Genomic DNA, 72,089 nt, shown 5'->3' on the forward strand with positions numbered 1-72,089 from the left:
CTGGCTTTTCACAGCTACAGCTGAGGCCTTTGCCGTTCTCCACTCTCAGCGGACACTCGTTTCAGGCCTAAAGCTTCGGCTCTGAGACTGAGATGAAACACTGGAATAAACAGAGGCCTGGGTGTTTCTGTGATGATCACACTGCATGATGAAAGAGTGGGATTCCTGCACAGTAGCTGGTCATTAGGCTGCTTTTAAACCTGCCCCTCCGCAGTGCTCTACAGCCCCATGCTTTTTGATTTGCTAAATGGGTCAAGCAGGATGTGAAAGCACCCACACCACTACTGCCTGAAGCAAATTGCAAACAAGACCACACTACAGGACACTCACACTATACACTGCCATTTTCCTGATGGAATCATCCAGTAGATTGCTGACAATGTATGGGACAATGTAGAGCCTGGCTCTGAAAATGCATGTTTTTTGACATTTTTGACTTATGTTGAAGTTTCAAGCCAGAAGAGGTTTGAGGTTTGAAGCTGCAGCAAATGTGCATTTCAGGCATTCAGGCATTTGCCATCCTTATCTAGCCTGTACATTTTAAGCAAATACTGTATTTCTGACTGACTGCATGGTGATGTGGAGGACCACTCACACTATCTGCACTGCTGAGTGCTGCCAGTGAGACAATGGAGCTGGTTCAAGCGGCCGATTGGTCAGCCAAGATGAGTCACATGACCGCAACATTCCCAGTGGATGAGGACATTCCCAGTGGATTCTTCATAAGGACATTAAAACAGAGACAAACCACAGAACGACACCTGAGTTCTGGGCTGTCACCGCTGACGAGACAGGAATGCACATCGGGCGGGAAGTCAGGATGCGAACGAGGGGATCGTTCTTCATCTTGGCAAAGGAAGACGGGATCGACTGCACATTACTGCTAACCACACAGGCCTGCAAATCTCCATCTCCCCCTGTGCCTGTGGGGTGAGGTGGGGGGCACGCCGGGGACACACAGTAATAAGATGGAGTTTCACCAAACTCCATGGCACCAGCTGAATAAACACACTGTAATCCAGGCACAGGCTAAATCACGTTTCAGCGTCACACTGATCTGACAGTGAGGAGAGGTGGGATGAGTTACCAGCTAACCGAGCAGGAGATGAAAAGGGATACACAAGTCTGGAACATGCATGGTAGCCATTAAACAAACTGATGTGAAAATAAATCTGCTCAAAACAGAGTCTTTTTTATATGGGAGTTCCACCATGGAAGCCCCTGTAATTAGGCAAAAAGGCCCCCTCCCCCTGTGGTGCCACAGTCATCGTGAGTTACTGCGACGCGTCTCCCTTAATTTGCTGTCTCTCAGCTGCGGTGGTTCAGCATGAGGGCAGAGTGAGTGAAATCCATCAGCACTGGCATTCCAGAACATGGAGTCAGTGCTGTCTCTACACTGACTCCAGAACAGTCAGTGCTGTCTCTACAGTGACTCCAGAACAGTCAGTGTTGCCTCTACACTGACTCCAGAACAGTCAGCGTTGCCTCTACACTGACTCCAGAGCATGGAGAACATGTCGGCAACCTCATCTCTCCGCGCCCCGAGACCCTCACAGTTAGAGTCCCACCTTACACTGTCATGCCATTAGTTTCTACATCATTGGCAGAGTAAACTGTCATTTTTTAACGTATGTTTGCCACGAGTACAGTTTGCGCCCTATCAAAACCCCAGAGCACAAAAATGATAGGATTTAAAATACTATGATGACAGGATTTTGTTACTAAAGACTTAAATAGTAAAAAGTTTGACGTCAGGGTGAGTTTGGTTCGTAAAACCTCTGTGAACATAGCTGCTGTTTTAGCGACATTCCCTCCTGAATAACGACTGACAATCTGAGCCTGATCTGAGTGAATCTCTGTACAGAGGTGTCTAAATGCTGTGTCAGTAAAGCTGGATCGAGGTTAGTACTGCCCTCTCCTGGCTGGTACTATGCAGCAAAGCACCCATGTCTTTTTTTCAGGGCAGCTGTGGATTTATCTGGATGGCTTGTTATAGCTCATCTCTCAGTGTCCGTTCATTGCTTCCTAGCTGAAGCTGTGTCCATGTGTGGTATGACACACTGCTGACTGAACTCTGTGGTGGCGGGGGGGGGAGCATGAGTCTGCAGCTCCTCACAGCCCCTCCCATTCGTCAGCTGTGCCCCCCCCCCGGCCGCAGGCACGTGGCCTGTGGCTGCCTTTCCGCAATCCCGCGGCTGTCCCTCTCAGCCACCCCCGCCAGGACGCCTGCCAGGGCCCGTGGGAGGCCACCCAGCGGCCCCTCACCGTGAGGGTCACACGAGGAACACGTGGGCAAACAGAGGCGGCGAAACGCCACCAGGGGACAGGACATTCCAGCGCCGGACTGTGGGAGGAGGGAAAACAGGATGGGCCTGAACTGAAAAACACTTATAAAGGCTTTCAGGGACAAGATTAGCTCACAAATGATGACACTGCCCAAGAATCAGGGCGCTGAATTTCAACATGCAGAAATTCTTAAAGTTTTCCATTTTTGCTGCTGCTCCAGAGTGAGCACCCTTGCTTGGCTTTGTCTGACTGCAGCGTGCGTCTGACTCTTAGCTCCATGCTTAGCGAGGGGAAGGATTCAGGGTTCACCTCCATGTGGGAGAGGAACTTCAGCAGTGCTTCACATGGATCATGAAGTGACAAAGTCAAACTACAGGGCTGGTGTGTTGCTAACCCGCAGGGCATGCTGGGAGATCCTGCAGTCCTGCTTTAGATGTGGGAGAGGGAGGGGGTTCAGAGTTGAGCCTGACTCAATCACTTTTCCCTTACAATCTGAATTCCTTACTCAGACTCATCTCAACCCTCCCTCTCCCCTACTTCCCTTACAAACTTCTAGGGAAAGAGCAAGCGATGACAACGTCTTGAGCAACAAAACTACCAACAAAGGAACAGGGCAGCACACACACTGGGGGTGTGGGGTAATACTGAAACTGGTTCGTGCGCTGAAGTGAGGGAGTGACCGGCTGGACACCTGCGTGGTTTCGGCGGAGATGGGGGGGACCTGAGTTTCTGTTAAAAGGGCTGGAATGATGCCCTGGTGTGTGGCCCTTCCGTGCTCTCAGAGCAGCAACACAGAGCTAAATTTAACCCCCTTTCCCTCCCTGTGCCGGGGGCCTGGGAGGTGGAGCCCTCTCTCCTCTCTCTCAGAGCTCCAGCAGACCCACACGTGTTCTGTCAGCACATCGCCTCTCAGCGCACGACCCTGCGTGACCCACAGGAAGTCCTGCGCGACCCACAGGAAGTGGGTCACCCTCCTCCCTGCACTCCTCCATCGGCTTGCCCACAGATGCGCGCACACAGCGGACGGCTCTCATCCATCCCTCAATGTGAGAAATGTCGGGCATTGTGAGGGGAAGATGTGGCGATGCCGTGACGACCGAGGCAGCATCACCGGGGTGTTGCTCCCCAGCCGGGGGGGGGCCGAGTGCTGTGCCACGCCCGACGATGAGCCCGTGGCCGCGGAAGAACCTGCAAAACACCACGTCCAGAGTCAAACAGACAGTCTGAACCGAGGATAGGAAATCTCCCACTGCAGCACTGCCAGAAAGAGTTGTGAAACTGAATTCTACTTCTGTAATATGGAGTGCTGATCAGAGGGAGAGGTCACTCAAAAGAGGACTATTCATTGTTAAATGAGATATCTATCATCCAGTCTTAACTGGAAGTCAGATACGATAAGTGACAGCACTTAAAGGAATGTTTTCCAATGAAAACCTGTTAGGTGTAAAATAAAGGAAAATGTGTTAATGCCAAAGGTCCACTCTTTCCCAAAAGAACAGAGATGAAACAAATGGGCTTTTTGGATGCAATAGCTTTGAGAGTCAGAAGCTGTACAAATGTGGGCTCTGACATTAAGGTGAGATGAAAAAGTGGATGTCCTCTCCCCAGTGAATTCATGTGTAGAATGCTCTTGAATGTTTAAGAACTGTTTAACACAGATTGTCACTGGCTCTGCCAATGAAGACACCCTCCTGACCAAATGACCCTCAGGTCACATCTGTCATCTCTCTGATTGGCTGAGGTAAAAGGCTGGTAGTTCTGAATGTCGAGTTGATGAGGCTCAAGTACAAACTATGTTCCCTTGATCAGTGGCTTGCATGTCAGGTGTGGAGTGACTTTGTGAGCGAAAGGTCTGGATGCCTACAGTCCCCCCGGTTAGCGGATGCCTCAGGATCTCCCTGTGAGTATGCACTCACGGTCAGCGGGTCACTCCACACACACAGCCCTCAGGAGTGTACTGGAAGTGCACTCTCATCCTCAGCAGATAAAACACCGCGCTGAGCAACATCCTGCAAGCGGACAGTCAACAGCTGTCAACCCACGATCAGCTCTCAGTCACGCCCTGGGAGTGCTAACTCTCGGTCAACGGCTAACACCCAAAACACAGCTCTCAGGAGTGGCCCTGGGGTGCAGACACTCACGGTCAGCAGATACGGCCTCACACAGAGCTGGCAGTGACAGACTGGCTGCTCTTCCACTCACACGAGCGCTGCCTTTGGGCAAGGCTGGTGGGACAAAGATGGAACAGCACAGCCACATGGGGCCTGTCCCTGCAAAATGAAGGACTAACAACAAACACGGCATTGTACTGGCAGAACACCAAATTCTTATACACATTATGCAATATGTATTTAAAGACCACATTCAGTTACGCCTGTCAATATTTACACATTAATAGATGTTAGTGTGAAAATAACATAGTATTCAAATGCCATTTTATATTATCAAATGTTGGTGTTAGTGGGCCAGTAGGGGGCACTCCTTCCTTCCCCAGATCCACTGAAAACCTGGTGCAGCAATGGTGGTGTGTTGAAGCAGCTGCTGTCTTTCACATCGAGGTCCTGGCTCTCTTTAGGGCTTGTACACACAAATCAGCCCTTTGCTCCACAGTGCTGCACACAATCATCCGCGGCATCAGTGCTGCATCTGTGGGAGCTCCTGCTCACAGCAAGCCTGTTTGTGTGTTTGATTTTCAACCTGGCCTCACTGCAGCTGTGGCAATACTCACGGTCATACTGACTACTGACTCGGCTGAAGACCCACAGGTGAGCTGCATTCCCCTCTCATAAAATAAAAGTTCCGAAGTCATAGAAATAAATAAATACAAACAATAATAATCATAATAATATGACATTATAATATTCTTAAGGTTTGAGAAGTCCACAGGAGTCCACACTGCCACAACTACAGGAGGGCAGTGTGTTACAGGAGTGTGTAGTGTTGAAGCAGTGCCATGTTGAGGCAGTGCTGTTTTGAGGCAGTGCTGTTTTGAGGCAGTGCTGTTTTGAGGCAGTGCAGAGGGAGGCAGCGCTGTTTTGAGGCAGTGCAGAGGGAGGTAGTGCTGTTTTGAGGCAGTGCTGTTTTGAGGCAGCGCTGTTTTGAGGCAGTTCAGAGGGAGGTAGTGCTGTTTTGAGGCAGTGCTGTTTTGAGGCAGTGCAGAGGGAGGCAGTGCTGTTTTGAGGCAGTGCAGAGGGAGGCAGCGCTGTTTTGAGGCAGCGCTGTTTTGAGGCAGTGCTGTTTTGAGGCAGTGCTGTTTTGAGGGAGTGCTGTTTTGAGGCAGTGCTGTAGGGATGTTTAGACCGATGGCCTCAGGAGGCCAGAAACCAGGTCTCTGTGCACAGAAACTGCTCTGTTGCTGCACGTAAGGTTACTCTCACAGGCAACATTAAAGAATGGGGTGGTGTGCAGCACAAGTTAGAGGGAGCTGAGTTATTCCCTCTCTGGCTGAATTTCACTTTGTATCTCATGTGTTTTCTTTCGGATTGATTTTTCATTAGCGGAGTAAACACACAGCTCCACCGCTGTAATCCAGCTCAGGTTCTGAATGCACATCTCCCAGGTTCATGTTCAGCAGGGACCAGGGAATGACTGGGTTTGGCGTCACCCAAAAATAAACCCAGGTGTCAGTCATTTTTCCACCAGAGGAACAATCACAGCAGAGGCAGTTTGACGGACAGCTGACTCTCCCTGTTGGGGGTCCAGTAATCCAAAACAAACAGCGCATGCTGAGAAATACAGAGAACAATCGCCAGACTGGAGGAATGCAGATGGCCAGATAGCAGCCATTTGGACAGGGATCTGCATTACCTAATAAACACTTGAAAGAACTGGAACAAAATTTTCTTTTCCTGTGGATCTTCATCTCTGACTGCTAGTGGATGTGGGGGTATCCTGAAGTGTGAGGCCATATTGTTAGTGTACTGTCAACCCCTGACTTTCAGTCTCTCCATCAGAGGTTCTCAGCTCATCCAGAGTCTCCTACTGACAGCAGCTTCCGTCATCTCCGTGACCTTTAACCTTTAATGACCTCCAGGGCACAACGTCCTTCGGCTCTGCAGTACAGTCCCTGCGGTGTCCCCCAGGAGGAAGGTGTACCCCCAAATCGTACTCTGCACCAGACTGTCAGATACACCTCAACACCACAACACAAACAGCTTCACTGGCTTCCCCTGCAGCTCTGATTCTACTGACAGCAAATACTCAGACACCAGGTACAGCAGGAGATCCACTCCCACTGTCAGGCTACCTTCTCCAGATTACGTCCAATTCGTTCTAGGAGTTTCTATCTCTCATCCATGATGGGTTTATGAGGTAATGCTACACAAACATCGGGGGAAATCTGTACCAACATTCCTGTCTGCATGAAGATGACAGGATGGATGTTCAACAGTGTAAGCCATGCACTGTGTGCCAGGCAGAGTCAGGCTGTTCTCGGACCCTGTGAGTCCCGGGAGAGCTTCAGACATGAATATAAAGCAGCACAGGGAGCGGGTCTGTGTAATTCCCTGCGGCAAGTCTTACAAAAAAAAAACAGCACTGATGTAGACCAGAGACAGATTTTTCACAGAAAAGCCACACTTATCTTCTGCCCTTAACAGCATGTGAAAAAAACCACTTTGGATATTTTATGGCTCAGATCCAGGGACTTCAAAACATTTGGCGAACTTCAGTAACAGCAATAAGAGAGGCGATAAATACGTCTCCCGTGATCAAAAAGGGACAAAGGACACACGGCCACTGCGAAACTTCACGATGAACACAAAGGGTTCATTTAGCCACAGCGAGGACGTAAACAGCTGGATTAAGGCTGGTGTTTTGCTGGGGCGCCGTTACAGCGGAGGGAGAGGCTGTGCGTAGCCCGACCACATGCAGTTTGGCAGGATAAACGCTAATCAGCAGGGGGCGGGGCTGCAGGACCACTGACGCTCAGATGGCATGAGGGACAGAGACAGGAAGTGAGGGGGGAACGAGGGAGGGAGAGGGCAGTGATTAGCATAGGAGGGTCAGTAAGTAACAGGGCAGGGTTACATTATGTAGCTGCAGTATAGAGAAACTGTGGTAGAGACAAGCAGTAAGGTTAGGAACCGTGGCCATGAGGGTGATCTGAGACTGTTCCACCAAATTTACAACAGGAACCTTCCTAAAACACAGGCAGAGCCAATAGGAACAAGGTGACAAAAAGGACCTCAGAAACTTTCAACACCTTCAGTTTTCAACAGCTTCTGGGTGCTAAGTTTGACTATAAGACTTTAATCCAGACTTAAAAATTGAGACAGAGTCTTACTCCCGTTATAGGTAGGTTATTCCATAATAAAGGAGCTCTAGCACCAGGTTTTATTTTTTAAGACAGCTTGTTGTGAACAAGGCAATCTAGTGGGATTGTAGGGGATTAAGGCAGAATGCAATACTTGAAAATCTAATGACAATCCGAGGAGAGCTGTTTCTATAGCAGATGTTTTTGGAATATGACCATAACCCTGCTTACATGTAAAGTAATACTCTTGTATTAGCCAGGAATCTGAAAAATTCTGAATATGAAATGAATGGGAAATTTTTTGAATGTTGTTATGATATGAAAACCTGAAAGATATGTGCGTTACATCATTAGTCCAATTAAAAAAATATCAGTCATTATCTAACATTATATCTGGAGTCGTTGGCCTGCTCAGCAAAACTAACCTGATGTTCTTGAGTTTGTTATGGGTGCAGTAGCTGCTTCTCCTCAGTAAGGCCCTACAGGATCAAGCCTGGGCACAGCAATATAGCATGTCTATTACAAATGCTCTCCTGCATAAACCAACACGACAAATGGAATGTTATACCATTTATGCATGGAAATATTTCATCTGAATGTTAATTCAGAGTTGACATATGCAGAATGATGGCTCAACGAAAATGTAAAGTTTTGTATTTTTACAAGGGTAAGTGTACATTTGTTATATTATATATGTTTCTATATGCGTGGGTTGTTGGGGCCCTCCGTAAATGCTGTACACCAGGGATGGATGTAAGACGGGATGGATGAGGCACTGTTTTCACGTAACATCAGCGCCACCCGCTGCTGACAGAGGAAGTGAAGGAGCAACACCTCCCTCTAGTGGCAAGCTCAGGAGTTTACCCTCAGAGCTTAGCGTGCTGGATATGAATACAGTTCTATTTTTGTCAGGAGCACATTCTGATGCCCGTCATGCAAATAATTCTGACAAGATTAGCACGCATGCCAGTATAATCAATGCTCCTATATGTGAGAGAATAAAAACAAATACCCTTTGTTATGACTGCTCTATATTCAGAAATCGCAGTGGAGGTTTGAAAGACGCTATCGTGATCTAATTTCTAGCTGCTTAAACATTCTCACGCTATGTTTCAGGCTCTGTGTTTTGTTTGGAATGCTGCAGATCTCCATATTTCCATTTTCCAAATAAATAAATAAACAAATAAATAAATATTTGTCTCAACAATGTATGAGGAATTATGGTACTGCATTGTCAACACCAAAGTTGCTCTTCAGCTCAGAGAATTCTGCAGCTTGGGTGTGGCACACTTCAGATCTCAGCACACTGGAAGGGAAAAAAAAGAGGCGGTGCAAAGTCTGAAAGAAGTGTGAAACAGCAGCCTGCAGACGGGGACTTCACAGGCCGGCCCTCGAGCAGGCAGGGGAAGCACCGTTACGCCTCTCAGTAATGAGGCTGACAGCGTCAGATGTGAAACTCAGAGGACTGAGACTCACTGCACTTGACACTGAAGGGGAGAAATTTTACCCAAAGAGATGAGAGCAAACGGCATTTCCTCCTTCTGTCTGTGATGCAGCTGGCCTGTGGGCCTAACTCTGCCCCAGCCACAGGTGAAGAGAGGGCTGATCTGCCCGCTGAAGTGGACCCAATCCAGGCAGCGCAGGGGCGACCTGCCGCAGGGGGGCCAGGGGCAGGGAAGAGGGTGTGTGTGCTGGGGGGTGGGGGGGAGGGTGGGTGATGTTCAGATATCTGGGTCAGTTACTGCAGTCAGTTCACCACTCTGCCAGGATACCAGCACCTCCAAGAGATGCCCACCTTCACAAAAAAAAAAAAAAACACAACAACACGCAGACAGCACAGATACACACCAGACAGAGCTGTCAGACTTTTTAAATGTTCAGCATAGCATACGGTATGTCATAGCCTTAAAACTGTTAAAATAATGTTAATATTTTATGCCATCTAGACATGAATCAGTTCACTGAAGATTCCACATCCAAGAGTTTAATCAAACCAAATGCTCCATATAACATAAGCATAGTAGGTCAGACTTACATTCAGGCCTGAGGTCAAGAACTCACTCTGTTCAGGAACAAATTACGCTGAAACACAGGAGAACATTTTAATGAAAAACGATGTGGCTGGGCTTTAAATAAAGGTAAACTGACCACAAGAGGGCACATCCACCCAGAGACAGGAATTTCCACAGAGTTCAGGGATCAATTTCATATGGCGTAGGCTCCTTGCCTAACTGTAGATATTACACTCTAAATTTATCAACTGCCTGATAGTAATACACTGACAAAGATGAGCAAAGATTATGTGCATTAGCTATGCACACAAAACTAAAAATACCCGCCAAAGTGTAGCACAGCACTGGAGTTTTAATTCCTCTCATTTCCAAACCGAGCTCGGATTAGTGAGGATTAGCTTGTTGTAAACTACCTGGGACTCAGAGGAGGAGAAATGTGCCTCATAGTTCCAACTAAAGGATGAAACAGGGGCACAGACTAACAAATTGCAGATACATTTTCCAAAGACACCCCAGAAACCCAAGGAAAGATTAGGACAGCATTTGCCTTCAGATGAACTATCTCTAATTCTAAATGTGTTGATTTAATTAACAGCTCCGTTTCAAAGGCAACAGGGCCAAAATTAGATGTCTTTGTTGAGAGAGGCACACGTTCTGCTTCCAAATCCCATTTAAGCATGCACTTTTGTTTTATTCCTGCCAGCCCTGTATGCAGCCTGGCAGCTTCACACTCTCCGCCAAATCACCAATGAGAACGGGCCTCTCTGCCCATCCCACAGTCTCACTCTGCAGGGCTTTTGCACAGGGCTGCCATCACTGTGACCTGCTGTACACTCCGCTCTGCTACCATGCATTCATTTCCAAATATATTTCCCACCATTTACAACAAAATTAGCTTTTTATTGAAAACCACATTTTCTCATAAACAGTCTTTGCATCCTTCAGTATAAAATTTACAGAAAGAAATTTCCACCAATTTGCAATGGCAGAATCTGTGAATTTTCGTCTATATTTTCATTTGGGTTTGCTTTCTCGAATGACCTTTGTTTATAAATATGATGTGCTGCTCATAGCTGTAATCATGATGCATGAGACAACTGCAGTGCAACAAATAACATCAATAAAACTACACAAAAAACGCGAGCGCTGTGCAGAGGCTGGCGGACACCCCACACACACACACACACACACACACACGCACACACACACACACACACACACACACGAGCGCTGTGCAGAGGCTGGCGGACATGTCTGACAAAAACTGAAACAGAAAGAGCAAACATTCAAAAATGTTCGTTTTAAAAACAAGCAAAGAAAAAGAACCACCCAGAACACACTGTCACACCAACTGTCTCCCGTTTCTTCAGCAACACACCTGTATTTCATAGGCCTTAACTAGCAGGTGTGCTTAATTAACCAATGACTGGATTTGACAAAGGCGATCACAAATTGACAGATAACCATGCAACAATTAATTGGATAGATGTATTTAATGTGAAACGAACTCAATTACTGACAAGGTTGCACTTTGCAAAACAAAATCCTTGGATATTTAAAAAAATAATTAAACAATTAACTGTTTTGAGGAAAAGGTGAAGGCTTTTCTTCACAAGTGCATCAAGATAATTGGTTGCACAAACATTTACATTTAAATTTATATTTATTCCTTTGGCAGACACTTTTATCCAAAGTGGCTTACAAGTGAGGCAGAGTACAACAAAAAAATGTTGGCCCACTTAGCCTCCTTTTGAAGAATCTAAAATATTATGTCTTTTAAGTCTATCTTTGTGAACAGTCACTTTCAGAGCTGGAATTTTATAACTTCTTTGTAGTTTTAAAGGACAGTGACCACAACGTGGCCTAAGACACTCTGTAATTGCAGCATAACCTCAGATAGTTAGTAAATCAGGTTGAACCAAACAGAGTTCAACCCAAGAACAACACAGGCATCTTTTTCGCAGTGCTCATAATTTATGCCCCGTGAAACGATGTTACTGCATGTTTTTATTGCCAAAGTGTTCTGTTTGACAAAATGGCATTAGAAAACTGAAAGCTGTAATTCATGTACCTCTACATTGCAGCAATTCGTATGGCAAACCAACGCAGATGGAATTTGTTCTGCACTCTAGAGACGTTTTTATTATAAAATGAGTTTGAAATCCCTCCATTGTCTAGCTTAATCCATGGGAAGCTAGAGATACACCTGCTGTCAGTGGTACCATCAGGGCTAATGATAAATAAGGTCCTCTTGTTTCCATGGGAATCTGACCAACGTCACCGACACACTATTATCTGTACACTGAGTAAATGTCTTGCTATTGAACTGCACAGTTTTCTCTTATGATTATGTCCGGTTACTCACGGAATCACGTGGGGTCAAAAAACCCCATGCGTTGATTCTCCTAGATTTTATGTCGGCTCACAGATGTGAACATCATTACTGGTCTACTAGATGTCTCGTCTTACACGCAGTTGTCAAGCAGAGCGTTTCAAGAAAGGGATATTTGCGGGGAAGGGGCGCAGAGTAAGCCTGCCCTTGCAGAATATGTGACATCCACAGCCGCGTTTAAAACGCACGCAGTGAACAGGCATTAGGGCGAAGTCATCAATCTTGCATATTGTGTGACTTCACTCGCCTGGAGGAGGCTGATCGCTGGCATCACGTGGCCGCGGCCAGCATCACTAGTCGGCAAGGAGCAGCTCGGAGGAGGCGAGCTTTCACTATGGAGCATCCAGGCTGCGGCGCGCTCTGACTGCACGGCGCTTAGACTCATTCCGCTGGGACCGCTCTCCAAACGCACAGGTAGGCGAGTCAATCCGGGTCAGGTCGCTGGAGACAAACGATGCACAAACTGGCGTGTGCATGCAAAATATGAACAATGTTAGGCAAGTCCAAAAGCAGGACTAACCTTAACAAAACATGGGTGTTGAAATAAGGAAGCATTTTTTTTCTTAAAGAGCCTTCGTTTCCTTATAGCGGGCGCCAGTACGTTTCACTAATGAGGAAGGACAAACCATCGACATCGATGACATAACAGACTCAGCAATAATGACTAACCATCAGTGGCTGAAATGATTTACAACAAAACAAACGCATATAGGCTTCCCGACGCCGCTTGCATGGGGCAGCATTGTGTGTAAGATGCATGTGGAATCGTAAGCAGGTGATGCATCGATTGCGGCGGAGGCGGCGTTGCATTAGACGGCTTATTTCGTGCCATTCATTGGGAATCGCAGCCCTTTCTGGATAATCAGAAAATACGGTCTAGAAATAATTGTTAGTAGATCATTTTAAAGAAGATCTATTGTAAGCCTACACTGTCAAGTAACATGGGTGCTTTTACATGATCTGAACAAAGGACAGTGAGCGTTGAATGAAAGCACGTCCTATTGCCTTGAACAGGGTTAACTCTGAATTGGGCAAATGCATCAAAACTAGGTTAGCAGGGCGTAGGGTATAAAATATTCACGAATACTTTTGCAGATTTGTCCGGCTTTTTCGTGTATTTAGTAACTCGTGCAATAATTACGAATACCATAAATGTCCAGTATTGCTTCGAATAAAATATAATTGCTGCTACCATTTTTACCCAACCTATAATGTAACTGTTGACTCTATGTTTTCGAATCACGTCGACATATGAGAACTGAATACCAATGCATTCATTTTCTGGTCTATCACTGTATGACTTAGATATAGATTCAGGGGAAGACACTAGGTATCGCCCTGTGGTAAGTAAAAAATATTCAAGGGTTTGCTTATAGAGCGTAATTTTTGTCTATGATTACATTGGCATTTCAGAAACATTTTGATACAAATGTAATCATTAGCAATCATTAGGTAAACATTTATTTCTGATAATACTTGCCATTCAGCAACTCATGAAATACATGAATTCATATAACACAATATACGGATACATGATTGTGATATAGACATTATTTGCATTTCAGACATTCTGACTGTGCAGACTCTGTGCCCCTAATGTTTCACAATTGGATGCTATTAATAAAAGACAATGAGTTCATCTAAATTCAGAAGTTACAGGACATGACTATGTGAGCAAAACAAATCTGGCAGCAGTTATCATTTCGAGCATTTCATACATGCATTGAAAATACACAGAGGAGATGGAATATGCAACATTTGGAGCCAGTGCGGATAGGACAGAGGAGCGGGTCGTTAAACCTAATGAGCTGCTTGTCTGTCGACTTTATTTAACCTCATGCTGCATAAGGATTTGCATGTTGTGTGATGCAAATTATTGTTTTTTAAGTTAAATGATTTACAAAGTGCCATGTAAGGGCTCTTCCTGTCATTGTAGAGTATTCATATATACTGAAGATAGTCAAGCCTGGTGTGACTTCAGCCTCGGTGTAACTGGATGTAAGTTCAGAAGTAAGTGGGGCCCGTCTCTCTGTACATGTGTCCACTGTATGTGTTAAACTCTCTGCATCCTGCATCAAATCTTTGTTTCTATCAGGCTCTCCTGAAGTGAAATTAGTGCCACAGAGACACTCATAACGAGACTCCCAGGTAGGAGTCCGGAGCTTTGGCAAGGTCTGCAGAAAATTTTAGGCATTCTGTGAAAAGGGGAAGTGTACAGATTTTACCTGGGAGCTAACAAGTGGCTTTCTGCTGCTTTTGAACTGTTGTAGCAGTGTTACTGAAAGATCACCCCAATGTTGGGAGGATAGTAAGGGATGGCTGGGTTGTTACCAATCGTAATTATCACACATTTCCTTAAGACATAGTAGGTTGATAAAATGTACAGGAGTGATATAACATATACTACCTTTCTTATATGAAGCTACAATCATTGGATCACAGACCCATACACCGACTTACTAAATTACACCAGGAAGCTCATAAAGTATACCAGTCTTGTGCCTAGCTGGGTCGACCCTGTGTGTCGTATCTGCTGTTTATCAAACTTAAGTATGTGATCAGTCCTTGTCTTTGCCTTTTTACTGATGTCCCTGAGGAGGGAAAGGGTGTGGGAATCGGTGGGATACTCAGTCAGGCAGAGTGAGGCATTAAAAGCTGAAATTAAGTCTGAAATCCAGTCAGTGGGCTTCTGCAATTTTAGGTTGGAGTAGGTATTTAAAGGAAACCACTATAGGGAGAACTGAGAGCGTTGGCGGTTTCTGGTGGATGTTTTCTTCTCTATGCTGTTACACAAAACAGATGATTGTGTGCTCATGTGAATCGGGAACCGGCTCTGAGAGAAGTAATTTCAGGAAGCATCTTGTTTGGAAGTTTCAGCCTGTCTGGCTGAGGGCTGATTGCCAGCCAGCCCTGGCGTCCCTGACCTGTTCATGGGAGGTCTCCTCCATGTGACATTCTCTGACAACACTGAGCGGGTCACCTGAGTGTGAGAAGTTTTCTGAAAGAGTCTAGCCAAAAATCTAGCAGCAGTTTGGGAACTTTGCAAACCAGCTGATGAAAATTCTGTTTTTGAAACTGCTTCTCAACACCCTTAGCCTCTGCGCTAACTACATCAGATAGAAGCAGTTGCAAAGACAAATCATGGAATATAAATAATTACATCACAATATTTAATGTGTTTGTGTATATGTAAATACCCGACAACATCTGACACTTTGTTGCATAAAGTCAAATTCCAGCTACTGAGATCCGGTGAGATCTGATTGGCAGTAATGTACAGTTTTAGACACACTTCAGACATCCTTATTCAGTACCTATCAATGACATTCTGTAACAATTTTTTGAGAAGGATGCGCACACCTCAAAATTTTAATTATTTTGTTGGCCGTTTCTGCAAATTACATTTTACATTAATCAAGCTATTATTAGTTTCTAGTCATTATCTTGCAAGCTAGCATCTAGTTAACATCTATTACCAGCAAGTTAAGTTCTCATTACTAAATTATCCATAGGTGTACCTGGCTGTACTGCTAGCTAGATGATTAGATAGAGAGGTGGGTAGCTAGCTTTAGCTATTATAGCTCATACACCCTATAACTCAGGCATGTCTGTAACATGCAACATGGAATTTTATCAGACTTAAGTAGACTCAACTTTCCACTGTGAAGGTAGAGAGAGCCCATAAACAATGACCCAAGATCAGCACTGATGTTCAGTAGCATCGGTAAATCTGATCCTAGATCGTGCATAGGGATTCTCTCTCTGGTTTAGACAGGACCCCTGCATAAAGCATGCCCGAACTGAAAATTAATCTTTATTTTATCTAATTTATTAAGGCAATTTAAAATAATGAGAGAATTTCAGGGATGTGGGAAAACGTTGCACTGTAGCAGTGTTTGGGAAAGCTCGTAGGTTTAGTGGAGCCCTCTACACTACACTTTCTGCATAAGTAAGGCAAAAGAGAAAGGGCTCTTAAACATTCTTATTTTAGTTTTGTTCAGTCATACATATTCAGTGCCTTGGCAGTCTTTATGATGTCACTATGTGTGTTTCTATGACATGTCTATCTTTCTTAAATTCTGGTATGACGCAAGAATCGACTTGTGTTATTATGAGCAATGTGAAGTTTGTGTGTAATATGATACATAGTGGCAGTAGAAATATTGGAAACAGAATAAAGCTTGTTCTCATCTCTCTTTATCTGGTTGTCTGGTTGAACAAAACTGGTCTCATAATCAGTTTGTAGAGAAATTTCCCGCATCTGAAAACTTGCGCTTATCTGTCAGATGAAGTGCCCTGGGCCTGTGCACTCCGGTGAGAGCAAGTGGTGGTATGCACCATCTTAGGCTGGTTTGTGATCTGCCAATTACTCCACCGGAGAAGAAGCTGATAAGTGGCTCTCTGGCTGTGTGTAATGGTTGGGATGAGTCATTGGAAATGTAGTGTGGAGCTCATGCCGCCTGTCAGGCAGCGTAATGTTTCCAGGAGGAGTTTAGCAGCAGTGCTCCGGCTTCTCCAGCCCGGCCATTTTAGCGATGTGCAGTTGCAATCTCGCTTCACTGCGGAGTGAGATACCAGCGTTCGGCTTTCAGATTCTGACAAATCGCTGCTGGCCACAGGGTGGCCCGTAATGTCTGCACTGCAAAATACATGGGCAAACACCCAGGAAACATTTTAACATTTAAAATTCTCCTAAATGTTTGAACACTTTGTACGCTTGTCATATTGATAGCACCATCAAAAGGTGGGCTGGCTCACCCACAAGAGCCCATGCCGCTCTGCCTCCTCGAGCCTTTAAGGCTAGCTATGGCGGACTTTCACTCTTCATTAGAGTAATTTGTAAGATTTTGTCAAAAGTTGGAAGAATTCCTCCTTTTGTGAGAAGCCACAAATGTTTGGACAAATTCATAGGATTGGTTGTAAGACCAGATTGAGTTGGTCCATTGTAAAACATTATTTAGAGCAGAGGAACATCTTTATTACTATCCATCGGCATATGTTAGATGGTAGATGGAGAGCTGTCCTTTCTTGAGCTGTTTTATGTCATGTTTAATGTACGTTGAATTCCATATACGTGGCAGACTTTAAAGGCTGCCACCATATCACTCTTTAAGAAAAGTTACATGTTCTTTCCACTCTTAGTAAATAGAACATATATCAGTGTAGCACAATCTCAGACAAGCTTCGGCAGTGTGAGCCACAGAAAGAACAAAAATAGTTTTGCAGGTTCTGTAAAAGCAAAGTGTGTCTTGTTCATTGCAGTGTGTGTGCTGTTTTAAGTGTCAGTGGTGTCAGTAGTGCAGCCATTAGTAAGTTGTAGTTGAATGGTCAGGGGGAATGCTAGCAGCTGTGGTAATGAGTGGTTCGGTGAGTGGGATTGTACTGTATGCTCTGTTCAAATTGTTGCAAAGTGGCATGCCAAAGTGGCATGCCTACATATCTGTGAAATCTCAGAAACAGCGCAAATGCTAGTCACAATGTGACAAGCAACACTGTCAAAAGGAAGTATAAAGTTCAACATTTCATTAATTTTGTTAACGTTGTGCCAGATTGAGAGGTACCACAGGGAGGGCAGCGGGTTCCTCTTACACCACCAGAGAGTGGCATCCTTGACATGCCAGCTTTCTTTACCATGTTAGCTTGACATGCTAGCTTTCTAAAGCATGCTAGTGTAGTATGCTAGCTTTGTAAAGCATGCTAGTGTAGTATGCCAGCTTAGCTGGCAGTGACTCTGTGGCCAAGTGCCCTTTGTGTCTCTCATGTTAAAGGCTGCATTCCTCAGCTGACCTAAAGCGTATGTGCATGCACGCTCATGTAGCATGCACACACACACACACACACACACACACACACACACCCACTCACACACACACACACACACACACACACACTCATACAGTGTACACATGCAGACACACACACAAACATGCTCACTCACATATGTAAATCCAGACACACATGCACCGACATACATACATTCTTACAGTACACACACACAAAAACATTCAGGGAGTGCACACACACACACACACACACACACACGCACGCAAGCACACGCACGCACACATTCATGAGGGCCAGCAGCCCCCGCGTGTCCCCCTGTCACCCTGTGATAGTGAGTAGTAGTGAAACACAATCCGGGCTGGGCCGGAGGTGGGAAGGGGTGGAGAGGGTGCGGGGAAACTGAGGAACAGCGGAGGCTGGGAAGGGCCGGTGGGCAGCGATCTGCACTGGACTGTAAGCAGGAAGCCGCGTGGGCACGGGTGGAGAGAAGACAGGTAGGAGCCCTGCTCGCTGCATTTAGAGCTGGTGTACTTTAAATGACTGTTTAGAGTGAGAGTGGTGTGGGGGGGGTACAGTGGATTCCGGAATGTCAGAGATTAGCCGCGACAGACAGGCGCACGGACACGGCAGCAGATAGCTCTGACCGTCAGGGGCATGGAACAAACCGGGGTTCCGGAACGCTGTCTGTACTGCTGTCAGTGTTTCGTCACGATTCCTGTCTTTGCTGCCTGCTCCAGACTCCCTCAGTACAGGCAATATTCACAGCTGTTATTATTTTATTTATTTATTTATTTATATGTTTTTACATAGGAGGACGTGAAGTCCTTGTGTTAGCTCTGGGCTGAATGCCCTGCTGCCAAAGTCACGGTGATATCTCAAGGACACTGAGAGTTTGAGTCCACAGTGTGCTCACAGAAACAGACACACACATTTCTGTATGTCTGTTAGCCCCAGGAAGGTGATGTGAAGTTATTATTTATTTGCTGTACCTTATGTACACAAAATAATACTGAAGTATAAGTAGCGGTTTACAGGTCAGACTGGGAAAGCCCTTGTTTGCAGAAGTCTGCTCTTGACACTGTTGACCAGCTCTGGCATCCGGATTGAGAGTGCTGTAGAGTATCTATGGAACATCTCACAACTATCTATTACTCATTTTTAATAGATGTTAAACATTCACTATCAAATTAAATTCAGTTCCCTTAAAAGAAAAATACCAAAACAGTAAGGTTTGTTCAAAGTAAGAAACAGCAATAATATAGCCTCATTTTTCCCCCGGTCAAAACCTCTCCAAAGTTTTAGGTTCTGAAAAACTGCCAGAGGGAGTATTTGTGTGTGTTGAGGTGTGTATGTGTGTGTGCATGTTTGCAGTTCTCTTCCTGTTCTCACATTGAGGATGCATGTGCTTGTTTCTTTGGAGGGATCCTCCTTGCTATAAACTCAAGGGCTGTAAATAACACACAGCTCTGTAATGGCTCGATAAAGTGAAGCACACGCTCCGGCTAGCAGCGGTCACACCCCCGGAAGCAAATGTGGGCGCAGCTGTTGCCTGCCCTTTGACCTCTGTCCCAGAGTCCCACAACAATGAGGTATTCATGTCCATGATTGTCAGTAAATCGTTGTTTAAATGAAATTCAGCTGTCTTCAAGGCAACTGGCCGCAATAACACACTCTGTCCACAGAGCAACTGTGACTGGTGTCTGGAAGGCATCCAGTGAAGCAGATTGTCTTTTGGAGGCCTCCTCTGGGCCTGCCCTCACTCCCGCTGCCCTCTGTAATTATGGATAGCCCAGACATGTTTACACAAACGCAAGATAACTTCTAAAGATCAGCTTTCTATGACTTTGCGTTTCTGGAACAATTAATTGCCGCTGCCATTTTCTGAGCATATTTTCCACTAGCACTCAGAGAGTAAATAAAAGGCTTAAAGAATAGACCGTCAGTAATTACCCTAAATAAACAATTTGGGTGGTTTCACTCGAAACCCCAAAGGAATGCATTTGTGTAGAACGAGGATAAATAAATCCGCTTGATAAACTGTTCACACAGAGCGGAGGACTCACCCAAGGGCACTCTGGGAAGCATTCTCTGCTGGCTCAGAACACTGAGCCAAGACCACAGCTGTGTCACAAAGGGGTGGCGGCTGCTGTCTACAGCCCTCATAGGCTGCATCTGCAATGGCAGAGATGAACAGGCATCTCTCTTAAACAAAAGTGTACTTCACAATCAAATCAGGTTATCATCATCAGTCAGTGCTTGTGATCATTTTCTGAAGAATTTGTGACCACTTCAACGCGGCTTGCTGGCTACCTCTTTCGCAAGTTCACATTAACTACCTAACCAGCTGAATCATTAGCTTAAATTTTGTTTGAAATGCATACAACCTCATTAACACTTTGGTAGAATCCGGCATTGAGTTTATCTAAACTAATAAACAACTAACAGGGAAATGACCCTTGTTTTTATATACGTTCTCTTCCATAGATAAGCAGATTTTGTTTCCTGTCCTATCCACCAGCAAAGAACAGTGACAGTGAAATTCATGCCTTTTCTGGAGAGAACTGGCTGAACTGTTTGAATCAGATGAAAAGGATTCTATGAGCCCTTTGGTTTGGGACATGACTTTAAATGGTGGATGCTTCAGGCATGTGGGACTCCTCATGACCTCCAGGGACAGAGTTAGAGGGATGTTCCAAACCCAGTACATACAGCCAATCACAGCCTCCAGGAAAACCAGGTAGGAGTGGCTGGTCAATGACTCAGTACCAAATGTATGAGGCTCCATGGTGCCTGGGCTGAGCTTACAGGGAAGCAGACCACAGTCCAGTGAAGGCCTCCCTGACCTGACCAGCTCTTCAGGCTGGTACTCATGCGTGTCTGTCTGTAATCTCTCCTCTGTCAGACAGCGCGGTCGGAGAGTGCGTTTGTCCTGGGTTCCTGGCAGCTTAGGGCTGCAGATTTGAGGGGATTCGCTGCAGTTGACAGCACCTGAGAGGCTGGTGAGCACCTGGGCAGGTCTGCTGATCCGTCTGAATCAGAACACCGGCGTCCTCTGTGCGCCAGCCGGAAGGACCGGCTCTGATTACGCTCCTGATCACTGTCAGGGGAGGATGCAGGTCACCGCCCCCTGCCCCCTCCCCCAGCTGGACTCCACGGTTCCCTCAGGTCTGCAGGGTTTAGCAGGAGGGCCCTGATTCAGAAGCCAAAACCCACAGCAGCGTGTTTATGTTGACCTAGATCTGAATCACTGTAAATGAATACTTTTCAGCTCAGCTGATTAGAAGCTCTTCTGTGCAGGTGCGGACTAAAAGGGAGAAAGTGTCTGGACACTGCACTGACCTCTTTTACCTTTCTGACCTTTTCCCTCCCTCTCTCCCTCTCTCTCTTTCTCTCTCTCTCTGCTCTCTCTCTCTCCCTCTCTCTCTCTCCCTCTCTCTCTCTCTCTCTCCCTCTCTCTCTCTCTCTCTCTCCCTCTCTCTCTCTCCCTCTCTCTCTCTCTCTCCCTCTCTCTCTCCCTCTCTCTCTCTCTCTCCCTCTCTCTCTCCCTCTCCCTCTCTCTCTCTCTCTCTCTCTCCTTGCAGGTTATGCCATCCCACAGGCTGACTGGAAACCCAACCGTCAAAGAGAAGGGCTGATCCCGGACCCGTGCCCCCACTGCTGCCTTCCCGTGTCCCCATGGCGACAGGAGGTCATGCTCCCGAGACAGACGTGCTGATCAACCTGCATCAGGTAGGAGACACGCCCCTCTCTCGCACCTCGTTCCATACCACTGTTACACACACACTTCAGCAGAGAGGAACACACACTCCAGCCATGGGACAGTGCGCAAAGACCTCTCACATGTGGACTGTATTCTGAACTGTCTGTTAAGTGATATTTAAAGCAAAGCCGACCAAAGGGCAGCAACGTTCCTGTTGATAATTAGTAGTGAATTAAACATCCTTAATTAGACTCGGTTGCTAAGGCATCCCTTAGCAACCATTTACTGAGGGCCAGTGGAGCTGTGCCGTGCAGTGAAAGTAAGACTCTGTGACATGAGCTGCATATTGTAGTGAATGATCAGAGCAGATATAGGGCGTATCAGATGGCAGACATGTTTAACGGTTTGAACCCCTACTGTTCGGCCCTGTCAGTCAGCTTACCGTGAGAGAGAAACCTGGCCAGTGGGCAGCAGTGTGGTGTGGTAAGGAGCAGGACTCATAACCCAAAGGCTGTTGGTTTGGTTCCCCGCTGGGGCACTGCTGCTGTGCTCTTGGGCAGGGTACTTAACCCAGAGTTGCCTCAGTAAATATCCAGCTGTATATTTGGATAACATGTAGCGGTTGTAACCTAAGTAAGTCACTCTGGATAAGAGTGTCTGCAAAGCAACTAAATGTAAATATAAACCCGACAGAAAGACAGGAGTGCTGAGGGAGTCTGGGCGATTCGGCGGTAACAGACAGTGCTGTGGAGCTCCAGGTGACCTTGCTCGGGCACTGATGGTCAGGGTGTTTTTTTCTGATTTACAACATCTCAAGGCAGCCCTGATCTATGACTGATAAACTCTGTTGTGAGATGAGGTGGTGTTTCAGAGCACGCTGAAAGCGACCTTCAGTGCGTCTGCTGACAGTCGGCCATCTTAAGGCAGCGCGGTCACATCCTCGGCTGCCTCACACGGCCACAGCTCCACTCCGCTGCCGGAGGTGACGATTCTCAGGCTTGGAACGAGATGAAAAGCAATCAGCAGCACAATAGAAAGGCTTTTATTTCCTCCAGCTCTCACCTTTCATCCCTGCACTCTGAGGGCTTTTCAGGCCATATCAAAGTGACCGTTTTTGTACATTATCATACGAAAGGAGGCCCTGAGTAACAAATTGGCAGTAATTTAACTAATAAATTATTATGATAAGAGTGTAAGTCACTATCATAGTGTAAAGTAGATAATTGTACGCTCAGCGCATATCATGCATGAGGATGAAGAGTAGCAGGCTCATGAATGCCCCACAGTCTAGACGGGGGTATAATGAGATGCAGGTGATGCAAATAAGGAGCATTCTGTAATCTCTTTGCTGTTGGCGTGCTTGAAAACCACCTCGATAGGAGCGGTTTGAGTACACCTGCGGTTCAGACTGACCTGTGATAGCTGGCTCTCTGAAGAGGGACAAATGGGGAGGCCATGAAAGGAGCTCTCTGACTCCTCCGCTCAGGGGAGAGTCTTGGGTGACACTCAGCCCAAGCTGTGTCATTAGTGTCAGCAGCTCTAAAAGCGTATCGTGCCTCCGGGTCTCCGGAGAGGATCGGACAGTAGAAGTGCTCGTTGCAAGCGTAGGCTGAGCCCCGCGGCCCGGGTTCGAGACTAGCTGTGTCATTTGCCGACAATGACCCGGAGACAACATCGGCAAAACCAGGGGCCTCGTGTGGGTGCCTCTGAGTCACTCAGACAGCAACTGGAGGGTACACATATCAGATGACGGCATTTGCCTCCTGGCGCACTGTGGGAGTTGTAGTGAGAAAAATAGTTGTGGTGAGAGCGTGTGCATATCGTAGGACTGCATGCGCCTCTACCAGAGCGCTTCTGTGGTGGTCCTGTGGTTGCTGCTGCAGTGGTGATGAGCTTCAGTGTATAAGTGGTGAATATGCCCGTATGGGCAGCAGTGTGGTATAGTGGTAAGGAGAAGGGCTGGTAACCAAAAGGTTGCTGGTTCGATTCCTTGCTGCAGCACTGCATCTGTACTGTTTGGCAAGGGACTTACAGTTGCCTTAGTATATCCAGCTGTATAAATGGATAAAATTGTAAGATGCTGTGGATAAAAGCTTCTGCTAAATGACAGTAGCGTAATGTGATGATTGGAGACCGCTAAAGTTGGGTGAAACGGGCAGGAAAAAAGAAAGTTTTAGTGACATACTGGCTCTAAAAGATGTCACACTTTGAATAACCGTTTTGTGGAGAGGTTTGTTTCTCAGTGGCAAAACAGCGATAGCATTCCCCCATATAGCCTGGTTCCACTGTACCATTCTCAAGCTGATCTCTCTTTAGGAACCGCAAGCCCTCTCTCTCTGAGACAAAACTGTGCCTCAGAGATGAACTTAGGGCCGAGTGATTCACAAAGGAGTACATGGTAATTTTCCTGGGGGTCAGACGTTGTTGATGAGAGAGACAGAGGCAGAGACAGGCTGGGGGCAGTGAAATAGCTCCAGTCTGTAGTGCATGGGAAAACCCGGGCAGTGAGTTACCCAGGCCTGACCTGCACAAGCAGAGAGCATTTCCTTTCCTTCTCTCTGTGCACGAATACACTGCTGTCAGCTGTATTACAGTGTAAACATAAACCCAAAGCCACACTGACCTCTCTGAAGTCATCTACTTTTAGTGCCTCTGACAAGTGTGGGAGGCCCAGGGGACCAGGACATGTGATTGGCTGTGGTCAGAAACAGACAGGTGTGTAGGGATTGGATTATTCCTCCTCTACTAAACTTACACCGCAGTGCCGAGCTGGGTGGCAGCTGAAAGGCTTTCGCCTCTGGGCGAATATTTGCCTAAACGATATTCAAACCCCATTCAAATGTGCCAACCACATGGACACGCTGGAAAAAGAGGAACTGCAGTGATTCAGCAAGGGAGAGCTGTCAGTAACCTTACCTGCAGCCAAATAAATCCAACTTTACAATTTACAGACAAAATTCCATAACTAAATCAAGAAGCAATCCCTAGACCTGTAGCTGATATTTTTAAACATCAGTATATGTCAGCCTAATGTAGTTTCTGTTGAGCATTATTTCTTTGTTACAAGAACAAAAAGTGAACACAGTTCTGTACAGATACAGCGGTCTTTGACAACAGCTTGGCATTTTAAAGAAAGCATTTTGATTGCAGTTTACCCTTTGGTGATCTCTAGATTTCGGTCTCACCCCTGATTTTAGAAGGATGTGAGTTTGCCTTGATACGTCTGACAGAGTCCCAGCATGAGAGAGCTGTCCGTGTGCTGTGGTAGGCATGCAGTGTCTGGCAAGTCTCACCGTTTCTCAGAGAGTAATTGAGACTGACAGCAAAAGGAAAGAACTTGCCATTTTTATAGGTCACATGAAATTACTGCATTTTAGCAAATTAATGATTGTGCCATAGCTTGATCATTGCATTGCACAGCATGGATTTAGCAGGAATGTTAGTCGTGCTGAATGCAGGAGACGATGCTGTTATTCCCACAGTATGTCTCCCCGTCTCTATCCCTCTATCAGAGCATTGCTTCTGCCCAGTCCTGCTGGGTCAGTCTGGGTCATTAGCTGGATAAATCTGTAGCACAGAGCCCTGTGATGTCGAGCACACTCAAAGAAGAAAATGGCAGAAGATGGAGGACAGACACGGTGACACTCATCTACTCCACTCTTCCCCCACCCACACCTAATTTGGAAAATTTGAAAAATTTCCTTGGACTCCCAAACAACCCAACAGTTCACAGTAGAGGCGTGGCACTGTAGAAGCGTGGCACTATAGAGGCGTGGCACTGTAGAGGCGTGGCACTGTAGAAGCGTGGCACTGTAGAGGCGTGGCACTGTAAAGGTGGGGCACTGCAGGGGCGTGGCACTGTAGAGGCGTGGCACTGTAAAGGTGGGGCACTGCTGGGGCGTGGCACTGTAGAGGCGTGGCACTGTAAAGGTGGGGCACTGTAGAAGCAGGGCACCTACTTTGCTTTAAAGCCGTACGCTGATTAGATCAGTCCATTCTGGTCCCGGAGGCCCTCAAAGGATTCAGTGGAAGATACGTGTGACAGGCGATAGAGGGAGGGCTCTCCTTTTGTTTGGTTCCAGGCCTGTGCAGCTGGATCGGATCGCTCGTTCGGTCCCCAAAGCCCTTAAAGAGAAGGCCAGACTCACACAAACGCGAAACAAAGATGCTCTCAGTTGCAGTGCAAAGCATTATTATGATTAATGAAGTAGTAGAGATTGATCTGAACCGAAATCTGATCTCTTTATTACACATGTGACCAGGCGCAGTGGTGGGGTAAACATTGTGTGTGATAACGCTCCATTGGATTAGTGTCTTTACTTTCTGCTCTGACTCTCCTCTGCTTGTGCTCTTTATTGACTGATCTCAGATCTGACAGGTCTGGGGAATGTGGACATTCCGCTGTTGCCAGTGGTTACCGGTGGATTCGAATTTCAGACCTCCTGAGCTACCACTGATCAGCAAAATGTCGCCTTGCATTTTTATCTGTTGTACGTTAGTGGCATGCTGAAAGCCAATGAGCTGAATAACGTGTCACTTGCAGTAACGTGTTATTTGCTATAAAATGCTGTCCTCTGATCGAATATAATACAATGATGATGACTTAATGGCTACGTCTAGTGAATGTCATTTCCTGTGCAGCAGAGCCTTATTTCCAGGCTTCCTGTTAGAGGACAGTGTGTGGTGATCAGGTGTCCCTGCTCCTCTTTGTTCTCTGTTTAATGTCACTACATGAATCAGCTCCCATTAACTAGCTAATGACTCGGGCAACAGCAGCACGCGCTTCCTGGCTGTGGCCCAAACGGCGCACTAACATACTGCATGCTAAAGTATTGCGTAGTAAGCACTCTCTACTAAATCTTTTAGCTCATATCAGTCAGTGTGGACGTTCACAGTATGCATTAATTGTGAATGCACTTCTGCATCATAATTCTGTGTTAACGAACTTTGACATTACATTAGCCAAACTAGCTATTCAGGTAGCTATGGTGTTCTGGTCTCATGCTACATACAACTGACAGGTTAACCTGTGTGACAGATCATCAGTTTATCTATGTTACCATGATACCACCTGAAACCACATGTAATATTCAATAAATAATAATGATTGTTCACTATATAGCTGTTTGTATACTGAATCTGCACCACCATTCAAATTATCCACCTTTGCTTTTTAATTTGAATTCTGGGATAGGAAATGTAAAACACTTCCTGGATAGTGTGCAGCTGATGAATTCTTTTTTTTCTGTGATTGTAGCACGATTGTGGGTGACATCCAGGTACTTTGAAGCATACCACACTATCATGTGTTACTGTACGTAATGGCCCAGTTCTCTGGCTTAGTGTATTACACAGTATCCTAATATCCTGTGTGATTTTGGATACAGCCAGTCTCTCTGATACCCACGGAGTTCTGAACCTGCTAGCGTGACTCTTGTCTCTAGAAGAGTTGTATAAACAGAGACATTTTGTATCTCTATGAAATGCATAGAACTCTAAGATTTGTTGAGTGAGTTTTACATTACATTACCTTATCAGCATTTAGCAGATGCTCTTATCCAGAGCGACTGACATAGGTTACAGTGTTTACATGTTATCTATTTATACAGCTGGACCTTTACTGAGGCAATCCTGGGTTAAGTACCTTGCCCAAGGGTACAGCAGCACTACCCCAGCAGGGAATCAAACCAGCAACCTTAAGGTTACAAGCCCTGCTCTTTACCACTATGCCACACTGCCGCAACTCTAGGAGCTTTTGTGTTTTAACAGCTTTTGAATGCTTTGAAATATTCTGACATTTGCAGCATGTTCAGGGTAGGGAAAGGTCCCCAGCATATGAAAGGTAGCTGCGTTGTAGTTCTAAACAGAACGCAGTGGTGGCGGAACCCCGCTGAAGCAGACACGCCCCTTCCTGTGAGAACCGCTCTGGGTTAATGCGCCGCGCATGACGCCGCAGTCATGACCCTGACCCCAGATCTGGCTGCGATCGCGTTGGCATGGTAACGCCACCTCAGTGCTGGCAGCCAGCCGCAGCTGAAACGCAGCCGATCAGGCCTGTGTCTGTCCTGCAACCACGGGGAGGTGGCTCAGTCTGTGTGCTGTTCCCTCAGATCCTGCGCCTGGCTTAGGAAGACAGCCAGGTCATTTACGGGCAACCTGTTAGAGTCAGAGACATTTGGCCTCTGCATTACATTACATTACATTACATTATTGTCATTTAGCAAATGCTCTTGCCCAGAGGTTACATTTTTATCCAGCTGGATATTTACTGAGGCAATTGTGGGTTAAGTACCTTGCCCAAGGGTGTAACAGCAGTGCAAACCAGCAACCTTTTGGTTACAAGCCCTGCCCCTTACCACTACACCACACTGCTGCCCTCTACAATGTTGGTTGTGTGTGTTTTGTCTTAAGTTTTTGCTTAAAATTAGATTTGTTGAATTTAAGAATTACTGATATATTGTCTGATGATTTATTACCTAATGGCCAGTGCATTGAAAATGAGTTTCACAAAGTACTATTATTGCCACATAAAAATGAAGCCAATATGAAATGACATTGGACTTCAGAATGAATAACATTCTAGTCGTGCTATGCATTCTTGACCGTGTGGACACATTTTAATCTATTTATGTCTGACTTTGAACATGCCGTTCCCTCCCGGATACTGGCTTTCCACCCTGCTATGTTGCTAAAACTAATTTCATACAACACATGTACAAATGATGTCATTCTGAAAATGGGGATGGGGCTTCACTTCTGCACAGAGTTCCTCCCTGGTTTGACCCTGGTTTGCATCAGACAGGCCTGGCAGTGTGCACTGTGGTTCTGTAACGTGGGGATTAAATCTCTGGTGCTCGTGAAGCTCAGGTAAACACACCTGTCAGCCTGCACTGATTTCCCACCCAGTATCCTGTTTGTTTCACCTGTACAGTGAAAGGAAGCACCTGAGTGACAGCCCGTGGCCCGCATTCATGCCCGGCTTTAGGAAGGTGATTAACGCTGGCACACAAGCGTCATATCATTCCCTGTCTGTTTGTAATTCAGCAAGTGACATTTTAAAAGAAGCATACATCAGAAAGCAGGTCTTACAGTCATGATGGTGCAGTGGCAAATAATGAATATGAGAGTTGAGAGAGACACACATGACATGCACGCACGCACATACACACGCACACACACGCACACACACACACACACACACACAATCTATCTCACACACACACACACTCACACACACATACTCACACACACACACACACACACACACAATCTATCTCACACACACACACACTCACACACACTCACACACACACACTCACACACACACACACACACAATCTATCTCACACACACACACACTCACACACACTCACACACACACACAATCTATCTCACACACACACACACTCACACACACTCACACACACACACAATCTATCTCACACTCACACACACTCACACACACACACACACACAATCCATCTCACACACACACACACACACACACACACACACACACACAATCTATCTCACACACACACACACTCACACACACTCACACACACACACAATCTATCTCACACTCACACACACTCACACACACACACACACACACACAATCCATCTCACACACACACACACACACACACACACAATCTATCTCACACACACACACTCACACACACACACACACACACACACAATCTATCTCACACACACACACACACACACACACAATCTATCTCACACACACACACACTCACACACAATCTATCTCACACACACATACGCACACACACTCACACACACACACACACACACACACAATCTATCTCACACACTCACACACACACACTCACACACACACACAATCTATCTCACACACATACGCACACACACTCACACACACACACTCTGAGGAGGTCAGGAAATAACGCAGCCCTGCTATCTGCTGGGGCTCACTGTAGAGAGATGAGATCAGCAGCCTCTGACAGCACATTAATATTGCACACAGACAGCTCCTGGCTGCTTCTGGAGTGCTTCCCTCATACCTCTGATACTTCTAAAGGTAAGGAAGAGGCCTGAAGCAGGCTGAGATGCACAGCACTGCACAGACTCAGGCTGAATTTGCCTCTTTCAGTTATATATTCATATTTCCAGCCACTTACGGCAAGCTGGATGCAAATGTCATGCTTAATTGTTAGCATGACCTCTCCGTGTATTTATTGTACTTTCACTGAAAGTCTTTTAATATCAGATATAAAGCATGTGTTCAGTTCAGCTGCTGATGTGTAGAATTCCGCTGTTTGTCTGCTCTGAAGTAGCTGCACTGGTGGCTCTTCCTTCTGCTGTGAGGAGCATAAAGCAGACTCCTCACAGGCCTTTCGAGCCGCACGCTGGCGGTGTAAGTGATTTCACCTCCTCACACTCATTAAAATCGAGATGTGAGTGTAGACTCCGCCACAGACACACGCGTGCAGCACCGCACTGGCTAATGAAATGCTGTCTCCATTAATTTTAGCAAAGCCGAAGGGCGAATTTGGCAAAGCAGACTCGGTCTCGTAATGAAAGACTTCTCCTGCCCCCTCTCATTTTCTTGTTTTGTCATGTTTAGCCATCTGGCCTGCTGATTTCAGCTTGTGGCAAAATCGTTTGATTGAAGGGCCCTTTAGGAAGAGACCTGTTGAATCATAATTTGGAAAATTGCCACATTTTGCCTTCCTCTTCCTCTTATTTAACCTATGAACACTTTTGCAAAGTGTTGGGTACTGTGTAAATTTGAACATTACATCATTGTAATTTAGCAGACGCTCTTATCCAGAGTAACTTACACAGGTTACTATTGTAACATGTTTTCCGTTTATACAACTGGATCCTTACTGAGGCAATCCTGGGTTAAGTACCTTGCCCAAGGGTACAGCAGCAGTGTCCCAGCGGGGAATTGAACCAGCAACCTTTCGGTTATAATCCCTCCTCCTAACTCCCTCCTTTCTGCCCCTTGTCTGTCATGTGAGGCCTGTGGATGTAAAGAGGGCCGTGATGGGTGAAGCCGGGTTACAGACGAGGCTGTGCAGGGTGTTAGGTGCGGAATGCATTTTGACGTGATGTAAGAGCCCCTGAATGAAGAGATCCTGTGTGTGTGGCAGGGGCGGGGCCCTCCCGCGGGACGGAGCCCTCCTGTGTGGCGGGGCCCTCCCGTGTGGCAGGGCCCTCTCGCGGGGCGGGGCCCTCTCGTGGGGCGGGGCCCTCCTGTGTGGCGGGGCCCTCCTGCGGGGCGGGTGACCTTCACCGCGCCTGATCCCCTCGCTGCGCGTCTGCTGCATGTGTGCTGCGCTGGCGTCACGGCCGTCCGCCTCCCTCGCAGCCCGCACCCGCTTCAAAGCCCAGATGAAAGGGGCTCGGATTCGGGGCATGGTGGGGAGGGGGTGTGCACGCGGTGGGAGGTGGGGGGGGGGGGGGGGCTGGTGGGCCCCAGACGCGTGCAGGGAAGCCCGTTTCCCATGATGCCTTTGGGCGGAGGGCTTCCCGGCGCGGTGCGGGGCCTGACTCTGTCGTCATTGGGGACGTGTGTTTCAGCACACGGGGGGGGGGGGGTGCAGTGACTGCGTGCTCAGCCTCACGTTGCTGCTGTGTGCCCTCTGGCCGTCGGCTCCATCCCCCATGCCAAAGCTCAGATTGTCACTGGATTATCCTCCCGCACTCCGTGCCTCTGTGACAGGCCATCGATGAGCGCGGGGCCTAATGGATGTGTGTTAGCCGACGCCGCCTCTGACCACGACTCCTCCCCCGGCTCAGGTTCTGGCTGAAGAAGAGAAGGGCCCCACTGATGGACAGGAGGAGGAGGACTGGGAGAAGGCCCTGTCTGTGGAGCGGTTCGGCGACATCATCTCCGAATCCGCCTCGAGCAGCGCTGAGAAGATGGGCCGCTGCTACAACGAGAAGGACTTTGAGTGTACGTACCTCACTGCTGTCCCTCACGGCTGAGGCTCAGGGGTCATTCTTACAGGTATTGCGGTACTGAAGACACCCCTTAGTCCAGATCTGTTAAACCATGCCCCAGGAAAAGAGAGAAAGGAGACACTCTAGAGTTTATACTGTAAATTTAGGCTACATCCCTATTCAGGAATCTGTCTTTGTGTTTTGGGGGTTGCTTTAATGGGAAAACTCAGACAGAGGCCCTTCACTGACCAGCCTCCAGAAAAGAATTTCCCATCCTGGCTCTAGCCTTTGAACTGCAAAACAAACTGACTGTGTAGTGATTTGAGCAAAATTCCCCTGCAATAAATCTGTGTCCCTCATTGAAACGCAAGCCTCTGCCAAGCCGAGATACATCTGTGAACACATGAGTGAATCTCCTATCAAGGGGGATATTTACAGCAAAACGCAAATATAGACTGAAGGAGAAGTGAGGGCAGCAGGTGGCAGGATCCTGCTGACTGATCCAGGATGACAGCTCTTTGATTGCACGTAATTATTCAGCCTAAAAAACAAAGGCACGGTCTCTGCAGCACACAGGGCCCATGGAGACCCCCGGCTGGGGCCTGGTGCAGCTTTCGCAGTGAACTGGAAACCAAGTCCACACAGTAGTGTGTTTGTTCATGGGAAACATGCTTATATTAAAGCCTTTTTACTGCCCTTGCTGCAATCCCAGCAATTTCAGTCACCCGCCAGTAGGTGGCGCAGAGGTTGTGATCACCCACATGCTTCTGTGTGCGAATGGAGTACAGAAAAAGTCATGGGTGGATATGGGTGAAATATAGTGAAAGGATTAACCAGAGAAGGGAAGAAATGATGAAGTTTTAGGGCTGCCACAGCGAAGGTTCAGCCTGTCAGATATACGCACTTCACTGAGAGCCGCTTGTGTTAATGAGAGTGTCAGGGGCTCTGTGCAGAACGTGCTGTTTGGTCAGAGCGTTAGGTGTTTTGATGCTGGAGGCGCGCTGTGAAAGCAGTGTAATCCCTGTGAATGTCACTTACATAATCTGAGAGGAAAGTGCAAGGGGACAGGAGTGTGGCCAGGTGCGCTGAAAGCTGAGCACTGAGCCTGTGTGTGTGTGTCTGTGTGTGTGCGCGTGTGTGTGTGTGTGTGTGTGTGTGTGCGTGTGTGTGTGTGTGTGTGTGTGTGTGCGTGTGTGTGTGTGTGTGTGTGTGCGCGTGCGTGCGTGTGTGTGTGTGTGCGTACATGTGTGCGTGTGTGTGTGTGTGTGTGTGTGTGTGCGCGTGCGTGCGTGTGTGTGTGTGTGCGTACATGTGTGAGTGTGTGTGTGTGTGTGTGTGTGTGTGTGTGTGTGCGCGTGCGTGCGTGTGTGTGTGTGTGTGTACATGTGTGCGTGTGTGTGTGTGTGTGTGTGTGTGTGTGTGCGCGTGCGTGCGTGTGTCTGTGTGTGCGTGTGTGTGTGTGTGTGCGTGTGTGTGTGCGTGTGTGTGTGTGTGTGTGTGCATGTGTGCTCGCCCACAGATCACCGCCACACCTTCCACCACACCCACCACCCGCTCTCCACCCACCTGCCCCCGACGCTGCGCTTCCGCAAGCGAGTGCTGAGCATCGAGCGCCGCAGGAAGAAGAAGCGCAAGAAAAAGAAGACCTCCATGCCACCCTCCGAGGTCACACCCACCATCCACGAGGTCGACGAGGAGGAGGCAGAGTCAGACGCAGAGGGCCAGGGGCGGGGCCAGGCGGCCACGCCCACCGAGCAACCAGGCGCCAAACCAAAGGTACGCTGGGGCGGAGGTGGTACACCTGATGGCCAGTGACAAGGTCAGCCACGATCAGTGACTTGTACTCCGGTTTGTGTTTGAAACGTCAATCATGTCGTCAATCATGCTGTCGTTGAGGACTTACTGTTTTCACAGGAGTGGAATATAAGATGGTATATTGACAAAAAATGTTTACATTTTTAGCTAAAACTGGCTGGAAAAGGGAAGGATACTGTACATTTGGTAATCATGGAATAAGACAAAGAATATTAAAAGTACAGAGCTATCTGGATTTACAGAGAAGATCTACGATAGAGTTCTAATAGTCTTCTATTTTGACAAAAGCTTGCAGGCTACTTGCCCTCTCAGAAAATGGCGGATGATTTTGATTTTTTTCCTTCACACCTAGGTGAGCAGTGCGATATGAGATGTGTGAGAAAAAAAGAATGAAGCAAGAATACAGCCATAAACAGCAGATAGCTGACACAGGGCAGATCACAATCATCTGAGTGCCGGACAGAAGGCAGTCCTCAGAGAGAGCAGCTGTGACTGTTCCCTCACAGTCAGCTGGAGGAAGGATATCCTGTGATTTTTCTCTTTTAATTTGCGAGGTGTAAAGAGTAAGCGAGCTGTTCTTTTGTTTGGAGAAAGGCGCGCTCCTGGGGGGAGGAGTCTATTGACAGGCCTATCGTTGCAGTTCAGCCTCGGAAGCGAAGAGGACCTCACGCCTCCGGTCCCCTTCGCCAGCTTCCACATCGAGAACGAGAGCCCGCCCACGCCCGAGGAGGCCACACCCAGCCACCTGGAGCAGGAGGAGAAGGAGCAGGAGCAGGAGCCACGCCCAGAGGAGTCTTTGAGCAGGTAGGGTCACCTGCCTGTCCTGGAGATTCTAACGGGCAGAGACAGTTTTACAAGTACTGACTGAAGCTGTGCGGGGTCTCACACATGGGTCAAATTCAGGAGACACTGGATCAGGACCGGGTACCCCTGCTCAGGAGTAATTCTGCTCTCTGTTATTGTAGATTAATGTAGATTACTACTTGGCATAGTGCACCATTCTCATGTCTTGGTTTTTGCTGTGATGTGGAGCAAAAGCTGTTTTTTTTGAAAACCGTCTGGACCAGCCTGAAAATTTCTGACACACAGTAGAGCTGAAAAATGTCATCTCATCCCAACTCATCTCACTTATCACATATAATAGGATAGCTGGGCTCAGACTGAAAGCTATAGATGGCAGGCACGGTGACACTGAGATTGATCTGAGATTAATCAGAAGGTCCCTGCTGCCACCGCCGTGTGTTGTGTCATAACCTGCTGTCTGAGACTGAATGTGCTCACACAGAACAAGGCCTGAGACTCAGATTCAGCCTTCACAGCCAGCACTCTGAATATTTTACTGTGATATTCAATTTAAATTACAGTTAAATGATATCAAATTATATTAGGTAATGTTGAATGTCTGTGGAGGAGCGAAAAGAAGTACAAAAAAGAAACCACACTGTTCTATTAATCTTACTATTAACATCACCCAAAGTGCACATTCAGATGATAAATTTTGGCCCTAATAGTAATTACTAAAAGTAGCAGTAACTACAGTGGCAACTGAAGGTGAATTGTATTCTACTACATGCTGTATTGCTGCTATAATTCTACATTCTATGAATTTTTGCATTTTAACCCCCCTTTTCATCCATCTTTTAGTAGTTACCAATTTTGGGTTAAGCTCATCACCACCGCAGCAACAGCCGCTGAACACATGCAGGAGCACAGGGTGCTGTATTCCACACTACAAATCCCACAGTGCACCGGGACGCAAACGGCACCAGAGGATAGGCCCATCCTCCTGACTCTAACTCACAGGCAGCCACATGAGTCCCAAGGTGTTGAGAGCGGGCCGGTGAGAGGATCCTGGCCGACCCGCCCTCCTCTGTCCCTGCTGGAATGAAGCCTTGTGGGCTCCCAGTCACTGTCAGCAGATGATAGTTTATCTTCCATTACACCAGCAGAAATGATTTTACCTTGCCCTTGATTTAAAGGTGCATACTAGCATGCCGCTATTAAATGAATAATGTTAATGTGGCTAAGTAAATAAAATAAAAGGCTGAATGCAAAATAAATGAAATAAATACACGCATGCACACAGACATCCCTAATGACTGCTGGCTGTGTTCTGTGTCTGCAGTCACTCCTGCCAGGCACACATTCTGAGTTAAACTGCCCCTCACTGTTTCAGAATTCAGCAGCTGAAAGACTCAGGAAGACCTTGACTGAGAGGCATGTTTTCTGGCCTGCTGTCACAGTGCCTGTTTGTTTTGTCTTGGTTCTACTGTGTCTTGCGTATTGCATATTATAACTTATCAAAAGCCTGACAGACATTCATGATTACAAGGCAGTGTCATTGTCAGCCTCTCACTAAACGTCAGCACACATTCTGTGGTATAAATACAGCTGATGAGATAATGTTAGCAGGTTTGGCCTTGGTAAATTAGATTGGAAGCTTAATGAAACACACTGTATTTATCTGTGACAAAATACGATCTGTATAATCCATATCACTCTGCAGCAGTTAGCTAGTCTTGTTCATTTCTTTGTGTCAATGTCTTTGATTAGTTGTATGAATGATAAATAAAATAATAATAGTTATAATACATTTTTCAAAGAGTGGTTGTCTCAATACAGGATGCCTTTTATGTTTAATTGAACAGGAAAGATGAACAATTTGCTGTGAATATGTTTCTAATTAGAGGTAAATATATTTAAAAATCCAAAGTGTTTTATGTGAACTAATGCCACATACTACAGTTGTGTCTTTAAAATCCTCTCTAATGACTCTAAGGCAGATATGCCTCCTATATCTGAAAGCCCTTCTGGTTCAAAAGCACACTTGGTATTAGAATATGAATAATTTGGTATTTGTTTAAATTATTTATGTGGCAAGCGTCACACCCATGATCTGAGTGGTACTGAGGTACTTGGCATCTGAATCCTAGATGGAAAAAGCATTAGTGTTTTATCACATGGCTCTGCTGTAAGGTTGGAAATAAAAACACTATTAGTGCAACGCAATGTTGTGCCATAATAAATGAAGGTAAAAGGCAAATGCCTCTGTCAGATTAGGAAGGCTGTGCTTATGCGTCTGTGCTCTAGCTCCCCCTGCTGTCCATTAGACCACACTGCTTGAAACACTGTTTGCAGAGGAGATAATGAAAATGCCAAAATTGTAGACTCTCCCCGCCCATTATCCGACATCGATGCAGAAATTCATTATCTAACACGTATTAAGTAGGTGTTTGCACGTCAGACATGGTGTTTGTTGAAAATTAAATAATGCTGCTATATTTGACTGTCCTACAGCGTAAGCCCCTGTGCTATGGATGGGGTGTACACTGAAGCGTTCTGGCTGAGCCCTTTCCACCTGCTGCTGTCTGCAGGTTCTCGGCCCCCCCGGAGGCCCCCAGCCTGACCACGCGGGGATGGTTCCGGCGGAAGCCGCTGCACCGGCTGCCGGGGGCCCAGCGCTCCAGCTACGACCTGCGGGAACGCATCTGCATCGGCAGCATGACCGCCATGGAGACCGCCGTCTACCAGAAGGTGCCCACCGACGAGGCGGAGGCGCAGATGCTGGCCAGCGCCGACCTGGACGACATGAAGAGTAAGAACGACGGGGAACGGGAGCCCGGGGCCCGAGCAGGGCATGCGCCGCATCACACAGGTCCCCTGAGCCACACAGTGACTCTGTTTTTACTGTGCAGGCAGGAGAGTCAAGGAGGGCTAAGTGTGCAGGATTTTTAAAATGAGGATTGAAGTTGCGTTTACATTTATTCATTTGGCAGATGCTTTTATCCAAAACAACTTACAAGTGAAGTAGAGTACAACCATAAGGAGTCAACAGTGTTCGAAGCACTTCATGACCAGGTTTCAATGGTTGGCCAGACAGGTGTTAATCTTAAACTGTTTTGTGAGAAAGGGCAGTTTACTGATCAAAGTATCCAGACAGTACCAGCACACTGTGGCACTGCAGAAGCAGGCAGATGGAGAATGCAGGAATCCAGTGTTCAGAGGTCAGAGAGGGTGCTGAGGATGTTTATTCAAACTGAGAATTAAAGAACAGTTAAAAAGGCTGCCTCCCTGACGGTGTGACTTCTGCATTTTCCATCTGAGCGCTTTTGAGCTGTTACTCTATACTCGTCTTTTTTGGTCTGGCAGGCAGATTCTTAAAAGTATGAGAAAAGCTTCTTTTTCACGGGGTTGTCCCGGGCTGACTGAGCACCACACATCCATATAAATGTGATTATTTGCTGAGGCATGGAGTTTCAGTCTTAGTCCTGAACCAGAATACATCCGAATTACAGTGAACACCAACATTTTCAGAGCTACATCTTTCCTGGCTGTGGTTTAACGGCTACAGGACATGACAGCAGTGTTGTAACCAGGATGTGAACCCTCAGTGCTGCTAGCTGGAGCCCAAACCGCCATTCCACACTGCTGCCCAATGAAAACACGGGGAGAGCCACGATCGCATCACACAGGGAGTGAGGACAGGAACGGCTCAGCTGCTGTTTGCTTTGTGGGCTGAGAGAGCCAGTTTGGCAGGGGCTGTTCGGCAGGGAGAGGCGATGGAATGTCTTCAGTGGACACGGTCTGCAGTAATGTGTTCTGCATGAGAGTGTAACTCCAGGCTGATCTGCAAAATACACACATACACACACACATACACACACACACATATACACACACACACACATACACACACACACACATACACACACACACAGACACACACACACACATATACACACACACACACACACATACACACACACATACACACACACACACACACACACACATACACACACACACACACACACACACACACACACATATACACACACTCACACACACACACACACACACACACATATACACACACACACACACACACACATACACATACACACACACACAGACCTAGCATGTTCTCTCAAACAGGCTTAGTTTTAAGAATTTGTGAATTGGCTCCAGTTGTGAAATGTTCGAGCAAAGAAATGTACTACATTGAAAATGCTGTCCGCTTCCTGTGACACTGAATTAGCCGCTAATATTGAGTAGCATCCTCACGCTTTGAACCTAGAGTGGTCATTATCCATAAATGCTCTTTTGATGGATGTATGGTCTGTCCTGCTGTTTGTGTGTGTGCATTATGCATGACCACGCTCGGGTTTAAAAGCTACATGCAGAAAACTGATGATGTCTGTATCTTTTTCTGCTCACAGTGTGTTAGATGTAAGACAGTCCTGCAGAACCCCTGTCTTTCTGGAGCTTTGGCTGTGTAAAAGGCCCCATCAGTATCTTTCCTGTGTAATGCAGACTGTGCGTCTGAATCAGATCTCACGCCTCGGTCCCCCTCTCCACTGCAGCTGAGGACGGGAGGTGGGGGGACAAGCAGAATGTCACTGCATGATCACCACTCTCAGCAGTGCTCTTTACTGAGCCAGTCTGTACTGAGGCAGCCTGTACTGCAGCAGTCTGTACCGAGGTGGCCTGTTCTGAGACAGTCTGTGCTAAGGCAGTCTGTGCTGTAGCAGTCTGTACTGAGGCAGTCTGTACCGAGGCAGTCTGTACCGAGGCAGTCTGTACTGAGGCAGTCTGTTCTGAGGCAGTCTGTACTGAGGCAGTCTGTACCGAGGCAGTCTGTACTGAGGCAGTCTGTACTGCAGCAGTCTGTACCGAGGTGGCCTGTTCTGAGACAGTCTGTGCTGAGGCAGTCTGTGCTGTAGCAGACTGTACTGAGGTAGCCTGTTCTGAGACAGTCTTTGCTGTGGCAGTCTGTGCTGTGGCAGACTGTGCTGTGGCAGTCTGCTCTGATGCTGTCTTTGCTGAGGGAGTTTGTACTGCGGTAGCAGGTGGTTCTGTGTCGCTTGCTGGATTCTTCAGTATCACTAGCATGGGAGAGTGTGTTTTGTCCCTCAGAGAGCAGCCCTCCTGCCTGTGTTATGTAATGCAGCGGATCTGCATCTTCCTCTGTCCTGTGAATGGAAACCAGGGAAGAGGCAGAGTGCAGCGCTTTCAGCAGCTGGGAGTGCAGCTCGATCGCACTGCCTTGGGCTGTAATTAACAAGCTCGCGCTGATTGATTATCTGCAGCTCGACCCTGCCTGTGGCACTTCCTGCTTTTGGAGGGCAGCGATCATTGACCGGTGTGCTGGGAGAATTAGAAACAGGCCTAACACTGGAACAAGAAATTGGATTTTTGTTAGGCACGGTGATTGCAGACTTTACTCTGATCATATCCCCTTCCCAGGATTATTACCCTGAAATGACTGCCCCACCAACCCAGTGGGGTTTCGTTCATTCACATTATGGCCAAGCCAAAAAGCAAAAGTAATGCATTTCACAAAACAGCATACCTGTTATGATTGATCTTTTAATTTTTTTGTATTTTTAGTATAGCCACTGAACACGTCTCACACACACACACACACACACACACCTATATATTTAAACACATTAGGTGTATAAAAAAATACATGCAACAGCACTACATTTGTGCATGGGTAGGTCTGTACGGCACTCGGGGTTTGGAGGTTCTCAGCCTCCAGCCGCATGGCAGCATTTAAACAGTGAAACCAAATGCATCCTGTAACCCAGTGATCTCTTTCTTTTCCTGTGAGTGTAATTAGTGCTTCCCAGCGACAACTTTGAAGAAGGGCTTAGGGACACATGTTAAAAAGTGCAAAGAAATGACCTACTAGTGTTAATATTATGTATTTGATAAACCCACAACTCCTGAAAAGGAAAAAAGAGTGTCCTTTAAGTGATTCACATGTCATTTGTGCCTACACAGTGTAGCACATCAAATAACAAATTGCATAATATTTCCATGGCAACTGTAGGTGACTATAAGATATGTTTCCTTTTAATATTCAGACAAATGCCACCAAATGCTTGAGGATCTTGTGAAGATGTCAGTCAGTATACAGCATTTCTTGATTTTACTCTAGCCAACATTAAAATTACAGTTATGTTGATCTTGATCTGCATGCTACCGCTTTTAATCCAAAGAGACATTTTTTTCAGATGGATATCTCTCTGCATTTATTCTTTACATGGGATTCTGTCACAGGGGGCTCATGTAAAAGCATGTTGTGTCTGATGAGTCCTGTTTGGTGGCACAGGGCATTGAGCAGCAGGGGCTTAAAACCATGGATTTCATTGCAGCGTTTGGTTTGTATTCTCCAGTCTCCAGTGTATAATTTCTGCGCACCAAAATGTACATGTTGAAAGTGTGTGTGTGTGCATGCGCAATGCACAAGTGTCTGTGTGTAAAGGACGTTCGTGTGCAGTGTAGACAGTATTTTGTGAACCTAAATTTACTCTGGTCTGAAAAGGCAAACATACAATATCTGAGGATGGCATCAGCTGCTGGTACACGATAATGTTTGTGTGTTTTGCCACAAAATTCATGGCAAAACATTTTCTTTGCCTCGTGAACGACACCGGCTACTCTGTGATTCTCTGTGATCATTGTCTCGATCAGGCGGAAACAGGGCTGAATTAGTCCGTCTGAATGGCAGGGTTGCATTGCCTGCTGTCACTGACGGAAACCAGGCTGAAGCAAGCGAGTGCAACAGGGACCCTCTTCAAGGGTCCATTTAACTCCCTCCCACAGAGGGCACAGACACTGCAGGTACCCTGCTAGGATGCACACAGAACACCCAGAGAAGACCTGGTTTCTATGGTGATAGGAGCTGGGATGCAGAGTTCACTCCCTTGCTGTGATATATTTCCATAAGCGCCCTAGCCTCAGTAGCTGTAATGGAATAGTTTCTCCATGACGCTCCCACAGCAAAACGCCCTAACTGGGCTTACATAAGACCTGTCAGGGCTGTGTTGATCATATCGGTTGCATGGGTGTGGCTGGTCTCTCTTCGGCACCCGCACTGTCTTCCCCGCTGGCCTGTGCCGCGATCCCTGCCCTCGACAAGCGGCACTTATCTGCCCCCATCAGCTGAAGCTGCAGAAGAGACCAGCGGGCGTCACCTCGCCAGGCCCCAGAGCCGCTGCTGCTGACTCCTCACTCCTCTCTGTCTTCATACTCACACGTTTGGCCTGACCTTGGAGCACTCAGCTGGGAATGCTGCTCTGACACAAAGTAGTGTGTGTGTGTGTGTGTGTGTGTGTGTGTGAGAGAGACAGAGAGTGTGTGCGTGCATGTGTGTGTGTCTGCATGCACTGTGTAAAGAGATACGTGTAGAATACATACTGAACCCCACTGTGTGAAATAAGTAGTGTAGGCTTTGCAGTCGAATGCTGATACTCAGTGCTGAAACTCATGCAGGGCTGTAATTAGCTGCTAATGCATAGGAAGCCTCAGACATGGCAGGCTGCAGCTGCACAGCTTCAGAGTAAATCAGCCATGTGTGAAACCGTGCGGACACGCAGCGGCCGAACCCTCCCTGTCCCTTTGCATCAGGGCCTGGTGCATCTCTTATGGATCGATGGACAACTTCATGTTAATAAGTGCTAGGCCCCCTGGACAGAAAAACAGCAGCAAGCCAATAGATCAGCGAGATGAAAAAATAGATCAGTTGTCAACATTTCCTGTGACCCGGGCTGTTTGCTTCAGCGTCACAGCTAGCTTCAGCTGTGCAGCATCACCCACTGCTGCTCACAGTGTAACTCATCCTTGCAGAGAGCCACTGCTCCGTGCTGCAGAGCTGCGTCTTTCAGCTGGAAATCAGCGCAGTTCGTCTTTCTTCTTTCGTTCCACTTCGGGTCCTTTGCTGAACTGATGCTGTACTTGATAAGTGCCGGTGAAATCTAGCGTTTGTTTTTTTCGCTTTTGTTAAACCGATTTTGTTCTGGGAGGCAGCAGGAGTGGACAGGACCAGGTCACGCGAACCCAGCGGGTGGCTAGTCTGGGAGCTTTGACTCATACCACCTGTGCTTCCGGATTGATTTCTCTCCTGGTCTTTCGGTTGTGTGGAGGTGAAGCGTTAGGCGGGGAGAGCGAACGTTTGGTATCGGGGAGTTAATCGGAGCGGAGCTGTAGTTCACCCTGTTAGGAGCGGGATTGCTTGATGGAACGCTCTGGCCCGTGGGCGTGCTGACAGTCAGTGGTGAGCGATCGCTGGGTAGCAGAGCGTGTGGCGGGCAAGAGCCCTGGATGATCCGAGCTGCCAACCGGAGCCGGGTGCAACAGCAGCACCAGAGGAAAAGATGACAGGAGCCACGGGCGCAAAGGAACCCCACGGGGCCAAAGACAGAGAACCCCATGGCACCCCAAACAGAGAGGCCCACAGAAACACGGACAGACCGACCCATGGCACCCCAAACAGAGAACTCCACGGGAACGCAGACAGAGAGGCCCACAGAAACGCGGACAGACCGACCCACGGCACCCCAAACAGAGAGGCCTACAGGAACGCAGACAGAGAGTACCACCGCGATGGGTCACAGAAGGGGAGGGATTTTGGGGGAGGAGACGGCCATGGACTGGGAGGCTTCAGCTTGGACGGTTTCGAAGACTTTGAGGAGTTTGTGCTGGATTTTGAGGACTATGATCTTTTGGAATCCATCCACTCTCACCTGGGCTCCAGCCCTGAAAATACCAGTAAGTTGGCGTGGAAGTGTCAGAGGGGTTGAGTGTGTGATCTCACAAAGTGACAGTCCACGTGCGTGTGCATGAGTGCGTGCGTGCGTGCGTGCGTGCGTGTGTGTGTGTGTGTGTTTGAGTGCACATGCATGCAACCAAAGCCACAGCAATATATTTACACTACACATGTTCATCTAAAATTCAGGCAGATTTTATATATATATATAAAATTTGAAGCCGCTTTTTTGTACATTGTATACCTCGTTCCTGTAGATACCGATCCATCAGTATGAGCGTTCACTTCTGTCCCAACAGCAAGCAGGCATGATGATGTAATTTGTTTAGATGAGCCAACTGGCATTGCTGTCATCTGGGCTTGCACTGAGTGACGGATCATAAGCAGCTGCAGTGATGGATCTCTCTGCAGAACACAGTGCCGTTTCCCTCTCAGCTGATGGAGATTGTGATGTTAGCGGGGAGAAATCCTCCCGTCATGGATTGATGTGACATTACTGATTGATTAGTGGCATCTTGGAAGCGAGCTGCGGCATTGATCAAGCGGTGAAACACAAGCTAATTAATGTCAAACCTATTCTCAGCTTTCCTGATATAGGAATCGAAGTGGTTGGGAGCCCTGGGTGAAATGCCACGGCTCTTCCAGCTGCTAATGATCCAGGCTCCCCAGCTCTCCCATTCTGCCTCCCGGTGTAGGTGTTTGGCTGTCCAAGCGTGAAGGAATTCCATTGACAAGTTGCCATGTTTTTGGCTGACATTGTTTTGACCACTTAATAATAAGCCCGGGCGCACTTCAGCTGAAGGTTAAGAGATAGGCTTGATGAAACAGTTCTGGCTTGTCTGCAGATTAGGGACTTATTAAACGTCTTCACTCACGCTCGCGAGTTTAAGTCTGGGAAGATAATTGGGTCCTTGAGCTGTTTTGTTTTGCCGCTGAGTCTAGACAGTGCTAATCAGTGCATTTCCCACGAGCCCTGACCCGCTCCCAGGCTCAGGTGCTTCTGATTGGTCTGTCGGATCTCATCCCTGTCCTTCACGCAACACTCTGGGCTCCAGGGAAAGTGGTTGGTTAGACGCTTCATTCCTGCCATTTTGCCTTGTGTCGGTTCCCTTGCATCTGGTCCTCGAGTTTACAGGGCTTTTCAGATGTTTGGAGCAGATAGTCAGCAAGTACAAAGAGCGATGTTAAATACCTGCTGAACTGATGCCCTCCAGGGCCCTCTCTGCTGAGCGGAGACCAGGCCATGCCAAAATACCTCTATGCACTTCCACATGTTAAACATAACCTGTTCACAGGAATACTGGTGTACTACTGCCTGGATGGCTTTCACTGTGAGCTGCACAGTAACGTGATCATGGCTTTCACTGTGAGCTGCACAGTAATGTGAGCATGGCTTTCACTGTGAGCTATGCAGTGATGTGATCATGGCTTTCACTGTGAGCTGCACAGTAATGTGAGCATGGCTTTCACTGTGAGCTGCACAGTAACGTGAGCATGGCTTTCACTGTGAGCTGCACAGTAATGTGAGCATGGCTTTCACTGTAAGCTGCACAGTAATGTGATCATGGCTTTCACTGTGAGCTGCACAGTAACGTGATCATGGCTTTCACTGTGAGCTGCACAGTAATGTGATCATGGCTTTCACTGTGAGCTGCACAGTAACGTGAGCATGGCTTTCACTGTGAGCTATGCAGTAATGTGATCATGGCTTTCACTGTGAGCTGCACAGTAATGTGAGCATGGCTTTCACTGTGAGCTGCACAGTAACGTGAGCATGGCTTTCACTGTGAGCTATGCAGTAATGTGAGCATGGCTTTCACTGTGAGCTGCACAGTAACGTGATCATGGCTTTCACTGTGAGCTATGCAGTAATGTGATCATGGCTTTCACTGTGAGCTGCACAGTAACGTGAGCATGGCTTTCACTGTGAGCTATGCAGTAATGTGATCATGGCTTTCACTGTGAGCCACAATAAAACAAAGGAAAGAAATTAACCCAAGGTTAAGAAAGATGAGAGAGCTGGCAGGAGGCAGGAAGAGAGGTTATTTCAGGAGTTTGTTTACCTCTCCTCCTGCGGCCTCACTGATAAGAGGAAACAGCTGGAGCCTGTGGCACAGTCCTCCAGCATACAGTGCCGTGCTTGGCAGAAGGACAGCCTTTCACAAATATGCCCCTTCCATTATCATAAATTTAATAAAATATGGGATGTGGGCTGAATCATATCCTTAGTTTTAAAGGCCTTCTGGCCTCACCACCCAAAACAATAACTCTTTTTCCTTCCCTACACTTAAATCTTGTGTCATTTGCTTTCTATTCATTTTTATCAGAAGGTGAAAAACATAAGTGATAGAATATGTAGTAAAGAATACAAAGTAAATCAAATTTAGTATTCACCGTTATTAGATGAAGCCCTTCACCTTATTTTTCCACTGACTGCACCATGCTGTAGACGTTGTCCTCATGACTTTTATCAGCTCCTGCCTCAATGTCTCACGTTCTCTGTGTCGTTTTGGAAAGGTCACCGGTTCGAGGACAACCCCGGGGTGAGGCGTCACCTGGTGAAGAAGTCGTCCCGTAACCAGATGACCCGTACCAGCAACAGCTCGCCCCCGTCCTCCAGCATCAAGAAGAGGAAGAAGTCAGACAAGAAGGTCCATGAGGTGAGAGGAGAGCCCTCTGTGCCACAGCGGCTTTCTCAAACCAGCCCATCTTCCTGCCAGCACAAACTGGGCACACAGATCACGTGTGTGATTGAAATTCAGACAGATGATGCTTTGGCAGCCCTCTGGTTAGTGTACATACCCTCCATCGTGCGTGAACTCTCTGAGCGCAGCTCTCGCTCCAAAGAAAATGGATCAGATGGCAGTTTGCCTGCATTTGGAAAGTGGACCCTGAGTTTCCAGCTGCCTTGCACAAGCCAATTTCAATATTTAAAATGACATCTGCTGATAAAAACCAGTAAGGCTTAAGCCATAGGGGGCAAGCCAGTTCACTGAGCTTTGCCTCTGCTGGTTTCCTATTGACGTACTGACTCCAGCAAGCTGTTTCTGCTCAGAGAGAAAATTTATTCATTGATTAATGACACAAACCTTCAATTTATCATCAGAGAGGACTGTTTTTCTGCCTGTGAGGTGCAGTCCTGTGCAATGCTATCACAAGACAAAATAAATTGTTTTGAGTCTTGAAAATTAGAACCTCAGCCCATTTAAATGCATGCTGTAAATTCAGGAAATAATAAGTAGAAACTAAATTATGAGGGCAATAAGACTAATATCCTGTGTCCGCTCATGTGTAGCATTCTGGCTTCTCTCTGACAAGCCTAGCTCACTTTCTTGGACAGAATTTAAGCGGAGCACCCAGTTGGACCCATGTCAGCTGGAAGTGCATCCGAATCTCCTCTCTGTGAGTTTGGTACACCCTCTGTGAAGTAAAACACAAACGAGAAGCAAAAGCCCCCGCGGTGTGTTTGTCCTCGTCTGTGGCTATCCCTAACCCTCTCTGACATGTTGTGGTGTGGCTGGCGCCAGGTCTTTGTGGAGCTGAACGAGCTGATCGTGGATAAGAACCAGGACATGCGCTGGAAGGAGACGGCTCGCTGGATAAAGTTTGAGGAGGATGTGGAGGAGGAGACGGACCGCTGGGGCAAGCCTCATGTGGCCTCGCTTTCCTTCCGGAGCCTTCTGGAGCTCCGCAGGACCATCACCCACGGTGAGGAGGGTGTCCATGGCAACACAGCAACACAGGCGCCCCGCTCAGAATTCTCTCCTGATGTTACTGCAAGAACTGCCTCTTCAGTATTAACGGGGGGTGGGGAGAGGGCTCGCCTTTTTTATGAAAAATTTTCTTTATCACCAGAATTCATGCCTTAATAATCCCTGTCCAAGCAGCATGCCACAGTTAAGAGCCAAGTGTTGTAAATTGAACACCTCCATGGTTTTTATGGCACTTGGACGTCATAGCTAAAGCAGTCTGTAAACCTCACCGTAATGTTCAGTCATTGTGAAGCACGTGAATGAAGCCAGATGTACACCTGTGTGCCCCCCCCCCCCCCCCCCCAGGTGCCGTGCTGCTGGACCTGGAGCAGACCACCCTGCCGGGCATCGCACACCTGGTGGTGGAGACCATGATCATCTCTGACCAGATCAAGGCCGAGGACCGTGCCAATGTACTCAGGGCCTTGCTTCTCAAACACAGGTCAGTGCTGACCACTCATGAGTGTGAGGTCTAGATTCACCCACATGTTCCACGGGTACTGCTGTCCTGTCTTTCAGTGAGGATCTGTGTGAATCCTCTCTTTTTTTACCCAGTCCTCCCCAGACCCCGGTCCAGAGGGGCCTCCAGGAGCTCTCAGTTCTGTCAGAACGGTACCCTGTTGTGGCACTAACACCTCGGATCTGGCATGTACTCTCCATCAGAGCTGTGGGGAAACATTAACACAAACTGATGGAGTTAAGGACGTGTGCTTTAGTCCCGCAATACCTTGAGAAAGTAGCTACGTGAATAATGTATAGAGGTACAATTAACGGCTGGAATTCAAAATACGAAGTTTCCGGGGAATTAAAGTGTGAGGTGTTCCTCCTTCATGCTGTGGTGTTAAAGCCCCCCTGGTGAGTCCTGGTGTTTTCATTCACACTAATGCGCACTTGTGTGTCATGCTTAGTGTATGCTGTTCTTTTCTCCCTCACTCTTTCTCAGTGCATGTGTGTTGTGTGTGTGTGTGTGTGTGTGTGTGTGTGTGTGTGTGTGTGTGTGAGTGTATGTGTGTGTGGTGTGTGTGTGATTTAATATGTGAATGACTGAATCTGCGATCTGAAGTATGGTCCGGCACAGAAGTGATAACCCTGAGGCACTGAAACAGCTGAGATATGCTGAGCTGTGCTGAGCTGTGCTGAGCTGTGCTGAGATGTGCTGAAATGTGAGCATCTCTCGGTTTGGTGCCTGCTGTATCACTGTACCCAGCGGCAGGCCGCTCCTGCCCTGCAGTGGCACCTGTGCCCTCCCTGCCAGACGGCCCTCTCACACAGAGACACAGTGACCGGCACCTGCCAGACGGCCTCTCACACAGAGACACAGTGACCGGCACCTGCCAGACGGCCCTCTCACACGGAACCACAGTGACCGGCACCTGCCAGACGGCCTCTCACACGGAACCACGGTGACCGGCACCTGCCAGACGGCCTCTCACACGGAACCACAGTGACCGGCACCTGCCAGACGGCCTCTCACACAGAGACACAGTGACCGGCACCTGCCAGACGGCCTCTCACACGGAACCACAGTGACCGGCACCTGCCAGACGGCCTGTCACACAGAGACACAGTGACCGGCACCTGCCAGACGGCCTCTCACACGGAACCACGGTGACCGGCACGCCCTGGCAGCCCTCTCTGTGTGCCATGCTTCGGGACCAGATGCCGGCACTTGCAGTGGCTCTCAGCTGCTGCATTACACAGCCATAAAACAGGCCAAAAGCACAGCGCCAGAGACCCTGAGGAGCTGCTGTTTATTGCAGTTCCACTGTTGGGCCCGGACACATGCCACCCCTCCACTGCATATCCCAGCATCCCTCTCGTTTTCCATGGGAAAATGCCTCTAATTGTTCCCCAATTCCAAGATAGGACAGATTTACGATGTGGAAAGAACTACATCAAGGTGCTCTGTAGCTGAAGTCATGCGTTACTTGTTCCCCTTTAAAGATCTTTCTTGGACATGGTGGAAAGTGACATTTTTTTGTGTCACACCTTTTTCCTTTGTTTTCTCCTGCTTTTGTAAACGTTGGGCAGCCGGCTATGCTACCGTGTAATGGGACTGGTGATGTCACCTGCTGGACAGAGGGAAAGTGATGAAATCCTGTGTGTGTGTGTGTGTGTGTGTGTGTGTGTGTGCAGGTGCGCGGGCGTGTGTGTGTGTGTGTGTGTGTGTATGTCTGTTTTTTTTGGGGTACAAAAGTGTTGAGCATGTAGGAGGCCTGCTCTGTTCGCTCAGCGCTGTTGAATACCCACAAATAATTAGCACTAGCTTAAGAAATATGCAGGTGACAAGATAAGGTCTTTGATTCTTTACCACTGGCTTTAAAATAAAGAGGTGCATGTACATGCATTACACTTACATGCAGTGAACATTGCCATACAAATAGTCCCACCAAATACTAATGAACACACAGTTCAGTGTGAAACTGTACCACATGTTTGTTATACCAGCCCCTGGTCTTAAGGCATGAATACTCAAGCGTGCCATGTGACTGTCAGCAAACACAGTGAGTGGCTGCCTCCTCTGGCCCTGGGTTCGACTCCATATTAAAGCTGCGCTCTCTGATTCCAGCCACCCCAACGATGAGAAGGAGGGCTTCTTCCCGCGGAACCACTCGGTGAACAGCCTGACCAGCTTCCACCGAAACCACAACCACCTGCCGGACACCAGCCTGCCGCTGGTGACCGAGGACCACGTGGAGCTGCGGGAGACCAAGGGCGCGGAGCATGAGAAAGAGGTGTTTGTGAGCTTGTTTGTGAGTTGCCTGCCAATTGTGCCGTGTATGTGCTGCAGAGTGATCACGCTGTTTCGCCGCGGGCTCGGGTTTCTGAGGTGTTCGTGCAGACCGTGACGACCTGCTGAACGGCAGTCAGGGGACACCTGGCCGTCTCACGCACCCGCTGTCAGCTCTGATTCTGATCACATGATTAACGAAGAATAGGGGCTGGTGAACGGAACGGTGAATGTGGACAGTGCTTAGTCATGTGATCGGTATCACGGCTCGGTGTCGGGATTCACGTGTGACTGTCAGGTGCTCCTCGCGTGACGTTCACGCGCGGATACATTGGAGGTCTGTGGTGCTGTATTAGAACACCACCATTCATGCTCAGCATGAGGGCGGTTACTGTGGAGCGATCACGGAGTCTGCACCGCCACATGTACTGACTTAGCCCCTCGGTAAGCTTACAGGTGCTTCTTGTTAAAGCCTCTTGATGCATTAACTGTGAAACTTTTAATGCTCCCCATGGCTGAAAAGTTTTGGCAAATTGAGAACAGCTCATAAAAGTAAGAAATCCAGTTGTATTAAATTGATTTAAAGTGATTTAACATTTGGTAGCTAACCTGGTCATATCTGGCTCCGCACGCTTTTGTCTCAGTGATACAAGAAAGTCACACACACCATACACTCTTTCTTACACAGACACACATACACACACACTCTTTCTCTCTCTTTCTCTCTCTCTCTTTCACACTCACACACACACACACACACACACGAGCTGATTGGAAACTGTTGCCATGGAGAAACACATGTGTGGGCTTTGTGCCAGGGCTGCCCGGCTTTAGCGTTAGTCACGCATGACTGCAGTTTCAGCTGACATTTTGCTGCCACTCTTTTCTGTTAATGAAAGAAAGCGCTTCACCCCCTTCCTGCTGAAGCTCACCCTGCTGCCAGGTCCCTGAAACTCCTGTCCAAGATCCCCAAGGATGCTGAGGCCACCGTGGTCTTAGTGGGTAAGCTAACCCTAGCTTAGCGACAGAGCCGTGACAGAGTCGTGACAGAGTGGGACGTTTTGCCCAGAGGACTCTGAGATAGTCAATGCAATACTGATTCCAATTTCCAAGATATATATTTTTTCAATGATTATTTTTTGTGGTGGGCACTAGAGGACATGTAGACCTGGTTATGCCCAATAGCTATAAATAATAACAATAAGTGTTGACTTTTGAGCTTAACTTGCACCGACTCAGTAAATGTTTGCCTTTATCGATGGTAAATGGTGTGACATGTGGCGGATGCCATATGAGTCACCATTAACATGCACTGCAGAACATGAAATGGAAGATAATAGGCAGATAAAGGGATATTATAAGAACTTTACTGTGACACTAAAGCTGATTGAAATGCCCGTGCGCTTTTTCTATTGGCAGTTGCCAAAGTTACACAAAGATGGCAACGGCATCTGAGTTCAGCCTGGCATTATGCATCAGCATCACCATGGTGTTACTGCTCAGATCTGACATCAAATCACGTCTGGTCTAGGCAGAGAGGTTCTGAAAAGAAAAATGGTCTCTGATTTTCTGGTCTGCATATATATGATGTGTGTTAAAGATTGTAGATTTTCAGTATGACCATTTGAAATGACTATAAATGAAAAAGATTATGACCGGAGCACAGTGCAGAATATAAACGGCCATATTTCTGTGCTTTCTCATGACACTGGCTGACATTAGCACCGCTTTCTCAGGGAGCCAGCCCGGCTCTTCATGTAAACATATATGTTTACCTGGGCTACCATTCAATGCAGCATCGCAAGTTTGGAATTTTTACCGTTATCATGGCCTGTATGGTTAAATGTGTCATTTACATATTGAATTTTATGGGATAAATTTTATCAACACTGGTCTGCTCATATCAGTCTCCTTTTGTTCAGTAGCAAAATAATTTTTAAAATAAATGTCTTATTAATAATATAGCAGTTTAAATATAACCGTTTAATGGCAGTTGAGGATCCATGCAGGTCATGCTGAGTTGATTGTGCTATGAGGTGGTGATGCTGTGAGGTGGTGATTCTGTGAGTGATGCTGTGAGTGATTATGTGAGTGATGCTGTGAGGTAGTGATTCTGTGAGTGATGCTGTGAGTGATTCTGTGAGTGATGCTGTGAGGTGGTGATTCTGTGAGTGATGCTGCGAGGTGGTGATTCTGTGAGTGATGCTGTGAGGTAGTGATTCTGTGAGTGATTCTGTGAGTGATGCTGTGAGGTGGTGATTCTGTGAGTGATGCTGTGAGGTGGTGATTCTGTGAGTGATGCTGTGAGGTGGTGATTCTGTGAGTGATGCTGTGAGGTAGTGATTCTGTGAGTGATGCTGTGAGTGATTCTGTGAGTGATGCTGTGAGGTGGTGATTCTGTGAGTGATGCTGCGAGGTGGTGATTCTGTGAGTGATGCTGTGAGGTAGTGATTCTGTGAGTGATTCTGTGAGTGATGCTGTGAGGTGGTGATTCTGTGAGTGATGCTGTGAGGTGGTGATTCTGTGAGTGATGCTGTGAGGTGGTGATTCTGTGAGTGATGCTGTGAGGTAGTGATTCTGTGAGTGATGCTGTGAGGTGGTGATTCTGTGAGTGATGCTGTGAGGTGGTGATTCTGTGAGGTGGTCGTGCTGTGGTCTGGCTCACCTCTCCTGTGGTCTGCAGGCTGTGTGGAGTTTCTGGAGCAGCCGGCTATGGCCTTCGTCAGGCTCAGCGAGTCTGTGCTGCTGGAGTCTGTCCTAGAGGTGCCAGTGCCTGTACGCTTCCTCTTCGTGCTGCTGGGACCCAGCCAGTCCAACATGGACTACCACGAGATCGGCCGCTCCATCTCCACACTCATGTCTGACAAGGTACGAGGAGAGAGTGAGAGAGAGAGAGAGAGTGAGTGAGAGAGAGAGAGAGAGAGAGAGAGAGAGGGAGAGAGAGAGAGAGAGAGAGAGAGAGAGAGAGAGAGACTGCAGATCTCTTCATGTACTGTCATACTTGTGATTGAATGAATCTGCAGGGCCTGTGTGGTGGGATTTTGTTTCACCTTCAGGGAAGCTGTCAAGGTGGTTTATTTCTTCATTGTTTTTGCTGCACTTTTACCAAAATAAAACATGCTGCATTTAAATGTTGTAAAAGTTCAAAACGGGTACAGATGTAAAGCAGGTTCAATGAATCCTGAGAGGAAACAATGAGAAAAAACAATGTAATGCTGAGACAGAGAGGGGAAGAGAGAGAGAGAGGGAGGGAGAGAGATGATTTCTCTTTTCTTCTTTTTTTTTATGTGTGTGTATGTACATGGCTGTGGCAATAATGTTGTTGTAACGTTCATGCCAATAAAGCTTTCTTCAATTGAATTGAATTGAGAGAGAGAAAGGGAGAGAGGGAGAGAGAGAGAGGGAGAGGGAGAGAGAGAGAGGGAGAGGGAGAGAGAGAGAGGGAGGGGGAGAGAGAGAGAGGGAGAGGGAGAGGGAGAGATGGGGGAGAGAGAGAGGGAGGGGGAGAGAGAGGGAGAGAGAGAGAGGGAGAGGGAGAGGGAGAGGGGGAGATAGAGAGATGGGGGGGTAGACCTGCCATGTACAGAGACATGTACCCATCATCCACTTTGCGTGGCAGAACTTCCACGAGGTGGCCTACTTCGCCGACGACCGGCAGGACCTCCTGAACGGCATCAACGAGTTCCTGGACTGCAGCATCGTGATCCCGCCCTCGGACGTGGAGGGGAAGGACCTGCTGAAGACCGTGGCCTCCTTCCAGAAGCAGATGCTGCGTAAGAGAAAGGAGAGAGAGAACAAGAAGTGCATGACGTCCGTGGTGGGGGCCGACAGCGAGAGCAAGGGTGAGCTTACCCCCCCAGCCCACCTGTCTCAGGACGGTGCCCGGGAGTCCCCCAGAAAAGGAGCAGATTAATAGGAGACACGCCTCCAGTTAGGCTTGGAAATGACTGTCTCCACATCAGGTTGTTGTTGTAATGGAAGAAGTTTACTTGGTACAAGAGGCAGGGCTTTTCACATATTTCAGTACGGCTGGCAGTGTAGCATAGTGGAAAAGATCAGGGCTCATAACCTAAAGGTTGCAGGTTTGATTCCCTGCTGGGGCACTGCTGCTGTAACCTTGGCCAAGGTACTTAACCCAGAATTGCCTCAGTAAATATCCAGCTGTATAAATGGATAAAAAGGGTAACCTATGTAAGTTGTAAGTTGCTCTGTGTGAAAAAAACCTGCCTGCTAAATGACTGTGAGCAGCTGTAACTGTAAGTGACTGTGAGCGGCTGTAACTGTGACTGTGAGCGGCTGTAACTGTGACTGTGAGCAGCTGTAACTGTGACTGTGAGCGGCTGTAACTGTGACTGTGAGCGGCTGTAACTGTACATGACTGTGAGCAGCTGTAACTGTAAGTGACTGTGAGCAGCTGTAACTGTGACTGTGAGCAGCTGTAACTGTGACTGTGAGCGGCTGTAACTGTAAGTGACTGTGAGCAGCTGTAACTGTAAGTGACTGTGAGCGGCTGTAACTGTGACTGTGAGCAGCTGTAACTGTGACTGTGAGCAGCTGTAACTGTAAATGACTGTGAGCAGCTGTAACTGTGACTGTGAGCAGCTGTAACTGTAAATGACTGTGAGCGGCTGTAACTGTGACTGTGAGCAGCTGTAACTGTGACTGTGAGCAGCTGTAACTGTAAATGACTGTGAGCAGCTGTAACTGTGACTGTGAGCGGCTGTAACTGTGACTGTGAGCGGCTGTAACTGTGACTGTGAGCAGCTGTAACTGTGACTGTGAGCAGCTGTAACTGTGACTGTGAGCGGCTGTAACTGTAAATGACTGTGAGCAGCTGTAACTGTGACTGTGAGCGGCTGTAACTGTGACTGTGAGCGGCTGTAACTGTGACTGTGAGCAGCTGTAACTGTGACTGTGAGCGGCTGTAACTGTACATGACTGTGAGCGGCTGTAACTGTGGGCCCTGGTGTCGGCCTTGCAGAGCTGAGCCTGGACGAGCAGGAGGAGGAGGAGCTGGAGGTGGACCCCCTGAAACGCTCGGGGATCCCGTTCGGGGGCCTGATCCACGACATCCGCCGCCGCTACCCCCACTATATCAGCGACATCAAGGATGCCTTGGATACGCAGTGCATCGCCGCCGTCATCTTCATCTACTTCGCCGCTCTGTCGCCCACCATCACCTTTGGGGGGCTCCTGGGTGAGTGTGAGGTCCCCCCAAAAACCCATCTCCCACATGAGTCAAAAAACCAGCCAGCACAAGCACAGTTTTCCTGTTCCTGTCCTGTCACAGTTCACACTGTAACAGTGAACACTCATATGTGATGTGTATGCAATGCCACGCCTACTCCCATATGAGACCAATCAGAGTGCTGCCCTCTGCAGGGGAGAAGACGCAGGGCATGATGGGAGTGACGGAGCTCATCGTGTCCACCGCCACACTCGGGGTGCTCTTCTCCCTGCTGGCCGGACAGCCGTTGCTCATCATCGGCTTCTCGGGGCCCCTGCTGGTGTTTGAGGAGGCCTTCTTCAAGGTACCTAACCCCACCTGCAGCTACAGCATCCACAGAACAACAAAACCAGCTCACAGTGATAACTGCGCTAAGGATTAAAGCTACATATCTGTTACTCTGCTCTGCAATGTCCTGTAACTGTCTGCCTGTCTGTCTGTCTCAGTTCTGCCAGGTGCAGGGGTTTGAGTACCTCACAGGCCGGGTGTGGATTGGCTTTTGGCTCATCTTCATCGTGATGGTCATCGTGGCGGCGGAGGGGAGCTTCCTGGTTCGGTACATCTCTCCCTTCACCCAGGAAATCTTCGCATTCCTCATCTCCCTCATCTTCATCTACGAGACTTTCTCCAAGCTCATCAAGGTAAACGGCTCTCCCCTCGCCTGAGGAGATCATGGTATCATCCGCTGCAGACAACAGTTGGTCATACTCTGTCCATCTTTGTGAATGGATGTAGTCATTGTGGTTAATGAGTGTGTTTAATGTTGTTAATGTGCATTGTAATCGCTGTTGAAATGTTTGTAAATGATTGTGTGTATGTGTTTATTTCTGTTGATCACTTTATAATACATGTGGTTGGGTTGGGCTGCTCAAAAGTGCTGACAGTGTGACCCCTCCCTCACAGGTGTTCAGCGAGCACCCCCTGATGAAGATCTACCCCCCTCCCAGCTCCCAGCCCGCTGTGGGCTTTGTAAACCTGTCCGCTGGGGACGACCCGACGGAGGTGCCCCTGCTGAACCAGCCCAACACGGCGCTGCTGTCCCTGGTGCTGATGCTGGGCACCTTCTTCGTGGCGTTCTTCCTCAGGAAGTTCAGGAACAGCCGCTTCCTGGGCGGGAAGGTACTGCGTTTGTCCTGGCAGACTGTCCTGGCACGGCTGGATCACCTCTGAGCTCCTAACTGAGCTCACAGCTAACCGTGCTCCTGTCTCTACTCTACAGGCCAGAAGAGTCATAGGGGATTTTGGGATTCCCATCTCCATCCTGTTTTCTGTTATTGTTGATTACTCCATCCCTGACACCTACACACAGGTAAACATGGCCCCCCCTTCATGACTAATGTTTACAAGAAAAGCTCCTCCACAGTCTCATCATTAAAGTTCCCATCATAATGTTGCTCGGATCATTTTTGACCTGTTTTACCAATATGGTCCACGGGCCCCCTGTTCTGTGTTGCTCCGCCGTGGTGATCCAGCCCCACGGTGTGACTGATACTGTGTTTCTTGCGGTTGCAGAAGCTGAATGTTCCGTCTGGTTTTTCGGTCACGTCGCCCGACAAGCGCAGCTGGTTCATCAGCCCGTTCGGGGACAAGCAGGCCTTCCCTGTGTGGATGATGGGGGCCTCTGTGGTCCCAGCCCTCCTGGTCTTCATCCTCATCTTCATGGAGACTCAGATCACCTCGTAAGTGTCGGGGGTACAGGCTGTCCTGTCCTGGTGATGCGTTAGTGTGAGTGAAACCGCAGCTGGTAGAATCCCAGCTTAGGCAGCTTGTGCTCCAGGCTGTCTGAGTTTGCCAGCTCAGTCTCACTTCTACTCGGTGAATCTGCATCATTCAGCATGTGAATATCATATGCGGAAGCCTGGAGGAGACAGACTGCAGCCCATCTCACACCTAGAGGAGACAGAGCAGGTTGCGTTCCTACGCCTGCAGGAGATGTAGGGCCCTTCTCACATACGAAGAGTAATTCCCATCTCACACCTGGATTTTCAGTTTTCCCAAACACTGCAAGCTGACAGGTTTACCACAATGCATCCACTACCTTATTTTAATTCATTGTTGGAATGTAAACTCACTTTGATTTAAAATATTAACTTCACACCAGCATTTTGCGCTTTGCGTGTTTTTGCTTGACATACAGTCGAGTGAGTTAAAATACTTCACCTTGGATGCAGCATATGAAGGCCTTTAGTTTGTTATACTCACAAATCCATGACCCCTTCTGTGTTGGAGACTGAAGTGTTCCTCTGTGGCTCTGACCTCTGACCTGCGGTAGCTTTGTCCCTGTCCCTGTCCCTGTCCCCCCCCCCCCCAAATGCAGGCTGATAGTGTGTAAGAAGGAGCGGCGCCTGGTTAAAGGTTCGGGGTTCCATCTGGACCTGCTCCTCATCGTGCTGCTGGGTGCCGTGTGCCCCCTCTTCGGCCTCCCCTGGCTGACCGCAGCCACCGTGCGCTCCGTCACCCACGTCAATGCCCTGACCGTCATGAGCAAGGCCACTGCCCCCGGCGAGAAGCCCATGATCCAGGAGGTCAAGGAGCAGCGGGTGACCGGGATGATCGTGTCTCTGCTCGTCGGTAAGATGGTGCTTCTCTTGCCTTCATGGTGTTTCATTTATAACGGCGATATATATAATTGCCTTTTTAATGAATTTAATCATGCTTTTATTAATTCAATGCTTTCATACTAAAATAAGCACTTATTAAAGGAGAAACAGACCTAGAAAGCACAGATTTCCAGAGCCTTTTCAGTAATTCTGTATAGTCAGCATCAGCGAGGGCGTTTAGACCCCGCAGAGGTGCTGGACTCGACCCTGAGGAGCGCTCTCACGCCGGGCGTCTGTCTCAGGCATGTCCATTGTGATGACGGACGTGCTACGCACCATCCCGCTGGCGGTGCTGTTCGGGATCTTCCTCTACATGGGCGTCACCTCCCTCACTGGCATCCAGCTGTACGAGCGCATCATGCTGATGGTCACGCCTGCCAAGCACCACCCCGACCACATCTACGTCACCAAGGTAACGTGCCCAGCAAAGCATGCTGGGGGTTGTAGTGAATGTGCACATCGAAGGCTACAAGCCACATACGGCAGCTGCTTTGTTCTGCCAGGCCCTGGCTGTGTATGGGTAATACCCCTAACTGGACAAAGAGTCAGTTACAGTCCTGATAATGCACATTATCATTGTGCAGTGAAGGTGAATGTCGTTCTGCTGTCTCATTGGACGTGTGCATGCAGTCTGGATTAGATTCAGCTGAGTGTGTGTGTACCCAGATGGCTGAGAAGCCAACTGCAGTAAGAATGTAACTGAGAGTGCCCTCTAGGTGGCGCCCAGTCCATCTCATTTACTCGCTCAACCCACATAATCAGAGGCGGAGCGTGGCTGTGCAATGCTGTAGATGTTCGTGAAGGACCTGTAAGGCTCAAAGAAAGATGAGGGGGTGTTTGTATTAGTCATCCAACTGTACGTGTGTGTGTGTGTGTGTGTGTGTGTGTCCCTCAGGTGAAGACCTGGCGTATGAACATGTTCACCCTCATCCAGCTGGGCTGCATCGTGCTGCTGTGGGTGGTCAAGTCGACCGTGGCCTCGCTGGCCTTCCCCTTCATCCTCATCATGACCGTGCCCCTGCGACGCCTTATTCTCACTCGCATCTTTGAAGACAGAGAGCTCAAAGCGGTGGGTGTGGTCAGACCCCAGCATCAGTGCTGCTTCTCTATCATACGGCACGTTCTGAAGGGCTGAACCTCATTCTGATGTGCAAATCAAAAGCGAAAAACAGTGCGAAACTTTGAAAGCATGTGTGTAATGCAGGCAGACTGACACCAAAGGTATCACAACTTAAGAGAATTGTATGTGCAAGTTCACTAAGGAAATGCATGAGGATTCATTATTTGAAATGACCTGCCAGTGAAAATTGCCTTTTTTTTTCCTTTGTAGCTGGATTGTGAGGAAGAGTCTCCTAATTTTGATGAAGATGGTCGTGATGAATATAATGAGCTTCACATGAATGTATAGACAAGGCAGCTGGCAGAGGCCCTGTCAGCTCAAACCAATCCAGCAGCACAGACCAAGATGGGGACGGGAACAGAACTCTTACTGGGTATTGGGTAGGTGTAGGTCTACCTGTGTAGCACTGACGTGGAGGGGTGAGGAGGATGTAGTACAATGACTGATGTATTGTGCTGTGTGTGTGTGCTTGTATGTGTGTGTGTGTGTGTGTGTGCTTGTATGTGTGTGTGTGTGCGTGTGTGTGTGTGTGTGTGTGTGCGTGTGCGTGAAAGTAGATCAGAGAAACCACCCTTCACGGGGATATTTTATTTATATGGTTATAATACGTGCGTGAGTCGTTCCTTCATACATGGACCTGTAAGGGATGTACACTCCTTGTTTTGTTTTGTTTCTTTGTTTTTTTTTTTTTTTGGTCTACAGTTGTTTAAGGTGACTATCCACTCTGTGTGTCATAAAGTGCAAGACATGGACTGCTTCTTTCATATTTATTTGCTCCTTTATTTTCTAGAGGCCAAAATGTGTTCTGATCCGGTTATTGTCAGGCACAACCAATTGCTATATGGGTAATGGGCACAAGTGCAATGAGGGAGAGAGTGTGTGACAGTGGGACCGATTGCATCGGGAGGAGGGCTGTGGTTTTACTGTGGACCCTCTCCCAGAACCAGAGAAACCCAACCTGGAGAACTTACCTGCAGTTTGGGCTCTGTGTGTCACCTACAGGGATGGAATGTTGTGGTAATTCTTCATTTCAGTGGCCATGATGATGTCAGAACCAATGATAAAGCTCTTAGCGAGGAGGTGGGGCTACGCTGTGCAATTGTCTTAGCTCTGCACTTTGGACCACCGTCATGGTTCTCATGCACTTATTGATTCTCTGCTGAAGGCAGTTCTTTTTTCCTCCTTCTGATACAACTGCCCTGATATAATGCACTGAAAATAATGCATGAATTTTAACAGAGAGGTATTTTTGTGAGATAGATTTTAATATGTACCTTGTACAGACAAGACGATTTTTGGATGTAGACATCAGAATCTAACTGAGGAGTCAGTGCATGGGTGAATTGAACTGTGACCACTCAAATGAAGTTTTACTGGTGTTTTGCCTTTTCACTTTGGGGGAACGATCTGTGACCTGCTGAACTCGTCTGAAGCCATGGGGGTAGCCATCCATGCGTGGGCCGAGGTCTGGGGCTGCCCTGTATTTTACATGTTAAAATGTTGTATGGACACATGTACCATGTGAGAATCATGACATTGACAGGAAAATGACTGGAGAGATTTTCTTCCATTGCAGACACTGGTCCTGTCTCATTTCCATCCCCATTACAAAGAATATAGCCACTGATGGACAGAACTAACATCTGATAGCTGAGTTGAAATAGTGTGGAAAACGCTGGAATAACATGAGGTTTCAGAAGATATATGTCTGTTCCTCTCATTGGTAACATTTCTAGCGTTATGTCACCAAAACCCTTTAGGAAACTAGATTTTTTTTATTTGAATCTTTATTTTTCAGTCCGGAATCGATGCAGTGTGCCAACTGAAAACAAATTATGCAACATAGAAGTGAAACTGAACCACAGCAGAATGACGGGTTTTTGACACGTGACTCAATGTGGCCCGAATGGCAAACCGATAGTAACAGCTCTGTGGTGTCGTTCTGCCATGAAAATGTGTTTTAGGATGGAAATGCCTTTCACACAGCCTGCTTCACAGGTCATCCACACTGAGCCTTTGTTTTGTATGCTCCCAAGCTCCAGTCATTTTCTAAATAACACCGACGAGCCGTTTCTCTCACCACAAACTGCTGTACGTTGTGCTTTGGAGAATAAAAAATAAACCTGCCCTTTAGATTGTAAATAGCGCACTCCTGAGCTTTTTGTTATTCCTGATGTGCAGCTGCATGAATATAGCAGGCCACTTTGACACAAGTTATTATGACATCTGCTAACACAGAGAAGATCTACCATAAAGCATTTAATCAACACAAGAACTCCAAAATTAAACAAACTTCAGCTTCAGCTGCATGACTTTATTTTAGTTCATAAACTGGACAGCTTTGGCCAAACCTTTTTCCAAAAAGCCTTTATATAGCTGGACATTTAAGAGATTGTAATGTTTAAGTGCTTTGTGGTAAGCAGAATCAAACCGCCTTTAGGTTTCAGACCTGGCATGACAGCGAGGTAGCTTTGCTCTTTTGATGAGCAGGGCACTTCTGCTTTAGGTAGAAGTTCATGGACCAGGACAGAAGGGGACGTTAACCAGTTTCCCAGCAAAGATTCAGAGATTCATTCTGCTGGTTAACTTTCATTTGATGCAGCTGTCCATGTAAGAAATTGCTGGTGCCAAAGGTTTCTCCCAGCGTCTGTTTAGCAGAGAGGCTAACAGTGGCTGTGTCTTTGTGAAATGCAAATAGTAACTGCCAAATCAAACACGGGTAAGATGATTATGCTTTTTCTGATTCATGTCAGTGCTCCGAAGAAGTGCTTTATGTTAGGATTTTTGTATCAATTTAATGAAGGGTGCAAAGGAATTTGGCCTTCCACTGTGATATTACTATCTCAGTGGACCCAACCTTCATGGTCTTAAACTGATTAGCACAAAATTGATATTTTTGGATTCCTAAAAATGATGGAGAGGTAAAGACTGCTAGTAGTGAAGAGCTTGCTGCTGTTGTCCCTGTGTGTCCTATAGGTAGATTGTGAGGGGGAGTGACATGGACTACATCACTATTTTTATAACAAAACTACACAGAGCTTTTCTGGAAACCCACAGATAATGCAGTCCAGATACAGCACAGGTAAATACAAAATCTGAATCTTAAGAGCAGTGAGTATAATAACATAAATGAGAGGTGATAAAAGAATGAAGTTTTATTATAAACAGTATTGCCAAGTTTAAAGGAAGAGGATGAACCATTTTCCATGGAAATGTTTATTTTGCTGCCAGCTGAAGTGGCCAGCCACACCTTAGCCTGCGGAAATTCTGTAGATCCCATGTTAGCGACCATCAGACAGTCCAAGAGGATTTTGGCGAAAGCTGATGTTTGAAGTCTTTGGCACGAAAGGATTTATGACCATCAGCATAGCAGTGATAGCTAAGCTTGTGTTTGTAGTTTATTTGTCCTGGTGGAGGCATATTACTACAGAGAAGCTGGGGGTGGAGCTGGAACCCTGTGGGACTCGGAACCCTGTGGGACTCGGAACCCTGTGGGACTCGGAACCCTGTGGGACTCAGAACCCTGTGGGAGTTCTGAACTGGTGCTGCTTCAGACCCACTGTTTCCAAAGATAACAAACTGCTGCCTGACTGAACAAAAGGACATGAGCTAACTACAAATTGAATTGTAATTTTTTTCTACCACACGTCTGTAAGATACTGTAATTCAGCGTTAATGGAGATTCTAATTCGTCAAAAGAAAAGGAGATGTCTGCTACTGTCTGATTTACTGAATATCGGGGAGAGGGGGTGAGTGGGGATTAGCATACAGTTATATTGCATACGCAGTTATATAGGCCTAATATTATTTCCACAACCATTATTATAACATTAGATGTTTAAAATAATAAAACCACGATGATATTGAAGCAGACTGTGGTAAACTTAGTCTCCAGAGGCTAGTGGCTGGCTTTTGTGTTTGCACACAATGCACTGTGTATTACTGACTGGCACAACAATGTGAAGCGGAACAGTCAGACCAGATGGCGGTGAGCGCGCACTGGGTTTGGAAAACAGGAACCCCTCTCACTCTGGTGAGTTTCACTGCATGCCTTGTCTGAAATCCTAAAGGCAATGCTGTGCAGCCTTCCTGGTCACCGTCACACCCTGGTCTCCTTGTTTTGCAGGGATCTGCATCCTCTTACTCAGTTGTGGCAGTTGTGAGTTTTTGCCTTCTTGAGATAGGCAGCTGTGCATGGTGTTCTCCACTTGCATTAAGACCATGAGGTTTGGGCCCAATGTCCATTTTACCCTCTCCAAAAAGCCATTTATTACATTTGGTTATTTGCATCTTATACACGTCTCATGTCTGAAAGAGTCATGCGGCACCTTGGTAGAATTGGCTAATGTGTTTAACACTTACAACACACACACCAATCTAGTGTAATTGTCCCCAACGACCAAGTGTGAGAAATCAGTCATCACTTGATCAGCTAATATGATTACATTTATTGATTCACATTTTCACCAGGCTTTTACATTGAATGTATCTGTGGAGTCAGGAAGCTTTGTTTGACTTGTATTCCGTTAGAACATTTTCCAGTGTATATGTTCCCCTATAAGGCTAAACTGTACTAAGCTATTGGCTTGGTCCTTGTGACTTTGCATGGAAAGACTTAAATCAATATTATCTGAGATTAGACACAGAGGGAAAATTCAAGTGGCCTTTTCTCAGACCGAACGACAGCCACTCTGGAGAGACAGGCATGTCTAGGACAGTGTCAGTAGTTACCATGGCAGCAGACGTGTTGCTGCCCAAAACTGGGGAAATGCAGAGTTAAAAGCCATCTCTCCTGGTTTGAGTTGAGAGGGTTTTGTGTCCGAGCAGGCACGTGTTCTCAGGGCAAGGACAGCATGACACTGCCAGCTCCAGAGGCCCACAGGAAAAGGAAACGGTCCAGAGCGGCCTGGAAAACTCCGCTTTCAGATGAGTACATTTGGACCTGAGGCTGCTGTTGTAGACACTAAAGTAAGATACTGCCATTTCCTCTCACCCGTTTTTCTCAAACTTTGCAGGCAGAGATTGAAAGGAGCAGCGTAAATCACAAGCTTGGTAATAATTCAATAAAGCACCACACATCCATTTTGGTGTCTGATATTGGTTTCCAAGACTACCCAGTTGAACTTCAGAAAAATTTGATTTTATTATTTAATTTGTTTATTTCTTGCACCGTGCTTGTGACACAGAACTCTCACAGTTTTGATTTGTGAAAGGTTCTTGAGAAGGAGACAATTGACATGTTTGTGTTTTCAGTAACTGCAAAGAAAGTCATGAGGTTTTCCCTGTGGAATGGTAAGCCAGATGGCCATGTCAGAGTTTAAGTGATAGTTGCTGCACTCTGAACCACATTTAATTGCATTTAAATGCTGGAAGTGAAAGAAGGCATACAGTTTATGTGAACTGATAGTAGGTATTGTATTACTTTAGCATTAGCAATACATAAAATAAAATAAAACACATACTCTGATACGTATTCTAATAGTAGTTCAAACTGCAATTATTGTTAAATTGTAAAGAGCTTGTTTCAAGCTGTTTCAAAGATTTGTTATTTATTATTTGTTTGAAAATAAATATTTGTGTTTAAAATCTGGGAATTCATTCAAGAGTGTTTCTTCGCAATCACTGGGGCCAAAATCCCAGTACAGCTATTCTTGACATCTAGCTAAAGCACTGCTTAATTTAAGTCCTGTCCCCAGAGGTTTGAGACATCTGCATAGAAGCTCCTAAAGCTCCTAAAGCTTTGGCTTTGGCAGTTTATGTACAAAGTTGAATTACATTATCATTTAGTCTGCTCCTACTTTCTCATGAAGAACTTCAGAAATGCCTTAAAGCTCTATTGAAAGTGCATTTCTCCGTCTACATCCATTCCTCATTTCATCATATACATGAGTTCACGCATAAGTTTAGTCACCCTCATGCCTGCCACATTTCTGCCTCACTGTGTGTGTGTCTTCATTTGAAAAAGGTCTTTGCTTACAAGAAAAATGGAAGAACATTATATACATACATGGCATAGACTAGTCCGGTCAAAGAGTTGCAACGGTCAAAGAATGTTGTTCCTCATGGTTGACTGAGAAGGTGTGGTATGGTGACCTTGCTTTGAAAATTTGGTAGAATGGGCATATCAGAGTCCTGCGGTGGCGTGTTCTAGGCAGGGCGGTCTGGGCGTGTCGGAGTCCTGGGGCGGGGTATTCTGGATGGGGTATTCCAGGCGTGTCGGAGTCCTGGGGCGGGGTATTCTGGGCGGGGTATTCCAGGCGTGTCAGAGTCATGGGGCGGGGTGTTTTGATGGGGCGGGGTGTTCTGGGCTGGGTATTCCAGGCGTGTCAGAGTCCTGGGGCGGGGTGTTTTGAGGGGAACCTGTCGCAGGTGGTTATGTGAACACACAGGAAGGGCAGGATGAAGGTTGTGACGATGCAGGGCAGGATGAGGAGCAGCAGGGTGGGCAGTTTGGGGTCCTGCCAGCGGCCGCACAGTGAGAAGTAGGTCTTGTGGATCTCCAGGAAAATTGCGTCCTTTAAGGACGGCTCCACACAGTTGGTGCGATTGACCACAGCCTCCACACAGTGATTCAGTATAATGTAGGATCTGTTAGACACAAGGAAATAACAGATTAATTGAAGAGATGGTCAGCATGTGTCAGCGATTGTCCACTAAATGGGTGTGTGGAGATTTTGTAGACGGCATAGTCCAAACAGCCCATTGGAATCGGTGGTCTTCACTTGGATGGAAATGCATACTGATGTATTTCACTGGACTGCAAACAAACTATTCTCATGGTGTGAGTGGGTATGACTAACTGAGAGAAAAGGGCATTCATGTAAACATGCAAAGTTCATGCAAACTTGTGAGATTTGATTTAATTAGGTAAACTGTAAAGTAACAAAAAGTACCCTGGAGAACTGGAAACTAAAGATTTATTGGAGTCTTTCGAACTTTCCCATGACGAAAGGTCATATATCTCCAGTGAAAAGTCATAAAAATATATGGACTGAAAAGATTGTTATTTTCAGTTCTTACTCATCCTCATTATGAGCTCATCATAGGCTCTTCCTTGTGTGGTCTCATGCTGATCAAAGCGCAGACACTGAGCTTTAACAAGGTACAAATTAGAAAGGATTGCAATAAATGCACCTACAGCACACATAAATAGCATGACTTACCGTCTCGTGGTGGGCCAGGGGCAGCTGCTTTCATAGCTGATGGATGCCATTGATTCATTATACCTGGCTATGCAGTCATTATGCACAGACTTTTCGAATATGGCTCTGTTACATGGAGCATTGCTTGTCTTTGCGAGACCTGAATCGAATATACAAACAACACAGCCATTAGATCCTAAACGGTCAACAGAGTGGCGTTTAATGTCAGCAAAATGACGCGTTCTTTATGAACAAATTACACTAGAAGGTACTCTATCACACTGTGAGTTATTCTGTTACCAAATTGGGAAAGAGCTCACTGTCTTACATGTCTCTCACTATGAAGAATGTGTTTTTGATAGTTACTCGCAAAAATGTTGCCAGACGTCTTTAACTTTCTTGCCCTCAGAGATCATCTGCTAACATCATTTGCTGTTCTTTAGCTGAATGTCATTCCTTTTCGTTTCAAGCATCCTGGTGATGAGATGGAGGTCTCACCAGCAGGAGAACTGTGCAGTCTCACACTGCCTGGAACTGCTCTCATACTCCTATTCAGTGTGAATACATCACATTTGCTCTTATATAGTTGCTCGTATATAGTTGACTCATAATTTTGATTTTTAAATTAGTAGTCTGATAGCATCGTGCATGGAACAGTATTAGGGGCACAGTGGGATGCCTTTTTCTGGTTTGCATTCCGCGATTAAAAGATGAAATGGCTAGTATTTCCTGGATCAAATAATATTTGAAGAATACAGCTAAAATAGTCACCATTTCCATAATACTCTTACAGAGTCACGCAATGTAAAACATAATGATAAACTATAACGATAACAAAAAGCATAATGATAACAATAACAAAATTATAATTGCACAATGTTTGGTGATCATTTCATTTTTATTATGCTGATATTGACTGATTAAAAAGCATATCTCAGTACCCACCCGAAGATGCAAAAAGAATGATAATGTAGGTTGATATTGTGAAATCCAGCTGATTCTTCATGGCTCAGTATCTCTGTTGGTCTTTTCTGTGAACACATCGCAGTCATAATTTGGGATAATAATATAACTCCCTTTCTTCACTTCCCCATCATCCTCCATCAGTTCAAAATTTCCTCAAACATTTTAACACTGTGATGATAGCCAGATAACTTGAAAATTCTTCAACTGATTTTGCTTTGATGGGTTTAATGAATCTGTTTCTGAATTTCTCACTGAAGGAAATGTGTGCCCACACAGGCGAAATGGCTGTCTCCTCAAAGTCACCGTTACTAAAAAAGTATTTGCTTCTACAAAGTTGCTGAAGTTTTATTTAACTTCAGTATACTCTGAAACCCTTGTTTAGATTTTAGTAGCTTAGTACTGAGTAAATTATTATTGATAGTTAAGGTTATTTACCCTGCATGTGGAGTTAGGAATGATAACTGTGGAGACATTCTGATTCTCATTTTATTTATTCATTTATTTATTTTATAGTGGGATTAGATGTTTGGTTAATGGGATGGCTGTTAATGGTAAATAGGCATGATTTTCCCTTCCGAGAGAGTGACGGGCATTCTGGTGAGAGCGTTTTCTTTTCTGAAACAAAGCTCAGAATGCTGTCTGAAGTTAAGTTGCATGCAATGCATTGAAACATCACAAATAATGTTTGTCTAAATCTTTCAGAAATCATATCATAGACAAATAATTGTTTGTAATAACATGTTTATGGTTTGCATTGGACTGATAGCCACTGCTACATTTGTTCTTTTAAGCAACACTCTGGTACATACACACTCTATCAGTACGCTGTCAGAGCTGTTTGGGTAACAGCTGACAGTTTATAGTCTCTGGTTTGACACTTTCCTGCATGTTTATATATAAAGAATTTATCTCTTGGGAACAGTGTTCTACATACATAACAGCTTTGAAAAGTATACAGCAGGTTGAACTTTCATTGTACGTGGCCTTCTAAAGGCAAATAACATGTGTTGTGAATTGCATTGTTGTTATGACAGTATAGTCTGAAAAATCAGAACCACCGATCGCAGGCTGAAATGAGAACTATATGAACAAATGCATTGCACTATTTCCTTTGCAACGAAACTGCAGTACTAACAAGTGTGTGCAGCCCCCCACCCCCCACCCCACAAAATTAAAACTCCCCCATTTACACTTACCTTGTTAGGGAAAAAGCTCTGTGTTAGTTCATGTCTACATCTGGAGTTTTACCGGTCACATATAACTGCTGCGGAGACAAACAAATGTTCAGCTTAGTTTGAAAAGAAGGCATTTTATGCTAAAACAGGAAGCAGGCTGCTGGAAAACCCCTCCCACCCTGACATGGGTATGAATCTTATCAATTTCAGCAAGAGAGGGAGAGAGAGTTCGCTTACGCAATTAGCAGTATTGGCCCAACAGACATCTGCTTCCTTTCCCATGCAAAGCTGTGTCCTTCTGCGCTGCTCCCAGGCCGCGCTGCATCTATTTCCAAACCCCACACGCCAGCCATTCCCAGGTGACGGTGACAAGTTGGTCTCTTAATGTGTCCCAACTGTATAAGTCAACAATGTCACATTGTAAATGGTAGAATTTGCAAGGGAGGATGGGAACTTCTCTAAACAAGAGAAAACCAGTAAAAGCTCTGTGGTACATGCAGGCCTTTAACCTTTCAAGTAAAAAGCTTTTCTTTTAATTTGTTTTACTAGAAAAATGTTGTTATGTGTAATTTAATAGTCCACGAAATCCCACGGCAAGAATGTCATGAGAAATCCTAATCTAAAGTGACATGTTATATATGTATATATATATATATATATATATATATATATATATATTTTTTTTTTTTTTTTTTTTTTTTTTTGAAGTATTGCAGCATCCTTTTAAACAGCTGGATATGACTTGAAGACATGCAGGATCCACTACCTTGGTCACAATGTATCAGTGGTGCCCAACCCAATCCTCCATACAAAGATATATATACACACACACACACACACACACACACACACACGCACACACACACACACACACACACAAACACACACACACACACACACACACACACACACACACACACACACAGTCAAAACCAGGATAAAATGGAGAATAGCCATATGTGTGTTTTGTAAGAGAGATGTTTGAGGCAGATACAGAACATCTCTCCCACGCTGCACACCTGTTGCTGTATGCACAGTCATAACCCACCAGGTTGTCATTCTTTCATATTTTGCTATGTCAAAACTGTGACTGACTGATCAGGAATAGCTTTATTTATCTTTCAACGCAAATCTTAATATTTAATATCCATTCAACCAAGTCACAAGCATGAAAATAAATAAATCATTTAGCCAAAGCCTGAGACCGGCCTACAGCTCTTTGGGGCCCTGCGTGGGATCCTGGGGTGTTGTCCTACCGCCCCCCCCAGCAAAGGCACAGAGTTCATGTAAATGCAATATATCTCTTGTGTTGACTCACTGAAAGCATACACTCACATTTCAAAGGTGAAGAGATCATCAGTGCAGATCATGGTTTATAAAGGCAGGATTAGTCTTGTTCATTCTGTATAAGCACTGCCTGGATATGTGCTTTTAAATTGTTTGTTCAAAAAACATAATTGGCTCTGCCTGCCTTGTCCTCTCAAAGATTCTCAGACAGGAGTTACGATCCAGTATGCTTTCCCTGAAATGTATCCATCAAACATCAGGGGGTGTTGTTTAAATAAGGACTGCTTTTATGACCCTGTGGTTGAAAATGGCTTCTGAATGTTAAAATAATATTTTAAAGGTTCTAAAGGTCAGATAAGATGAATTGACAGCTTCTTACAAAATGTCAGTACAAGTACACCATATAGGTATGTTATTTCATATACAGTATATCATATAGAATGAAGTTATCTGCTCAAAAATGACAAATTAATTGATTAATATATGAAATACAGTAGAGTGAAACAAAAATAAAATCAAAGACAACAACAAGCCAGCGACAGTGATACAATTACATATTTAAGGTAATACAACTGCAGCTAACTATAAAAACTATAAAAACCTGTCCTGTATTAGGCTCCACCCCTTTAAACCCCTGAGGGCTGAAACTGGAGCGTCTGTGACTGGGGAACCTACGTGCATGTGTATGTATGTGACCATAACAAAGACAAAGACAAATAAAAGAAATGAGTGAAGGAGAGCCTTCACCTTTCCCCCAAAAAGCTGTTAGTTGTCTGTCAATTTGATTCATGTTTGTTAATAGGGTCCCTGTCTTAACAATTTCCACCTTTTCAATAGTTCAGCTCATGTCAATCAATATCCTCTGAACAGGTTAATTGTTAATTGCTTAATTGTCTTTGTGTGAGCAGCAGCCATTGGTTAATTAGTCTCACCTGCCAATTAAGTGCAAGGTAAATACAGGTGTGTGGGTGGAGGGGACTGACTTTTGTTTGCACACAAGGCTGGTTCTTTTAGGGTTTTTGCTGTAAAATATTTGTTTTTGTTTTTTCTTCCTTTTGTGTCTTTTTTTTGGTGACATGCATCAGCCAGTTTCTCTACATAAGGACACTTGGCATTTTCACAGTCAGCTACAGAAGGCAATCAGCCGGGCTGTGGAGCTACTCTGGAGACCCGCTGTGGAGAACCTCTCTCACGCTCTGTGTTTCCTTCATTTAGAACATAAGAACATATTACGACGAGAACAGGCCATTCGGCCCAACTAAGCTCACCATTTCAGTTAGAGTATCCAAAACTGCATCATGTCTGGACTTGAACACAGCAAGGGTCTGTGCCTCAACTACATGACCTGGCAACCTATTCCATGTATTGGTAACTCTTTGTGTAAAATAATATTTCCTTACATCAGTGCGGAACTTACTCTTAACTAGGTTCCATTTATGTCCTCTTGTTCTACAGACTGAACTCTCCCTAAAATGTATTGTAGTTAACCTCATTGATTCCTTTTATAAATTTAAATACCTCAATTAAATCACCCCTAAGCCTCCTCTCGCTTAATCTAAATAGGTTAAGTGACTTGAGTCTTTCCTCATAGCATTTATATTTCATGCCAGGAACTAATTTAGTTGCCCTTCTTTGAACCTTTTCTAAAGCTTCAGTATCTTTTTTATAGTGCGGTGCCCAGAACTGCACACAGTATTCCAGGTGCGGTCTAACTAAGGCATTGTATAATTTTAATATAACCTCTTTAGATTTATACTCAATAGTTTTGGCTATATATCCCAGCATCCTGTTGGCCTTTTTTACTGCTACAGCACACTGCCTAGATCCTGTTAAGCTTTTACTCCCAAGTCTTTTTCAAATTGAGCACATTCTAGTTTTTTTTCCCCCCATGAAGAAGTCTTGTCTGTTTATTTCCCACATGCAAGACTTTACATTTATCTACATTGAATGTATCTGCCCACTTTTGGATGCTGTCTTCTTGTATTACCTTAGTTGATTGTATACTGTTGGCTACAACCCCTAGTTTTGTATCATCTGCAAACGTTACTATTTTACTACTAACGTCTGCATCAAGATCATTTATGTATATAAGGAATAGCAAAGGCCCCAACACCGATCCCTGCAGGACTCTACTTCAGACAGGACCCTGCTCTGATGCAATTCCTCCCACAGTTACAGTCTGCTTTCTACTAGACAACCAACTTCGAACCCACTCAGTGATAGCTCCTGCAATTCCTGCAGATTTCATTTTCGGTATAAGCCTCTCATTCGGTACTTTGTCAAATGCCTTTTGAAAGTCCAAATAGATAATATCATAAGCTTGGTTTGAGTACAAACATGATGTAGCTTCCTCAAAGAAGTCCAGAAGGTTTGTTAAGCATGACCTCCCTCTGCAAAAACCATGTTGGCTATCATTTAAGACACCATTTTGTTCCAGGAATAATTCCAAATTATCCCTAATGATGGATTCCAGTAATTGTGATACAAGTTAAGATGACAGGTGTGTAATTTCCTGGATCAGTCTGGTCACCTTTCTTGTAGATAGGTACTACACTGCCATGTTTCTAGTCATCTGGTATTTCTCCAGTTTTAAGGGATTGCTTAAAAATAACTGTCAGAGACTTGTAAACCACTTCTGCTAGTTCCCTGAGAACTCAGAATTCCCAGAGAATTTTGTTCTTTAGTACCATTAGTTTTAAACACAGAAACACAAATAGGACACCCAGCGTGTATCAGGTTGTAGAAAGGCTGACAATTAACCAAGAAAAAGGAAAAGAAATCCAGCTTCTAAATAAAAACAGAAATGAAGCCCAAAAGCATCAAATCCCCAGCAGTGTGTCTCCCTTGGCTTCTTCAGACTTTGTAACTCACACCGACAGCTTTATATCAAAGAGCAGTCCTTGGAAATCCACAAAACTGTTTACAGTAAACTAATCCAACAAGCAAAGCTGAGCGGGACGGTTGCTGAAAAAAACTCCTGAGTTGTATTTCAAAAAAAAAAACACAAATTGGTGCCTCAAACAAGCACCTTTGTCTTATCCAAAGATCAAAGCTGCCAACAGCTCTTCCACAACAAACCTCTGGTAATGCTGTCGGGGTTTATGTCTTTGCCAAATTTTTGTGTCATAGATATCATAGATTTTCAGAAATATACAAAAACTGTCAGAAATGCCTGTTATAAAGACTGACATGAAGGCCACAGTAAGTGTTCGCTTTTACCTGCTGTTCCAGCTCGGCCTGCACATTACACTCAAGACAAGTGTTTCTCCTGGACTTCACTTTAAAAGAGCCTCCATTGTTTCTTTTAATTCAAGCAGCAATTAGTAGAAAAAGTAGAACTGGAAAGCTTAG

At 46.4% G+C, this 72,089-nt stretch overlaps 1 protein-coding gene across 2 annotated transcripts; it reads left to right on the plus strand.

The window, feature by feature from the left end:
* Positions 1-12,152: 12,152 nt before the first annotated feature.
* Positions 12,153-58,628, plus strand: slc4a3 (solute carrier family 4 member 3). Of its 2 annotated transcripts, none has more exons than XM_036539968.1 (23): positions 12,153-12,358; positions 21,310-21,457; positions 31,224-31,380; positions 32,887-33,143; positions 33,823-33,986; positions 36,557-36,777; positions 45,256-45,398; positions 46,266-46,446; positions 46,797-46,932; positions 49,060-49,225; positions 50,121-50,223; positions 51,905-52,089; positions 52,841-53,063; positions 54,203-54,418; positions 54,604-54,752; positions 54,895-55,089; positions 55,352-55,567; positions 55,668-55,757; positions 55,961-56,127; positions 56,766-57,019; positions 57,291-57,460; positions 57,944-58,117; positions 58,379-58,628. In XM_036539968.1, the coding sequence occupies exons 2-23, from the start codon at positions 21,404-21,406 to the stop codon at positions 58,454-58,456; spliced, it is 3,699 nt and encodes a 1,232-aa protein (XP_036395861.1). In that variant the 5' UTR covers positions 12,153-12,358; positions 21,310-21,403; the 3' UTR covers positions 58,457-58,628. The 2 variants fall into 2 exon arrangements, with proteins under 2 accessions (XP_036395861.1, XP_036395862.1); XM_036539969.1 differs by lacking the exon at positions 12,153-12,358 and adding an exon at positions 13,898-13,954.
* The last annotated feature ends 13,461 nt before the right edge of the window (positions 58,629-72,089 follow it).

This window comes from Megalops cyprinoides, chromosome 11, assembly GCF_013368585.1.
Source record: "Megalops cyprinoides isolate fMegCyp1 chromosome 11, fMegCyp1.pri, whole genome shotgun sequence".
NCBI lineage: Eukaryota > Metazoa > Chordata > Actinopteri > Elopiformes > Megalopidae > Megalops > Megalops cyprinoides.

Excerpts from the sequence above, each read along its gene's own strand:
- slc4a3 (XM_036539968.1), top strand. The coding sequence starts at position 21,404 with ATGGCGACAGGAGGTCATGCTCCCGAGACAGACGTGCTGATCAACCTG. Across the intron at positions 21,458-31,223 it reads TGCTGATCAACCTGCATCAG|GTTCTGGCTGAAGAAGAGAA; the intron begins GTAGGAGACACG and ends CCCCCGGCTCAG. Across the intron at positions 57,020-57,290 it reads GATCGTGTCTCTGCTCGTCG|GCATGTCCATTGTGATGACG; the intron begins GTAAGATGGTGC and ends CGTCTGTCTCAG.